Raw genomic sequence first — 72,089 nt, forward strand, 5'->3', positions numbered from 1 at the left:
AGACCGGAGGTGTTTGTGCCCTGGTGACTGGAAGTATTATCTGCTATCCAATTAATAACCTGTTCACACTGATCAGTTTGCAATAGTGGTGTTGTTGTGTGCTTCCTTAGTAATTCGGTCAAGAATTGGGAGCGAGAAGATGTGGCTGTTGGTTGTGGCACATTTTCACGTTGGCCACGGCCCCATCCTCTGCACGCACCATCACCAGAACGTCCATTTCCACGTCCCTTGCCACGCGCCTTGCCCATTGTAAATGAAGTAAAATAGCTTACAATCGCAATATCAATGGCAAAAGGGTAATAAAAAGGAGATTAGAACCGTGGAAGAGGAAAACCACAGTTCTAGTTCTCTGGCCTACACTAGAATTTTTTAAACAGATATATTTGTGTCTGAACAGTCAGTGAGACACTGCAACTGTTTTTTTTTATGTAAAAAAAGTCAAAAAGGCGGATTAAACCCAGATTTGAACCGTGGAAGAGGAAAACCACAGTTCTATTTCTCTGGCCTACACCAGAATCTTTTAAATAGATATATTTGTGTCTGAACAGTCAGCGAGACACTGAAACTGTATTTTTTATGTAAAAAAGGCAAAAAGGTGGATTTGAACAGTGGAAGAGGAAAACCACAATTCTATTTCTCTGGCCTACACCAGAATCTTTTAAACAGATTTATTTGTGTATGAACAGTCAGCAAAACACTCAAACTGTTCGTTTTTTTTATGGAAAAAAGACAAAAAGGTGGATAACACCCAGATTTGAACCGTGTAAGAGGAAAACTACAGTTCTAATTTTCTGGCGTAAACCTGACTTTTTTTAAAAGATATATTTGTGTCTGAACAGTCAGTGAGACACTCAAACTGTTTTTTTATGGAAAAAAGGCAAAAAGTTGATAATACAGAGATTTGAACTGTGGAACTACAAAACCACAGTTCTAGTTATCGGGCCGAAACCAGACTCTTTTAAACAGATATATTTGTGTCTGAACACTCACAGAAACACTCAATTTTCTTGGAGAGGGGGGCAAAAAATACCAAAAGGTTAATAAGATGGGTATTTGTATAGTCTGACTGAGAAAAAAAAAGAGGATTTAGATGAAAAAAAAAGGATTTTTCCTGGCCCCTGAGACCTGGGGCTAAGTCTACCAATTTAAGCAGAAGCAGCACACAGGACTGTAATGAAGCATTTGTTGGTATAACCACTGCGTCTCCTATACAGCCTGCCTGCCTGATATCTGGGATGGATATTAGTCCTCAGAAGGACTTTTTGTTTGATTTTGCAGGCTCTAGAGACCCTACATTACCTATTTTGAAGTATAAATCTCTCCCTAGCTAAGCAGCACTCTCCCTACACTGTCTGATCCGGAGCGACTGAGTCCAAGATGGCAGCACCTACCTTTAAATACTCTAGGTGACGCTGTGCGGCTAGCCAATCACTGTAATGCCCTAAACCAACTTGGCTGCGGCATTAAAGTGACTGGCTGGCAATCCCTGCATGTTCATTTGCTCTGTAAAGAGCGCCAAACATGCAGGGCGGAGACCCGAGCTCCCCCCAAGTAACCCGAAAATGCTCGGTACTCACTGAACATGCCAAGTAGTGAGATGCTCGGGCGAGTACCGAGCAGTGTCGAGCATGCTCGCTCAACACTAGCTAGGAATTCTGTGATTTTTTTATTTTGATTTTTACATTAATAAATGGATAAAAGCGGGTTGGGGTGTGTTTATTTCAATCAAAGAACTTTTTCTGTTTGTTCATTTCAATTAAAGGACTATTTCCTGCGTCTATTTCTTTATTACTTTTGTTTACTGAGCTGACATTACAAAGCTGACATCAACCCCAACACTATTACCCCATTGCCAACGTACCAGAGTTAATGGGAAGAGCAGAGACTAAGTGCCAGATTTGGCACATCTAATGAATGCCCCATTTCTGGGGCAGCTGAAGGCTGGTGTTTTTAGTCTGGGAGGGGGCCAATATCCATGCTCTTTCCAGCTCTTCCCGCTATCCCTAGTGTGGTAGAAAGTGGTGTAATAGAATTGGGGTTGATGTCAGCTTTGTAATGTCAGCTGATATCAAGACCAGGGGCTAGTAATGGAGAGGAGTCTGTCAGACGCTGTCATTACCAACCCCATAAGTTTAAGTTAAAAAATACTCTCATTTAACTGATGCCAGTGCTTGATGCGTGAGAACTAGTGTTGAGCCACCCCCGTAGTGTTCGTGTTCGGCTCGGTTCATCGAACACTGGGATGTTCGTGGAACTGTTCGTCGAACACCTTAGAACACTGTCGAACACCGTCGAACAACGTTAAAACCAATGGCAAGCAACTAAAAACACATAGAAAACATCTCCAAAGGTGTCCAAAAGCTGACAAATTGCTCAGAAGACACTCTCTTTAAAAAAGCCGGCCGGCAATTCAACATCGGGTCCCGACAATTTAGAACAGAAAGAAAAGAGCATCACACATAGATTAGATAGATAGAAACATGTCAGTCACGTATATAATAAGTACAGTGATAGTGTTGATTACTGTACTTGTCATTTAGTGTTAAAATAAAGGATTTATAAAAAAAAAATTTGCGTGGAGTTCCCCGTAATTTTAGTCTCTAGCGTAGGTTAAGCAGATGGCTGGGGCAGATGTTTGAAGTCTGGGAAGGGGGTAATGCCAACGGAGCTTCTCAGGCTACTAATATCAGCCCCCAGCTGAATACCTAGCCTTTACTAGCTATAAAAATTGGGGACCCCCCAAAAAAATGACGTGGGGTCCTCCCTATTTTAATAGCTAGCAAAGGCTAGGCAGACAGCTGGGGGCTGATATTAATAGCCCAGGAAGGGTGCCATGAATATTGGTCCCCTCCCAATTTAGAAACACCAGTCATCAGCCGCCCCAGAAATGGCGCATCCATAGGATGCGCCAATTCTGGCACTTAGCCTTGCTCTTCCCACTGCCCTGTAGTGGTGGCAGTGGGGTAATAGGGTTGGGGTTGATGTCAGCTTATAATGCCAGCTGACATCAAGCCCAGGTTAGTAATGGAGAGGTGTCTATAAGACACCCCCATTACTAATCCCATAGTCAAAGTTAAAAAAAAACACAAACACCCAGAATAAAGTCCTTTAATTGAAATAAACATACAATTCTTATTGTTCTAAATTAAACCATACTTACCATCACGCCCATTCCAGCTGAAGCCAATGTCTTCTGCAATAAAAGTAAAATAATAAACCAACTCATCCTTACCTTTCCATGGTTCACAGGACGGCTCCAGCTCTGCTACATTCACATGACAGGCTGGATCGCAGCCGAAAGCTGCCATCCAGCTTGCCATGCTGCTGACACTGAGAAGCGCAGCATGCTTGAGCTCCTCAGTGTCTGGCTGTGACGACATCCAGATGAGCCGAGTTCATGTACAATGAACTCGGCTCACCTCATGCACGTCACTGACAGCGTGGGAAAATTCTCCTGCGCTTGCCATGAGCGCAGGACAATTCTCTCACGCTCACCATAAGCACAGGAGAATTTTCCCACGCTATCAGTGATGTGCATGAGGTGAGCCGAGTTCATTGGACATGAACTTGGCTCATCTTGATTGCGTCACAGCCAGACACTGAGGAGCGCAAACATGCCTGCGCTTCTCAGTGTCTGTGGCATGTCAAACTGAATGGCAGCTTTCTACTGAGATCCAGCCTGTCATGTGAATGTAGCAGAGCTGGAGCCGTCCTGGGAACCATGGAAAGGTAAGGATGATGTTGGTTTATTATTTTACTTTTATTGCAGAAGACATTGGAGATCGTTGGCTTCAGCTGTAATGGGCGTGATGGTAAGTATGGTTTAATTTATAACATTAATAATAATTATAATAATAATAATAATTTTTATTTTTATAGCGCCAACATATTCCGCAGCACTTTACAAATTTTAGGGGGTACTTATACAACAATACAGAATAAACACAACTTATATCGAAAGGAGTGAGGGCCCTGCTTGCAAGCTTACAGTCTATGAGGAAATGGGGGAGACACAAAAGGTAGAATGTACATATATTGTATAATGCAGCCTTGATATACTATATAGGATAAATAATACATGGACTGGTCGCCTGCCAGTATGTGTGCAGTCCTGATCGAGGCTGTTATGTGCATGGTTGGTATGAACCTGAAATTGAAGAAGATTTTAATATGAGGGAAAACTGGGATGGACAACTGGGATGGACAGATAGTGTGCGGAGGCGATACGGCAGTCTAAAGAAATGGGTTTTTAGGGTCCGCTTGAAACTGTGGGTATTGGGAATTAATCAAACTGTCCTGGGTAATGCATTCCAAAGAATTGACGCAGCACGCGAGAAATCTTGGAGACGGGAGTGGGATGTTGGGATTATGGAGGATTTAAGTTTTAAGTCACTGGCAGAACGGAGGGCACGTGTAGGGTGGTAGACTGAGACAAGGGAGCAGATGTAGGGGGGTACTGAAGCATGGAGCGCTTTGTGGGTAAGCATAATAAGGTTAAATTGAACTCTATATTGGATGGGTAACCAATGCAATGACTGGCACAGGGAAGAGACATCGGTGTAGCGGTTGGCGAGGAATATGATCCTGCCTGCTGCGTTAAGGACGGATTGGAGAGGGGAGAGTTTAGTAAGAGGTAGCCCGATAAGTAGAGAGTTGCAGTAGTCCAGACGAGAATAAATAAGAGCAACAGTAAGAGTTTTTACCGAGTCAAAAGTGAGAAAAGTCGTGATTCTTGAGATGTTTTTGAGGTGTAGATGACATGAACAAGCGAGTGATTTGATGTGAGGAGTGAAGGAAAGATCTGAGTCAAAAATTACCCCAAGACAGCGGGCTTGTTGCTGGGGAGTAATGGTTGAGCCACAAACGGAAATGGCAATATCGGGCACAGGTAGGTTAGTGGAGGGAGGAAATACGAGTAGTTCAGTTTTTGACAGATTAAGTTTTAGACAGAGGGAGGACATAATGTTAGACACAACAGAAAGACAATCACTGGTCTTTTGTAGTAATGCAGGGGTGATGTCCTGAGCAGATGTGTATAATTGGGTGTCATCAGCATAGAGATGGTACTGAAAACCGAATCTGCTGATTGTTTGTCCAATGGGAGCGGTGTATAAGGAGAAAAGAAGGGGGCCTAGGACTGATCCTTGAGGAACCCCTTCAGTAAGGGGAAGGAGAGAGTAGGAGGAGCCAGTGAAAGACACAGAGAAGGAGTGGTCAGAGAGATAGGAGGAGAGCCAGGAGAGAACAGTGTCCTTGAGGCCGACAGTGTGGCGCATAGAGAGAAGGAGCTAGTGATCCACAGTGTCGAATGCTGCAGAGAGATCCAGGAGAATCAGAAGGGAATAGTGACCATTAGATTAAGCTGTTAGTAGATCATTAGAGACTTTAGTGAGGGCAGTTTCAGTAGAATGTAAAGAGCGGAAACCAGACTGTAAAGGGTCAAGAAGAGAGTTGTCTGAGAGATAGCGGATTAGATGGGAATGGACCAGGCGTTCCAAGAGTTTAGAGATAAAGGGAAGATTGGAAACAGGTCTGTAGTTGGCCGTGCAATTCTGGTCACGGGATGGTTTTTAAAGTAATGGATGTATGCTGGCGTGTTTAAAAGAAGAGGGAAAGATACCAGATGAGAGGGAGAGGTTGAAAATTTTAGTTAGGTGAGTGGTGACAGCTGGAGCAAGGGACTGAAGGAGATGTGAGGGAATAGGGTCACTGGTGCAGGTGGTAGGGCAAAAAGATGCAAGGAGACTGATCACTTCATTTTCCTTGACTGGTTCGAAATTAGAAAGTGAGCAAGATACTATGTGGCGGGGGAGAGCATGCAAAACGTTTGGGGATTGGGAGAAAATTTCCTGACGGATATGGTCAATTTTTTCTTTGAAATAATTGGCCAGATCGTCTGCGCTGAGGTCAGTGATCGGGGCCTGTGCTGTTTGATTGAGGAGAGAATGAAACGTGTCAAAGAGACGTTTAGGATTATTGGAAAGTGAGATTATGAGGTTGTTAAAGTAGGTTTGTTTGGAGAGGTGAAGAGCAGAGAACATTAAAAAATTGTGTGTTTATTTCAATTAAAGGACTTTATTCTGGGTGTTGTGTTTTTTTAAAATAATTTACTAGCAATTCATGGCGGTCATGTACAATATTGGCGTGACCCCATGAATTTCGGGCTTAGGGCTAGCTGATATTACCAAGCTGACCCTAACCCCTTTATTACCCAGTGAGCCACTGCACCAGGGCCCTGGATGAGTTGGGTGCAGCGCCAGAAGATGGCGCTTCTATGAAAGCGCCATTTTCTGGGGTGGCTGCGGACTGCAATTTGCAGCGGGGGGGCCCAGAAAGCTTGGGCCTCCCTGCGCTGCGGATTCCAGCCCCCAGCTGCCTAGTTGTACCTGGCTGGACACTAAAATAGGGCGAAGCCCCACGTTTTTTTTTTTTTTAATTATTTCATGAAATTCAGGAAATAATTTTAAAAAAAAAGGGGCTTCCCTATATTGTTGAGTCCGGCCAGGTACAAATTGGCAGCTGGTGGTTGGGGGCAGCCCGTTCCTGCCTGCTGTACCTGGCTGGACACAAAAATAGGGCGAAGCGCCACGTCAGTTTTTTTTAAATATTTCATAAAGTTCATGAAATAATTTAAAAAAAAAATATGTGGGGCTTCGCCCTATTTTTGTGTCCAGCCGGGTACAGCAGGCAGGAACGGGCTGCCCCCAATCCCCAGATGCCTATTTGTACCTGGCTGGAAACAAAAATACAGGGAATCCCTTTATTTAATTATTTCATGAATTTCATGAAATAATAATAAAAAAAGGGCTTCCCTATATTGTAGTGTCTGGCCAGGTACAAATAGGCAGCGGGTGGTTGGGGGCAGCCCGTTGCTGCCTGCTGTACCAGGCTGGACACAAAAATAGGGCGAAGCTCCACATCAATTTTTTTTTAAATTATTTCATAAATTTCATTAAATAATTAAAAAAAAAAATATGTGGGGCTTCGCCATATTTTTGTGTCCAGCCAGGTACAGCAGGCAGGAACGGGCTGCCCCCAACCCCCAGTTGCCTATTTTCACCTGGCTGGAAACAAAAATACAGGAAAGGCCTTTTTTTAATTATTTCATGAATTTCATGAAATAATTAAAAAAAATTGACATGGGGCTTCGCCCTATTTTTGTGTCCAGCCAGGTAAAGCAGGCAGGAACGGGCTGCCCCCAACCACCAGCTGCCTATTTGTACCTGGCCGGACACAGCAATATAGGGATGCCCTTTTTATTAAAATTATTTCTTGAATTTCATGAAATGATAAAAAAAAAAAGTATGTGGGGTTTCGCCCTATTTTTGTGTCCAGCCAGGTACAACTAGGCAGCTGGGGGCTGGAATCCGCAGCGCAGGGAGACCCAAGCTTTCTGGGCCCCCTCCGCTGCAAATTGCAGTCCGCAGCCACCCCAGAAAATGGTGCGTTCATAGAAGCGCCATCTTCTGGCGCTGTACCCATCTCATCCAGGGCCCTGGTGCGGTGGCTCACTGGGTAATAACGGGTTAGGGCCAGCTTGGTATTGTCAGCTGGCCCTAAGCCTGAAATTAATGGGGTCACGCCAATATTAGACATGACCGCCATGAATTTCTAGCAAAGAATTTAAAAAAAACACAACACCCAGAAGAAAGTCCTTTATTGAAATAAACACACAAGTTTTTAATGTTCTAAATTAAACCATACTTACCATCACGCCCATTCCAGCTGAAGCCAACGATCTCCTGCAATAAAAGTAAAATAATAAACCAACCTCATCCTTACCTTTCCATGGTTCCCAGGAAGGCTCCAGCTCTTCTACATTCACATGACAGGCTGGATCGCAGCCAAAAGCTGCCATCCAGCTTGCTATGCTGCAGACACTGAGAAGCGCAGGCATGCTTGAGCTCCTCAGTGTCTGACTGTGACGGCATCCAGATGAGCCGAGTTCATGTCCAATGAACTCGGCTCACCTCATGCACGTCACTGACAGCGTGGGAAAAATCTCCTGCGCTTGCAGTGAGTGCAGGAGAATTCTCTCATGCTCAACGCAAGAGCAGGAGAATTTTCCCACGCTGTCAGTGACGTTCATAAGGTGAGCCGAGTTCATTGGACATGAACTCAGCTCATCTGGATGCCGTCACAGCCAGAAACTGAGGAGCGCAAGCATGCCTGCGCTTCTCAGTGTCTGTGGCATGGCAAGGTGGATGGCAGCGTTCTGCTGCGGTCCAGCGTGTCATGTGAATGTAGCAGAGCTGGAGCCATCCTGGGAACCATGGAAAGGTAAGGATGAGATTGGTTTAGTATTTTACTTTTATTGCAGAAGACATTGGCTTCAGCTGGAATGGGCGTGATGGTAAGTATGGTTTAATTTAGAGCAATAAAGAATTGTGTGTTTATTTCAATTAAAGGACTTTATTCTGGGTGTTTGTGTTTTTTTTTTACTTTGACTATGGGGTTAGTAATGAGGGTATCTTATAGACGCCTCTCCATTACTAACCTGAGCTTGATGTCAGCTGGCATTATAAGTAGTGTTGAGCCACCCCCGTAGTGTTCGGGTTCGGTTCGGTTCGTCGAACACCGGGATGTTCGAGGAACTGTTCGTCGAACTGTTCGTCGAACACCTTAGAACTCCGTCGAACACCGTTAAAACCAATGGCAGGCAAACAAAAACACATAGAAACACATAGAAAACACCTTCAAAGGTGTCCAAAAGCTGATAAACTGCTCAGAAGACGCTCTCTTTAAAAAAGCCGGCCGGCAATTCAGCAGCGGCATACACCGGTACCCGACAATTTAGACAAGAAGGAATAGAGCTTCACACATAGATTAGATAGATAGAAACATGTCAGTCACATATATATGAAGTACAGTGACAGTGTTGCTTACTGTACTTGTCATTTAGTGTAAAGGATTTATTAAAAAATATAATAGTGTTTTCATGCACTGTCTCTTTAAAAAAGCCGGCCGGCAATTCAGCATCTGTACCCGACAATTTATAACAGACAGAATAGAGCTTCACACATAGATTAGATAGATAGAAACATGTCAGTCACATATATAAGAAGTACAGTGACAATGTTGCTTACTGTACTTGTCATTTAGTGTAAAGGATTTATTAAAAAAAATAATAGTGTTTTCATGCACCGTCTCTTTAAAAAAGCCGGCCGGCAATTCAGCATCTGTACCCGACAATTTATAACAGACAGAATAGAGCTTCACACATAGATTAGATAGATAGAAACATGTCAGTCACATATATATGAAGTACAGTGACAGTGTTGATTACTGTACTTGTCATTTAGTATTAAAATAAAGGATTTATTATTAAAAAAAATTGGCGTGGGGTTCCCCTTAATTTTAGGCTCTAGCGGAGGTTAAGCAGACAGCTGGGGCAGATGTTTGAAGCCTGGGAAGGGGGTAATACCCATGGAGCTTCCCAGGCTACTAATATGAGCCCCCAGCTGAATACATAGCCTTTACTAGCTATTAAAATGGGGGACCCCCCCAAAAAAATGACGTGGGGTCCCCCCTAATTTAATAGCTAGCAAAGGCTAGGCAGACAGCTGGGGGCTGATATTAATAGCCCAGGAAGGGAGCCATGAATATTGGCCCCCTCCCAGGCTAGAAATACCAGCCGTCAGCCGCCCCAGAAATGGCGCATTCATAGGATGCGCCAATTCTGGCACTTAGCCTCGCTCTTCCACGCTGCCCTGTAGCGGTGGCAGGGGGTAATAGGGCTGGGGTTGATGTCAGCTTATAATGCCAGCTGACATCAAGCCCAGGTTAGTAATGGAGAGGCGTCTATAAGACACCCCCATTACTAACCCCATAGTCAAAGTTAAAAGAAAACACAAACACCCAGAATAAAGTCCTTTAATTGAAATAAAGACACAATCCTTTATTGTTCTAAATTAAACCATACTTACCATCACGCCCATTCCAGCTGAAGCCAACGATCTCCTGCAATAAAAGAAAAATAATAAAGCAACATCATCCTTACCTTTCCATGGTTCCCACGACAGCTTCAGTTCTGCTACATCGAGATGACAGGCTGGACCGCAGCAGAACGCTGCCATCCAGCCTGTCATCCTGCAGACACTGAGAAGCGCAGGCTAGCTTGCGCTCTGCAGTGTCTGGCTGTGACGGCATAAAGATGAGACGAGTTCATGTCCAATGAACTCGGCGCACCTCATGCACGTCACTGACAGCGTGGGAAAATTCTCACGCTGAAGCGCTGAGTGCAGGAGAATTCTCCCACGCTGTCAGTGACATGCATAAGGTGAGCTCATGTCCAATGAACTCAGCTCACCTCCTGCACGTCACTGACAGCGTGGGAGAATTCTCCTGCACTCAGCGCTTCAGCGTGAGAATTCTCCCACGCTGAAGTGCTGAGTGCAGGAGAATTTTCCCACGCTGTCAGTGACGTGCATAAGGTGAGCTCATGTCCAATGAACTCAGCTCACCTCCTGCACGTCACTGACAGCGTGGGAGAATTCTCCTGCACTCAGCGCTTCAGTGTGTGAATTCTCCCACGCTGAAGCGCTGAGTGCAGGAGAATTTTCCCACGCTGTCAGTGACGTGCATGAGGTGAGCCGAGTTCATTGGACATTAACTCGGCTCATCTGGATGCCCTCACAGAGAGACACTGTGGAGCGCAAGCAAGCCTGCGCTTCTCAGTGTCTGCAGGATGACAGGCTGGATGGCAGCGTTCTGCTGCGGTCCAGCCTGTCATCTCGATGTAGCAGAGCTGAAGCTGTCATGGGAACCATGGAAAGGTAAGGATGATGTTGCTTTATTATTTTTCTTTTACTTCAGGAGATCGTTGGCTTCAGCTGGAATGGGCGTGACGGTAAGTATGGTTTAATTTAGAACAATAAAGAATTGTGTGTTTATTTCAATTAAAGGACTTTTTTCTGGGTGTTGTGTTTTTTTTAAATACTTTACTAGAAATTCATGGTCTTCATGTCTAATATTGGCTGACCCCATGAATTTTGGGCTTAGGGTCAGCTGATAATGCCAAGCTTGCCCTAACCCCTTTATTACCCAGTGAGCCACCGCATCAGGGCCCTGGATGAGTTGGGTACAGCGCCAGAAGATGGCGCTTCTATGAACGCGCCATTTTCCGGGGTGGCTGCGGACTGCAATTTGCAGCGGGGGTGGCCCAGAAAGCTTGGGCCTCCCTGCGCTGCGGATTCCAGCCCCCAGCTGCCTAGTTGTACCTGGCTGGACACAAAAACAGGGCGAAGCTCCACGTCAATTTTCTTTAAATGATTTCATGAAATAATTAAGAAAAAAAGGGCTTCCCTATATTGTTGTGTCCGGCCAGGTACAAATAGGCAGCTGGTGGTTGGGGGCAGCCCGTTCCTGCCTGCTGCACCTGACTGGACACAAATATAGTGCGAAGCCCCACGTCAATTTTTTTTAAATTATTTCATGAATTTCCTGAAATAATTTAAAAAAATTGAAGTGGGGCTTCGCACTATATTTGTGTCCAGCCAGGTACAGCAGGCAGGAATGGGCTGCCCCCAACCACCAGCTGCCTATTTGTACCTGGCCGGACACAACAATATAGGGAAGGCCTTTTTTTCTTAATTATTTCATGAATTTCATGAAATAATTAAAAAAAATTGAAGTGGGACTTCGCACTATATTTGTGTCCAGCCAGGTACAGCAGGCAGGAACGGGCTGCCCCCAACCACCAGCTGACTATTTGTACCTGGCCGGACACAACAATATAGGGAAGGCCTTTTTTTCATAATTATTTCATGAATTTCATGAAATAATTAAAAAAAAAATACGTGGGGCTTCGCCCTATTTTTGTGTCCAGCCAGGTACAACTAGGCAGCTGGGGGCTGGAATCTGCAGCGCAGGGAGGCCCAAGCTTTCTGGGCCCCCCCCCGCTGCAAATTGCAGTCCGCAGCCACCCCGGAAAATGGCGCGTTCATAGAAGCGCCATCTTCTGGCGCTGTACCCAACTCATCCAGGGCCCTGGTGCGGTGGCTCACTGGGTAATAAAGGGGTTAGGGCCAGCTTGGTATTATCAGCTGGCCCCAAGCCCAAAATTCATGGGGTCACGCCAGTATTAGACATGACCGCCATGAATTTCTAGTAAAGTATTTAAAAAAAACACAACACCCAGAATAAAGTCCTTTAATTGAAATAAACACACAATTCTTTATTGTTCTAAATTAAACCATACTTACCGTCACGCCCATTCCAGCTGAAGCCAACGATCTCCTGTAATAAAAATAAAATAATAAAGCAACCTCATCCTTACCTTTCCATGGTTCCCACGACAGCTTCAGCTCTGCTACATCGAGATGACAGGCTGGACCGCAGCAGAACGCTGCCATCCAGCCTGTCATGCCGCAGACACTGAGAAGAGCAGGCATGCTTGCGCTCCTCAGTGTCTCGCTGTGACGGCATCCAGATGAGCCGAGGTCATGTCCAATGAACTCAGCTCACCTCATGCACGTCACTGATAGCGTGGGAAAATTCTCACGCTGAAGTGCTGAGTGCAGGAGAATTCTCCCACGCTGTCAGTGACGTGCATGAGGTGAGCTCATGTCCAATGAACTCAGCTCACCTCATGCACCTCACTGACAGCGTGGGAAAATTCTCCTGCACTCAGCGCTTCAGCGTGAGAATTCTCCCACGCTGTAAGTGACGTGCATGAGGTGAGCCGAGTTCATTGGACATGACCTCGGCTCATCTTTATGCCGTCACAGAGAGACAATGTGGAGCGCAAGCAAGCCTGCTCTTCTCAGTGTCTGCGGGATGACAGGCTGGATGGCGGCGTTCTGCAGCGGTCCAGCCTGTCATCTCGATGTAGCAGAGCTGAAGCTGTCGTGGGAACCATGGAAAGGTAAGGGTGAGGTTGCTTTATTATTTTATTTTTATTACAGGAGATCGTTGGCTTCAGCTGGAATGGGCGTGATGGTAAGTATGGTTTAATTTAGAACAATAAAGAATTGTGTCTTTATTTCAATTAAAGGACTTTATTCTGGGTGTTTGTGTTTTTTTTAACTTTGACTATGGGGTTAGTAATGGGGGTGTCTTATAGACGCCTCTCCATTACTAACCTGGGCTTGATGTCAGCTGGCATTATAAGCTGACATCAACCCCAGCCCTATTACCCCCTGCCACCGCACCAGGGCAGCGTGGAAGAGCGAGGCTAAGTGCCAGAATTGGCGCATCCTATGGATGCGCCATTTCTGGGGCGGCTGACGGCTGGTGTTTCTAGCCTGGGAGGGGGCCAATATTCATGGCTCCCTTCCTGGGCTATTAATATCAGCCCCCAGCTGTCTGCCTAGCCTTTGCTAGCTATTAAATTAGGGGGGACCCCACGTCATTTTTTTGGGGGGGTCCCCCATTTTAATAGCTAGTAAAGGCTATGTATTCAGCTGGGGGCTGATATTAGTAGCTCCGTGGGTATTACCCCCTTCCCAGGCTTCAAACATCTGCCCCAGCTGTCTGCTTAACCTCCGCTAGAGCCTAAAATTAAGGGGAACCCCACGCCAATTTTTTTAATAATAAATCCTTTATTTTAATACTAAATGACAAGTACAGTAAGCAACACTATCACTGTACTTCATATATATGTGACTGACATGTTTCTATCTATCTAATCTATGTGTGAAGCTCTATTCTGTCTTTTATAAATTGTCGGGTACAGATGCTGAATTGCCGGCCGGCTTTCTTAAAGAGACGGTGCATGAAAACACTATTATTTTTTTTAATAAATCCTTTACACTAAATGACAAGTACAGTAAGCAACACTGTCACTGTACTTCATATATATGTGACTGACATGTTTCTATCTATCTAATCTATGTGTGATGCTTTATTCCTTCTATTCTAAATTGTCGGGTACCGCTGCTGAATTGCCAGCCGGCTTTTTTAAAGAGACGGTGCATGAAAACACTATTATTTTTTTTGATAAATCCTTTACACTAAATGACAAGTACAGTAAGCAGCACTTTCACTGTACTTCGTATATATGTGGCTGACATGTTTATATCTATCTAATCTATGTGTGAAGCTCTATTCTTTCGGTTCTAAATTGTCGGGTACCGGTGTATGCCGCTGCTGAATTGCCGGCTTTTCATGTTTCACTGTTGGCACTGTTCCCATCGATTTGGGCAATCACTGTAATGCCACAACCACCATGGCTGTGGCATTACAGTGAGTGGCAGACAATCCCTGCATGATTGGTGCTCTAAATAGCACCAGACATGCAGGACACGCTTTTGGTGCACGAACAGTTATCGAACATAACCTCGAACAGCCGAATTTTTTGCAAATCGTTCGGGTTCGTCGAACAACTCGAACACCGCCCAAAACAGCTCGAATTTGAGATTGGCGAACAGTTCTAGTCGAACACCGCTCATCTCTAATTATAAGCTGACATCAACCCCAGCCCTATTACCCCACTGCCACCGCTACAGGGCAGTGGGAAGAGCAAGGCTAAGTGCCAGAATTGGTGCATCCTTTGGATGCGCAATTTCTGGGGCGGCTGACGGCTGGTGTTTCTAGCCTGGGAGGGGGCCAATATTCATGGCACCCTTCCTGGGCTATTAATATCAGCCCCCAGCTTTCTGCCTAGCTATTAAAATAGGGGGGACCCACATCATTTTTTTAGGGGGTCCCCCATTTTAATAGCTAGTAAAGGCTTGGTATTCAGCTGGGGGCTGATATTAGTATCCTGGGAAGCTCCGTGGTTATTACCCCCTTCCCAGGCTTCAAACATCTGCCCCAGCCGTCTGCTTAACCTCCGCTAGAGACTAAAATTACAGGGAACCCCACGCAAATTTTTTTTTTATAAATGCTTTATTTTAACACTAAATGACAAGTACAGTAATCAACACTATCACTGTACTTATTATATATGTGACTGACATGTTTCTATCTATCTAATCTATGTGTGATTCTCTATTCTTCCTGTTCTAAATTGTCGGGTACCAATGCTGAATTGCCGGCCGGCTTTTTTAAAGAGACGGTGCATGAAAACACTATTATTTTTTTCAATAAATCCTTTAACACTAAATGTCAAGTACAGTAACCAACACTGTCACTGTAATTATATATGTGACTCACATGTTTCTATCTATCTAATCTATGTGTGATGCTCTATTCTTTCTGTTTTAAATTGATAGAAACATGTGAGTCACATATATAATTACAGTGACAGTGTTGGTTACTGTACACCCTGCTGAATTGCCGGCTTTTCATGTTTCACTGTGAGCGCTGTTCCCTTCGATTTGGGCAACCACTGTAATGCCACAACCACAATGGCTGTGACATTACAGTGAGTGGCAGACAATCCCTGCATGATGTGAAAAAATCCAGTTATGCTTTTGGTGCACGAACAGTTATTGAACATAACCTCGAAAAGCCGAATTTTTTGCAAATCGTTCGCGTTCGTCGAACGACTCGAACACCGCCCAAAACAGCTCGAATTTGAGATTGGCGAACAGTTCTAGTCGAACACCGCTCATCTCTAGTGAGAACTTTCTCATGAGTGCATGAATCAGTTGACAAGTTCCCTTTAACAATAAGCATTTAATTTACGATAAAGCAGAAAGTTGCTGTGTGTTTTTTTTTTAAATAGGTTGTTAGCAGCCGCACATGAGATACAAAGAGGGTGTTACATGAGATCTAAGCTAATCATATGCCAGTGCTTTTTGCTTTCTAAAAATCTCCATCCAGCCCATGATCATATCTAGTGAAGAGTGAGCACTAAAATGGAATGCTCGAGTGCTCAGTCTGAGTAACGAGCCTAAGGTAAGTCTATTCGAAACTCGGGCATTTTTCAGGCGGCTCCCCCCGGCTGTCTGCAGAGGGCCTAAAAATTGCCCAAGTCGACATGAACAGTCAGGCAAAATAAATAACCAAAGACAAAAATGCTCCTCCTCACCTAGGGCTATGTTCACACATAGCGTTTTTGATGCGTTTTTGCACTTTTGCATTGCTTTCAACTAGTGTTGAGCCACCCCCGTAGTGTTCGAGTTCGGTTCGGTTCGTCGAACACCCGTGTGTTCGCCGAACTGTTCGTCGAACTGTTCGTCGAACACCTTCGAACACCGTTAAAAACAATGGCAGGCAAACAAAAACACATAGAAACACATAGAAAACACCTTCAAAGGTGTCCAAAAGCTGACAAACTGCTCAGAAGACACAACTAACACATGGAAAAGTGACAAGTACATATAGTCATGCGAAAAGAAAAGAGGTGGAGGAGTAAAAGGAGGGGGAGACACAGATATAGGCATGTCATGCCCTTCTAAAATCCAAAAAGTGAGAAGCCGAGACGGCCAGTCCGCTCCTGCCCGTGCCACCTCCGTGTCGCCGGGTTTGTGCCAGAGCCGCGGTGAACCCTGACGGCCAGCCCCCCTCTCCCAATACTGGTGCCTGTCCGCTGGTGGGTCGAGAGAGCCCCCCTGTGGTGGAGGCAGCTCTAAGCTTTTTAATTTAAATTGTCCCTCTAATTTGAATGAATACACTTTAAATCCATTTACAAGGATCTATTGGAGGGCAAGTCTCATGCCAGCAGCCGCGTAATTCCAGCTCCAGTAGCGTCCACTAAAGCTGCTGCAGTTAAAAAGCTTTTATAAGGATCGAGCTCGGCTGTCCACCGCAAGGCATCCTAGTGCCAGTCCCAGCCCCTATGCCTTGGGGTGCCTCCTGATGCTCTTCACTAAGTATCCCGTGGTCCCGAAGCATTTCCTTTGAAAAAATTAAGTGTCCAAACTACAGGTGGTGTAGCTTGCTTAACAGCCGGGATAATCCGCTGACTAGCAGACACTGCTACTAGGCACAAAGTATTTCCTGGGCTAGATGCAGTTAAAAATTTGTAAGTAGATACTCTCGTTGGATGCTGAGAAAGCATTCCATAGAGTCTCCTGGCACGCCATATGTGATTCTCTTAAAAAGCTTGGGGTAGGGGTCTAGGGGACCCTTTTATAGCCAAAATCACGGCCCTGTATCACAATACGTCACCTAGGCTGAAGATAAATGGAACTGTAGCACCGAGGGCTCGGTTGCTACAGACGTATTGCACCTCACCCAGAGGTGTGATATCTCACTCTCAGATAAGGATGGAGTGTGGATCAGGACCCGACACCTGCATGCATTACACCACATTGACGTGGGGCAGGGCGACCAATATGCCCCTGAGATGGGCACGACAGTCCCTGTCCCTGGCTGGAGTGGGGGGAGGGAACACTGAGGAAGGGGAACCCTGCAGTGCAGGAGCAGGGAGGAAGCAGTTCCTGGGTGCATTGAGAAGGGAGTATAAAAGTGGGCACCATCTTAGTTCAGTGCAGAGAAGTCTGAGCAGAAGTGGCAGGGAGCAGGGGCTCTGCATGAGCTCTGCTCCGGAGGCGGGCCTAGTAACAGAGGCCCAGGCCTGCAAGAGGGAGAAGGAAGGAAGAGGAGCGGAGAAGGCTCCAGGAACGAGGAATGAATGGATCCCAGGGGTGCGGACGGGCGAGTCGCCACCGCACGCCCGAATCCACCTGCGTGGAGGGGTCAGGCCAAAGGGGGAGACCGGTCCCCGAACTAGTGGAGGCAGGAAACGACCCTCAGCTAGAAACCGGAGGCTCTGACATTTTATGTGGCGCAGCCCCTTGCTCCACCCGCTAGGAAGGCACCACATAGGGTCAGGGAAACTGGCGCCAAGTTTACCAAGAGGAGACCTGAGGCAGCCGGACAGAAGTGTTGGTAAGAAAGGCCAGACAAAGGACACACAAAGGGGGTCCTGTGAAGCGCTCCAAAGTTATCTGGGAGTTGTCTGAGCCCCTCACCTGGTGAGCACAGTACGACGTGGGCAGCCGTTACCTGCAGACGTGGTCTGGATAATAAGAACTGTGAGTAAAGGCCCTGAACTGCATCACTGACTCCGTGTCGTTACTGCTGCTGCCCTGCACCATCACCCCCATCCTCCGCATACACTGCCCTGAGGCTATACTCCTCCCGTGGGGAGTTATGCTACGCTCTGCTGCACCCACAATACCAGCCTTAGCGGTCTGCCCTGTAGCGGCGGTTTACTCTGACCGCAATCCACGGGTGGCGTAGTCGGACATTTAAACATCAAAACCACATAAATAGTTCCGCCACTGGTTTGACCGCCCTGAGCCACGGAACCGGATCGCCGCCACGAAGACTACAACCACCAGCATCCACCAAAAAGTGTCCGGCTCCGGGTGTCCCAAGGCCCAGGGGGTGCGTCAGAACATTTTCATCACCTTTCACAATCACCAATGGGACAAGGCAGGGATGTCCTCTGTCCCCTCTCTTATACATCCTAGTGACGGAGCACCTGCTCTCATCAATTCGCCATAACCCCAATATTAGGTGGATTGAGGTGGGAGGCACCGAGTACAAGTGCTCTCTATATGCTGATGATGTCCTAGTATATATCACTCAATCACATATATCCATCCCTGCTGTTATGGCTGAAATAGATCACTTTGTTACATGGTAAAATTTTAAAATCAATGCAGCGAAGTCTGAGGCCCTCGATGTCTCCCTCCCTAAATCCATATAGGATTCCATCCAGTCCAACTTTCCCTTTGCCTGGCCCTCACAGGGTATCAAATACTTAGGAATTCCTATTCATAGAGACCTCTCCCATCTATGTTATCTTAATTTTGGGCCCTTTATTGAACAATTCCATACAGACCACGGTTGGCAAGTTAGAACTGTAAGATTCACTACGTGAACCACTGGTGTTTTGTGGAAAAGCACATGTACACCGCGTTCCAAATTATTATGCAAAAAGTGTTTAGGAGTGATAAGGGAAGAATTTGTTTGTTTGTCAGTTAAACTCATTGATGGTGATGTGTGTCAGGGCTCTTTATATCACTGTAAGCAATTGCAGACACCTGTGCTAATTAGTTTGGCAGGTGTGTCCAATGAAAGGCAAGACTACTTAAGAAGGCTCTCTCACATTATTAAGCAGCCTACATTTTCTGCCAAAATGGGAAAGAAAAAGGATGTGTCGGCTGCTGAGAAGCAACAAATTGTGGAGTGTTTAGGTCAAGGCATGACAACAATCAACATTGTGCGATGATCAGGATGAAGTGTCTTGGCAATCAAGAAGTATGTAGCTGATTCACAGTACACACGTGTGCGTGCTGATAAGGGCAAATTGAGGACTCTTTCCTACAGGCAATTACGTCAGGTTGAAACAGCAGCGGCAAAAAAGCCTTGTCATAGCAGCAGACAAGTTTTTGAAGCTGCTTGTGCCTCCAACGTCCCCCGAACAACAAGATGCAGGGTCCTTCAGAGGTTTGCAGCTGTGCATATGCCATCCTGTCAACCTCCTCTATCCACTTCACACAAGCAGAAACGGCTCCAGTGGGCCAAACATTACATGAAGACTGATTTCAAAACTGTTTTGTTCACGGATGAGTGCTGTGCAGCGCTCGATGGTCCAAATGAATGGAGTGGAGGATGGCTGGTTGATGGACACCCCACGCAAACACGGCTACAGCGCCAACAAGGAGGAGGTGGAGTAATGTTTTGGGCTGGAATCATGGGGAGAGAGATTGTCGGCCCCTTTAGGATCCCTGAAGGCGCTAAAGATGAACTCCATAATGTATGTGGATTTTCTCAAACAGCACTTCCTGCCATGGTTCAAGAAGAAGAACCGTGTATTTCACAGCAAGATCATTTTTCTGCATGATAATGCACCATCTCATGCTGCACATAAAACATCTGCATCTCTGGCTGATATGGGCATAAAAGGGGACAAACTTATGGTGTGACCCCCATGCTCCCCTGACCTCTACCCCATTCAGAACCTTTGGAGCATGATTAAAAGGAGTGTCTATGATGGCGGGAGGCAGTTCACATCTAAGCAACAGCTCTGGGAGGGTATTCTGTCCTCATGCAAAACAATTGAAGCAGAAACCATCCAAAACCTGACAAATTCAATGGACGAGAGAGTTCAGAAGCTCCTTTCGAACAAGGGGTCCTATGTGAAAATGTAACATCACCTAGAATAAAGTTTTGAGTTGAAAACTGTTTGATTTCAGTTTCTAACAACCTGCTAATGCTTATAATTTCAAAAATGACCATTTTTTTGGTCTTTATTAAAATGAAAAGGTTGATCGAAAAGTTTGGGGGATCTAAGAGTGTGGCAACCCAGTAGTCATGATTACTTCGAATTCTGACAATATGAGGGTCATGCTGCAGGTAGTGCAGCAAGAAGGCACTTATGTGTCTTGCGCATCTCGGAGCCCCAAAATTATTTTCCGGGCTAGATGCAGCTAAAAATTATTTTTAATTTTAAATCTGGTGAAGCTTATTATAGATGGCCTAATAGGATCAGTGCTGCACACTGCTACAAAGCCCAAATTATTTTCCAGTCAAGATACAGATAAACATGATTAGTAATTTGAAAGCTTAAAACGGTTGGTAGGGTGATTTTAACCAATCATCAAGCTTTTACTCTCCCCAGGATGACACAGGGGTAGAAAAGTCGTTTCGGATCCATGATTTGTTCATCTTTATGAACGTGAGTCTGTCTACATTATCAGTGGAGAGCCGCGTGCGCTTATCTGTCAGCACACCACCAGCAGCGCTGAACACACGTTCAGACAGAACGCTGGCTGCGGGGCATGACAAGATCTCCAAGGCGTAAGTGGCTAGCTCCGGCCATTTATCCAGATTGGAAGCCCAAAAAGAGCAAGGGTCCAGTGACACAGTCGTGGCTTCAATGTTTACTTGGAGATACTCCTGTACCATCGTCTCTAGGCGTTGACTATGTGTCAGACTTCTTGTCTCCTGTGGCCTTGCAAAGGATGGGCTAAAAAAGTGGTGAAATGATTCCGCAAAATTGATGTTACCAGCAGATACTGTGGTTCTGTTACGGTTTGAGTGCTGAACACTTGACGGTCCCACGGTTGGCAAGTTGGAACTGTGAGATTCACTACGTGCACCACTGGTATTTTGTGGAAAAGCACATGTAAGATTCTGCAACAGTCTCTGCTGATACTCCTGCATGCGTGCATCCCTTTCTATGGCAGGAATAATTTCTGCAAATTTACTTTTGTACCGGGGATCTAACAGTGTTGCAACCCAGTAGTCAGGATTATTTCTAATTCTCACAATTCGAGGGTCATGTTGCAGGTAGTGCAGCAAGAAGGCACTCATGTGTGTTGCGCATCCAGGAGCACCAAGTCCCTGTTGTGTTGGTGGCGAGGTAACAATCATGCTTCCTTCCTCTGTCCTCTCCCCCCAACCTCGCACAACAGAAATGTGATCAAGGTCTCCCTCATCTGATGAGTCTTCCATCAGTTCGTCCTCCACTTCTTCCTGGGCTCCTGCACCTTCCTCACTAGTTTGGCTGCTACCATGCGCCCTGGTAAAACCATCTCCCCCACCCTCACATGCCTGCCGCCTTGGTGCTGCCGACCGTCTGGACCCTTCCGCATACAACTCCTCCTCCTCTACTTCCTCCACCTCCTCTTGTGCCACCACCTGACTCCGAATTCTGTTTAACATGTGCTCCAGCATGTAAATCACCGGAATAGTCATGCTGATAATGGCATCGTCAGCACTAAACATCTTCGTCGCCATTTCAAAACTGTGCAGAAGGGTGCATAGGTTCCTGATCTGAGACCACTCCTCCAGCGTGATTTGCCCCACCTCTGAATCTCGTTGGCCCAGGCTATACGTCAGAACGTATTGCACCAGGGCTTGTCGGTGCTGCCACAGTCGCTGCAACATGTGCAGAGTTGAATTCCACCGGGTAGGCACATCACATTTTAGCCGGTGAAGTGGCAGGCCCAACGACTTCTGTAGAGATGTAAGTCGCTGAGCTGCGGGATGTGAACGGCGGAAGTGAGCACACAGCGACCGTGCCCTCTGCAGAAGGCCATCTAGTCTGGGATAGTGGGCTAAAAATTGCTGGACAACCAGGTTCAACACGTGAGCCATACAAGGCACGTGTGTGACATTGCCCCGGCGAAGGTCCGCACCCAGGTTTTCAGCATTGTCGCACACGGCCTTCCCTGGTTTCAGGTCCAGTGGAGACAACCATTCATGAAATTGGTTCTCCAGAGCTGACCACAACTCCTCAGCTGTGTGACTCACATTTCCCAGACATTTCAATGTAAAAACCGCCTGATGACGTTGAGCCCTACTGCCAGCATAGTAAGGAGGTGTGCAGGATCCCTTCTGCGCAGTTAGAAAGCTTGTGGCATGACCAGACAGGCTTTGGGTGCAGGTGGAAGACCGAGAGGAGGTTGAGGAGGCAGAAGCAGTGGAGGAACTTTGACATAAAGAGGATTGACGCACAACTCGTGGGGACGGCAAGACTTGGACAGCAGCCCCTTGTCCTGCTGTCACCATAGTTACCCAGTGCCCAGTCAGCGACATGTAACGCCCCTGTCCATGCCTACTCGTCCAAGTGTCTGTGGTGAAATGCACCCTGTCACACACAGAGTTTCTCAAAGAAGCGGTGATGTTGTGTGCGACATGCTGGTGGAGCGCAGGCACACCTTTCTTTGAGAAGTAGTGCCGACTGGGCATCTGGTACTGGGGCACTGCGACGGACATAAGGTCTCGAAAATCCTCTATGTCCACCAGGCGGAAAGGCAGCATTTCTGTAGCCAAGAGCTTGCAAATGGTGAAATTCAACCTCTTAGCTTTCTCATGGCTAGGAGGAAATGGTCTTTTACTTGTCCACATCTGAGGGACCGAGGGCTGGCTATTGTGCTTAGACGGGGTTGATAAGGGTGTCCCCGGCAAACTGCCGGTCTGTGAGGAAGATGCAGGCGGACATGTTAGGTTGCCTTGATCCAAAGGTGGTGCTATCGATGTCGGACAGCGCTCAACACCAGCTGGTGTTACCACCTCCAAAGAAAATGATGACCTGCCAATCACGCTGGCTGTTGCGGGTAAAGAGGTGGCAGGTCTGCGCCCCAAAACAGGTGTGACTGCTGTCCCCCCAGTCACAGAGGATGAAGAGGCCGCGGATGCACAAGATATGGCAGACGGTGATTGGCCCGGCCGGCTAGGCCGCATTGTAGCACACTGAGCTTCCCACTGCAACTTATGCTTCATGTCCATGTGTCGGTTCATGCATGAAGTACTCAAACTATGTACTTAGCTTTTGCTGACAAATGTTACAGATAACACGAGTTGGGTCATCTTTATCGATCTGAAAAAATGCCCAGGCTATGCAAGGCTTAGCACCCATGCGACCTGAAGAGCCACCACGACTTGTGGTGAGAGGCAGAGTTGTGTTTGAGGATGCAGTTGTTGACGTGCTTCCAGTACTACGTCTCTGTCCAGGAAGGCGCAACCTGACCTTGTCGTCACTAGCATCTTCCTCCACCTCCTCTGCTGACCTCATCTCTTGGCTGACTGTGGGTTGACAGTAAGTGGGATCTCCGACCTCATCATCATCACCCTGTGCGTTATCACACCCATCGTCCTCAGAGCCAACCTGTTCCTGCCCTGACAAAAAACTAAAGTTGTCGCTCCAATCAGGTATTTGAGTCTTATCATCGTCTTCCTCATTGTCTCCACCAACAGGAGTTACAGTTTGGGAATGAGGGTCTACATTATGGTCAGAACCTTCTGCGTCTGGTCCTGGATCCGACTCATAAAGATTCTGGGCATCAGTGCAGATCATTTCCTCGTCTGGATTCACAGAAGCGCTGGAGTCGACCTCTGATTCCCAGGCTATAGTATGAGTAAACAGCTCTGCAGACTCAACCATCTGTTCTACCTCATACTCAGACGGGCAGCTGGAGATTTGGGAGCTGTGAGGAAGCAAGTGCGATTTGGGTGACACCTTTGAGGACTGGAGTATTTGTGATGTTGAAGCTGATGTGGAGGAGAGCCCACTTAAAGGAGCACTTGATATCCGTTGAAGCACCTGCTGTTTTTGTGCCTCATCTGGAATTTGTAGCGATTGGCGTGGCCGTAAGAAAGGGATCTTATCACATTGTCCGCTAAAAGAAGTAGACATTTTAGTTTGGCTGGAAGATGGTCTTTCTTCTGCACCTACCCCACGGACACAACCTTTTTTCCCCTTCCCAACACGCCTATTCCCCTTTCCACCAGCAGCAGGCCTTTTTCCACTCATTTTGGTGGTTAACTAATTCACAACTCTGGAGTTGTTTGCACAAAAAAACAATGGATGGTAACCGAGCAGAGCTGAGTGGCCAAACTGTGGTATTAGGCCAAAACTATTGGCTGGGCTAGATGCAGAAAAAATTTATTTTTAATTTGCAACCTGATGGAGGTCAGTATAGATGGACTAATAGAACAAGTCCCACACGCTGCTAGAAGCCCAAATATTTTTTCAGAGATAAATGAAGAAAAAAATTATTTTTAATTTGCAACCTGATGGAGGTCAGTATACATGGACTAATAGACCAAGTCCCACACACTGCTAGAAGCCCAAATATTTTTTCAGAGCTAGATGCAGAAAAAAATTATTTTTAATTTGCAACCTGATGGAGGTCAGTATAGATGGACTAATAGACCAAGTCCCACACACTGCTAGAAGCCCAAATATTTTTTCAGAGCTAGATGCAGAAAAAAATTATTTTTAATTTGCAACCTGATGGAGGTCAGTATAGATGGACTAATAGACCAAGTCCCACACACCGCTAGAAGCCCAAATATTTTTTCAGAGCTAGATGCAGAAAAAAATTATTTTTAATTTGCAACCTGATGGAGGTCAGTATAGATGGACTAATAGACCAAGTCCCACACACTGCTAGAAGCCCAAATATTTTTTCAGAGCTAGATGCAGAAAAATATTATTTTTAATTTGCAACCTGATGGAGGTCAGTATAGATGGACTAATAGACCAAGTCCCACACACCGCTAGAAGCCCAAATATTTTTTCAGAGCTAGATGCAGAAAAAAATTATTTTTAATTTGCAACCTGATGGAGGTCAGTATAGATGGACTAATAGACCAAGTCCCACACACTGCTAGAAGCCCAAATATTTTTACAGAGCTAGATGCAGAAAAATATTATTTTTAATTTGCAACCTGATGGAGGTCAGTATAGATGGACTAATAGAACAAGTCCCACATGCTGCTAGAAGCCCAAATATTTTTTCAGAGATAAATGAAGAAAAAAATTATTTTTAATTTGCAACCTGATGGAGGTCAGTATAGATGAACTAATAGACCAAGTCCCACACACTGCTAGAAGCCCAAATATTTTTTCAGAGCTAGATGCAGAAAAAAATTATTTTTAATTTGCAACCTGATGGAGGTCAGTATAGATGGACTAATAGACCAAGTCCCACACACTGCTAGAAGCCCAAATATTTTTTCAGAGCTAGATGCAGAAAAAAATTATTTTTAATTTGCAACCTGATGGAGGTCAGTATAGATGGACTAATAGACCAAGTCCCACACACCGCTAGAAGCCCAAATATTTTTTCAGAGCTAGATGAAGAAAAAAATTATATTCAGTTTGCAACCTGATGGAGGTCAGTATAGATGGACTAATAGAATGATGCTATGCCCAAAAGATTTTACTTCACTAGGTGCAGTAAAAAAATTGGTATTCTATACACAGGTGGTATATCTTGCAACACAGATAGGCTACTCCACTGACTAACACACTCTGCAATAGGCCAAAAAGGATTAGCTTTGCTAGATTCATCCAAATGCTGTGAAAAAAACTTGCACAGCACTGGCACAGACCTGCCTGGCAAAAACTGATAGGAACTGATGTAACCTAGTCCTGAAAAGGACTCCAATTACAATTAGTCTTTACTCCCACAATCTATCTATTTAAGAGCACAGACCTGCCTGATAAAAGTCGTAGGAAATGCTGTAACCTAGTCCTTAAAAGGACTGCAATCACAACTATTCCCTACTCCCAAGCTATCTGTATATTTGTGCGAAAATTGGCTTGAAATTAACAAGGTATAGCGCACACAGCAACAGCGGTGCCGTCTAACACGCAGCTGCAGCAGTGAGAAAATGGTGGCGACGGGGAAAATGGCTTGGTCTTATAGGGCAAGGACATGTGACATACACTGCCAATCACACATGCCCTTGCTTGTGTGAAAAAAAGCACTTCGCTCCGTGTGTGCGCTGCTGATAGGCTGACAGATTGCACCTCCCCACTGCAAATGCGGGAAAGAGAAAAAAAAATGGAGATCTTCATTGTTCCTGCAGAGATCCATCCCCTGCCCCTCCCCCCGCCCCGCTGTACACTCAAACTGCGTATTAACATTAATTTTCATCATTACTGAGAAAAAATCCAGTTATGATTTTGGTGCACGAACAGTTATCGAACATAACCTCGAACAGCCGAATTTTTCTCAAATTGTTCGTGTTCGCCGACCGGCTCGAACACCGCCCAAAACAGCTCGAATTTGAGATTGGCGAACAGTTCGAGTAGAACAACGCTCATCTCTACTTTCAACCAAGACAAATGCATTCACTGGGAAATGTCTTTTTAACATTTTACAACTTTATCTGCCCATGAGGTGTGTGAGACATCATCAGACACATGTATACAGTGCTGAAAAGACATGGGAGCAGCATAGGGAAGATCCCAGGAGGCATGTCTGACTCCCAGGTCACTGCCTAAAAATGTGCCCATCATAAGTGATCCTTGGCGCATGCAAAGATGCCAGCCGCCATGCACCTGTAGTTGTAGACTTGCAACAATCACCATCCACATCCTTGTCCCAGAGCAGAGTTCAGTTGTCCCTACCCCATTCCTACCCCATTGGAATACAAGCGCAACTATGCAGCCAGCAACCCACCCACCCACAGGCTGTAATACTATACTGAGAAATTTTTGACAGCTGCTTGCACTTGAAATGCGACCTTTAAGGCTCGCGAAGGCGGAAGCTGTCCACAACCTCATGGCGGCGGCGGCTTGGTGTCCATACTCGGTCCCCAGCCGCCACTATTTCTCCCAGTGTCGTCTCCGCCTACCACAAGCACAGGTCCCACAACATTACCCGTGACCTCCTCAGTGCACTTACTGGGAAGGACCTCCTAACCACAAACACGTGGACAAGTGAATTTGGCCAGGGATGGTACGGAACCAGTCTACAGCTTTTTTTCTAAGAGTTGTATGTCACTAGAGATGAGCGGTGTTCGAATTGAACTGTTCGCCAATCTCAAATTCGAGCTGTTTTGGGCGGTGTTCGAGCTGTTCGACAAACCCGAACGATTTGAAAAAAATCCGGCTGTTCAAGGTTATGTTCGATAACTGTTCGTGCACCAAAATCGTAACTGGATTTTTTCACAGTAATGCTGATAATCAATGTTAATACACAGTTTGAGTGTACAGCGGGGCGGGTGGAGGGGCATGGGATGGATCTCTGCAGAAATAATGAAGATCTCCAATTTTTTTTCTCTTTCCCGCATTTACAGTGGGGAGGTGCAGTCTGTCAGCCTATCAGCAGCGCACACAAGGAGCAAAGTGCTTTTTTTCACACAAGCAAGGGCATGTGTCATTGGCTGTGTATGTCACATGTCCTTGCCCTATAAGACCCAGCCATTTTCCCCGTTGCCACCATTTTCTCACTGCTGCAACTGAGTGTTAGACGGCACTGCTGCTGCTGTGTGTGCGCTATACAGTATAACTGTGTGAATTGCAAGCGAATTTTATCTGAAATAGACAGATAGCTTGGGAGTAGGGACTAGTTCTATTTGCAGCCCTTTTGAGGGCTAGGATACAGCATTTCCTACGACTTTTAGCAGTCAGGTCTGTGCTCTTAAATAGACAGATAGGTTGGGAGTAGTGACTAGTTGTAATTGCAGCCCTTTTGAGGGCTAGGTTACATCAGTTCCTATCACTTTTTGCCAGGCAGGTCTGTTTTAGTGCTGTGCAAGTGTTTTTCACAGCATTTGGCTAAATCTAGCTAAGCAAATCCTTTTGGGCCTCTTGCAGTGTGTGTTAGTCAGTGGAGTAGCCTATCTGTGTTGCAAGCTACACCACCTGTGTATGTAATACAATTTTTTTACTGCACCTAGCCAAGAAAAACCTTTTGGGCATATTAGCAGTGTGTGTTAGTCAGTGGAGTAGCCTATCTGTGTTGCAAGCTACACCACCTGTGTATGTAATACAAATTTTTTACTGCACCTAGCCAAGTAAAACCTTTTGGGCATATTAGCAGTGTGTGGTACTCATTCTATTAGGCCATCTATACTAAGCTCCACCAGCTTTCAAATTACTAATAATTTTTAGCTACATCTTGCCTGTAAAATAATTTTGGGCATATTAGCAGTGTGTGGTACTTATTCTATTAGGCCATCTATACTAAGCTCCACCAGCTTTCAAATTACTAATCATTTTTAGCTGCATCTTGCCTGGAAAATAATTTTGGGCATAGTAGCAGTGTGTGGTACTCATTCTATTAGGCCAACTATACTAAGCTCCACCAGCTTTCAACTTACTAATAATTTTTAGCTGCATCTTGCCTGGAAAATAATTTTGGGCCTGTAGCAGTGTGTGGTACTCATTCTATTAGGCAATCTATACTAAGCTCCACCAGCTTTCAAATTACTAATAATTTTTAGCTGCATCTTGCCTGGAAAATAATTTTGGGCCTGTAGCAGTGTGTGGTACTCATTCTATTAGGCCATCTATACTAAGCTCCACCAGCTTTCAAATTACTAATAATTTTTAGCTGCACATGTTAAACAGGATTCGGAGTCAGGTGGTGGGACAAGAGGAGGTGGAGGAAGTAAAGGAGAAGGAGTTGTATGCGGAAGGGCTAACATCTGCAACGTCCAGACGGTCAGCAGCACCAAGGCGGCAGGCATGGGAGGGTGGGGGAGACGGATTAAACAGGGTGCATGGTAGCAGCCAAACTAGTGAGGAAGGTGAAGGAGGCCAGGAAGAAGTGGAGGAGGAACTGGCGATGGGCATGGAAGACTCATCAGATGAGGGAGACCTTGATCACATTTCTGTTGTGCGAGGTTGGGGGGAGAGGGCAGAGGAAGGTAGCATGATTCTTACCTCGCCAACAACACAACAGGGACTTGGTGCTCCTGGATGCGCAAGACACATGAGTGCCTTCTTGCTGCACTACCTGCAACATGACCCTCGAATTGTCAGAATTCGAAATAATCCTGACTACTGGGTTGCCACACTCTTAGATCCCGGTACAAAAGTAAATTTGCCGAAATAATTCCTGCCATAGAAAGGGATTCACGCATGCAGGAGTATCAGCACGGACTGTTGCAGAATCTTTCATGTGCTTTTCCACAAAACACCAGTGATGCACGTAGTGAATCTCACAGTTCTAACTTGCCAACCGTGGGACTGTCGAGTCTTCAACACTCAAACCGTAACAGAAACACAGTATCTGCTGGTAACAGCAATTTTGCGGAATCCTTTCACCACTTTTTTAGCCCATCCTTTGCAAGGCCACAGGAGACAAGAAGCCTGACACATAGTCAACGCCTAGAGACGATGGTACAGGAGTATCTTCAAGTGAATATCGAAGCCATGACTGTGTCACTGGACCCTTGCTCTTTTTTGGGCTTCCAATCTGGATAAATGGCCGGAGCTCGCCACTCACGCCTTGGAGATCTTGTCATGCCCCGCAGCCAGCGTTCTCTCTGAACGTGTGTTCAGCGCTGCTGGTGGTGTGCTGACAGATAAGCGCACGTGGCTGTCCACTGACAATGTAGACAGACTCACATTCATAAAGATGAACAAATCATGGATCCTCAAGGACTTTTCTACCCCTGTGTCATCCTGGGGAGAGTGAAAGCTTGAGGATTTGTTAAAATCACCTCACAAACCGTTTTAAGCTTCCAAATTAATAATAATTTTTAGCTGCATCTAGCCCGGAAAATAATTTTGGGCCTGTAGCAGTGTGTGGTACTCATTCTATTAGGCCATCTATACTAGGCTCCACCAGCTTTCAAATTACTAATAATTTTGAGCTGTATCTAGCCCGGAAAATAATTTTGGGCCTGTAGCATTGTGTGTGGTACACAGCACGCGGCTGTCCATTGACAATGTAGACAGACTCACGTTCATAAAGATGAACAAATCATGGATCCACAAGGACTTTTGTACCCCTGTGTTATCCTGGGGAGAGTAAAAGCTTGAGGATTTGTTTAAATCATCTCACCAACAGTTTTAAGCAACTCTGGGGCAATTGATGCCACTTAAGTGGTGTCTGTGCCCCAAATTTTTTGAAAAAATGGAGACTCTTTTTGGAGTCCCCTTGCTGTGTTTTACCTGACGTTTGCATCGTCAATTACAGGTGGGCTGGGTTTCCCCCCCCCTTTTAACCGTAAGAAATTACATACACTATGTCTTGGGGTAACACAGATGGTTGAGTCTGAAGAGCTGTTTACTCAGAGGTCTGCTCCAAAGCTTCAGTGTCTGCTAGTCAGCGTAGTAACCAAGCAGCAAAGCAAGCTGCACCGCCTGTGTATCTAATAATGATTTTTAACTGCATCTAGCCTAGGCAGACTGTGGTGACCCCCAACCAAACCCTGACGCTCTGCCCCCTACCGCCCCCCTTTCATTGACAATATAATCATGTAACTCTTACAACTGGATGGGTGAGGATCAGTCACAGCTTTATTATCTGTTTATACTCATTCCATTAGAAAGGCATTTTATTTCTAAAATAATTCAGCTTGTTGCAACATGCCCTGTGTCTCCAGTCTCCACAACGGCAAGTTGGCCAACATGTGTAACTCTCCAACATGTCCTTTCTATTTCCAGGCCACGGAGGATCCTGCGTACTCGTATGCAGGACTCTGACCCCCAACCATCACTCTTAACGCTTGTTCCACTCCGTCCTGGAGTCCTGACAGGAATATGTCCAGTCCAATATCCATTAAGTGAACACAGTCGGGCCGTATGAGACCTGCTTTATCTCCTTCCAGTTGTCCGCCTCTGTCTCTTATAAATTTTGGCATCCAAATATTTATTAGCCGCCTTGTCCGCTCGATGGCCGTGATGTCTCGGGCACCTTGCTATACTGCGCTCGGCACAATCTCTGACTATTTTTGGGAAAAATTCTCTGAAGCGCTCAGTGTCTAGTTTCATTTTTGCCATTAGTTATGCGCTCTTGTGATAACCTAGGTCGTTTCCCCCGGCCTGTATAACTAAGATGACCGGACCTCTTGCCTCTCTCCCTACCTTGATTACCTCCATTAGTACCTGTGGCCATTGCAGGCCTCTAATACCTCTCCAGTTGAAATATGTGTTATGAAACTCTAATTTCCTCCAGCCTGGGCGGACTTTCGCCCTTTTTTCTGCCCAATATATATACGAGTGGCCTATCACCCACACTGTTGGCTTAGTGTCACCTGTAAAAGAAACAAACCACGTTAGGACAACAAGTCTGGGCTTATGTATCTCGCCAAACACGTGGATCGCCATCTCCCTATCCTCTGAACTTCCGTTTGTGACAGTCCTGCTCTTGCTGCTTCCGTGGCCTCGCCTATGGGGAATGAGTGTGTCCCGTAATCTTTGGGGTAGTTCCCTGCCGAAGTTAGGCATTTAATAAACATAGCTTGGAACTGGTATCTTGATAATGGCGCTCCATCAATGTGTGATAGGAAGAAATTACTTTGTGATCTGATGGTTATATATGTTTTTACTATTGTTACCTGACTCAGCGTACCATTTGTGGGTTGTAGAAGTACCCAAGTGCCCCTGCCCGCTGGAACTGTTTTTGATTTGCGTATGCGTAGACGTATTGCATTATTGGCTATGACTACGTCCTGGTGTAATAAGCCTCGACTGGTGTCAATTTTGGATTGAGGGACTAATTCGCTTATGCATAGCGCCCCGAAGACGGTGATCGCAAATACAGTAGACAGTAGTGTTGCTTCGAATTGTGAGTATCATGTTAATGGTGTTAGGGATATGATGTGAGAAATCAGTTTAAGTGACACGGGATGGGACGTCTACATTCCTGACTTGGCTGACCCCTTTTCCACCCTTTTATGGATTGTCTGATGATGAATCTCTTTGTCATATGTCCCCAATTCAGTAGTTGGAAGTGAAATGCTACTCTGGTCAGCCACCGCTGCGCTGACGCCCCTGATATGCCCCTCATCATTAGCTGGTGGAGAAATTCTATGGTGACTTGTAGTCTGGCTTGTTCACATTGGTCAACCCGTCTGCCTGCTACTAGTCGTGTCCACTGTTCCCATGCCTTACCGTATGCTTGCCACATCGACGGGGCAACTGACACTCTGATTAATGGCATCAACTATTCTCCACTAGATCCCATAGGGAGGCTGGTCAACTGTTACCCGATGGGTGGGCATTGGGGAGGAGCTCTGTGAAAATCTGCCAATTGAATTGTGATAAAGCGTTAGCAGCAGCGTTAGACCTCTCAACATCGTGGCTAGCGCGGACCCATACATTGTGTTTTAGGCACAGGAATGCTAGCCGGTGTAGTAGGCCTAGCACTTTGAGAGACGATGATGCCATATTATTAATGAAGTGCGCTAGGCTGGTGTTTTTTGCTATGAAGAGTATATTTTTGTTTGCCAGGCGCACGCCCCATATTTCAATTGCTACCACTATCGGAAAAAGTTTCAGGACTGTCTGTTTTTTTGTCAGCACTTTTTCTGCCCAATACGGAGGCCATAAGCTTGTGCACCATTGGTTATTTAGTATCGCTGCATACCCGCCTGATTCTGCTGCCCCAGTGAATAATCTTAGTTGAATGTTGGACTGTTCTGCTGACATAAATAACGTGTGACCGTTGAATGATTATAAGAAGGTTTTCCACACCTCTAAGTCTGCCCGTAGCAGCCTGCTGATTCTGATTGTATGACTCGGTTTAGATGCCCCTTTTGTTGCGGGCGATAAATGAAGAGAAAAAACACTTCCGACTGGCATCACCCGGCTCGCAAACACGAGGAGACCTAGTAATACTTGCATCTGCTGTAGTGTTACTTTCCATACTGCGCAAAAAAACCTAGATCAGGTGTAATGTTTTGGTATTTTTTCCCATGGGAGGCGGAACCACCTTGGTGTGGTGTCTATTTCGATGCCTAAGAACAATTTTTTTTAGTTGTGGGGCCTATGTTTTTGGTTCGGCATAATGGGACTCCAAACCAATGGGAGATGTTTGTGAATTCATTGAGTAAGGGGCAGCGAAAGTGGATGACCAATCGCCACATGACAGAAAAAGAAAGGAAAAAATCAGCTCCCCCACCTAGAAGATCAACAGCACGGAGCCAGGAGTGCTACCAGACGAACATGAGGAACCAGGAAGATCCAGCTGAACAAATCTTCTAAAATCCACTTTTTATTGGGTCATACAAAAAATATTTTAAAAGTCCACCTTGGAGAAGTACAGCAAACGCGTTTCGAGCTAAAGGTTCTTAATTAGTGTTGAGCGAACATGCTCGACACTGCTCGGTACTCGCCCGAGCATCACGCTACTCGGGATGTTCGGCGAGCACCGAACATTTCAGGGTTACTCGGGCGGGAGCTCGGGTCTCCGCCCTGCATGTTTGGCGCTCCTTACAGAGCCAATGAACATGCAGGGATGGCCAGCCAGTCACTGTAATGCCACAGCCATGTTGTTTGTGGGCATTACAGTGATTGGCTGGCCGCACAGCGTCACCTCGAGTATTTAAAACCGGGCGCCGCCATCTTGGACTCCGGATCAGACAGTGTAGGGACAGCGCTGCTGATTTAGGGAGAGATATATCCTGCAAAATAGTTAGTGTAGCGTCTGTAAAGGCTGCCAGATCAAACAAACAGTCCTTCTCAGGACTAATATCCATCCCAGGTGTATCAGGCAGGCAGGCAGGCAGGCTGTAAAGGAGACACAGTGGTTATACCAGCAAGCGCTGCATTACAGTCCTGTGTGCTGCTCCTGTTGCTGAAATTGCTGGACTTAGCTCCAGGTCCCGGGGGCCAGGAAAAATCCTTTTTTTTTATCTAAATCCTCTTTTTTTTTCCTCCTTCACAATGTACAAATACCCATCTTATTAACCTTTTGGTGCCCCCGCCCCCAAAAAAAAAAAGTGTGCCTCTGATTCTTCAGACACAAATATATCTGTTGAAAATAGTCTGGTGTAGGCCCGAGAAATACAAGTGTGGTTTTGCAGTTCTATGGGCCATTTGTATCTAAAAAAAACAGTTTGAGTGTGTTTCTCACTCTTCAGCCGCAAATATATATATATTTTAAAAAGCCTGGTATACACCAGTAAATTATTACTGTGGTTTTGATGTTCCACGGTAAAACATCTCTATTATCCTGTTTTTGGCATTTTTTGCTGTATAAAAATAATAATAGTGTCTCCCTGATTTTTCAGACACAAATATATCTGTTGAAAATAGTCTTGTGTAGGCCAGAGAGACAGAAGTGTGCTTTTGCTGTTCCACAGTAAAAAATCTCTATTATCCTGCTTTTTGCATTTTTTGCTGTAAAATGAAAAAAAAATAGTGTCTCCCTGATTTTTCAGACACAAATATATCTGTTGAAAATAGTCTGGTGTAGGCCCGAGAAATACAAGTGTGGTTTTGCAGTTCCACGGTACAAACCTCTGTATTATCCACTTTTGGGCCATTTGTATCTAAAAAAAACAGTTTGAGTGTGTCGCTCACTGTTCAGCCGCAAATATATATATATTTTAAAAAGCCTGGTATACACCAGTAAATTATTACTGTGGTTTTGATGTTCCACAGTAAAACATCTCTATTATCCTGTTTTTGGCATTTTTCGCTGTATAAAAATAATAATAGTGTCTCCCTGATTTTTCAGACACAAATATATCTGTTGAAAATAGTCTGGTGTAGGCCAGGGAGACAGAAGTGTGCTTTTGCTGTTTCACAGTAAAAAAAATCTCTATTATCCTGCTTTTTGCATTTTTTGCTGTAAAAAAAAAAAAAATAGTGTCTCCCTGATTTTTCAGACACAAATATATCTGTTGAAAATAGTCAGGTGTAGGCCCGAGAAATACAAGTGTGGTTTTGCAGTTCCACGGTACAAACCTCTGTATTATCCACTTTTGGGCCATTTGTATCTAAAAAAAACAGTTTGAGTGTGTCGCTCACTGTTCAGCCGCAAATATATATATATTTTAAAAAGCCTGGTATACACCAGTAAATTATTACTGTGGTTTTGATGTTCCATGGTAAAACATCTCTATTATCCTGTTTTTGGCATATTTTGCTGTATAAAAATAATAATAGTGTCTCCCTGATTTTTCAGACACAAATATATCTGTTGAAAATAGTCTGGTGTAGGCCAGAGAGACAGAAGTGTGCTTTTGCTGTTCCACGTAAAAAATCTCTATTATCCTGCTTTTTGCATTTTTTTACTGTAAAAAAAAAAAAAAATAGTGTCTCCCTGATTTTTCAGACACAAATATATCTGTTGAAAATAGTCTGGTGTAGGCCAGAGAGACAGAAGTGTGCTTTTACTGTTCCACGGTAAAAAATCTCTTTTATCCTGCTTTTTGCATTTTTTGCTGTAAAAAAAAAAAAAATAGTGTCTCCCTGATTTTTCAGACACAAATATATCTGTTGAAAATAGTCTGGTGTAGGCCCGAGAAATACAAGTGTGGTTTTGCAGTTCCACGGTACAAACCTCTGTATTATCCACTTTTGGGCCATTTGTATCTAAAAAAAAACAGTTTGAGTGTGTCGCTCACTGTTCAGCCGCAAATATATATATATTTTAAGAAGCCTGGTATACACCAGTAAATTATAACTGTGGTTTTGCTGTTCCACGGTAAAAAATCTCTATTATTCAGGTTTTGGTAGTTTTTTCCGTAAAGAAAAACAGTAGTGTCTCCTGACTGTTGTGACACAAAAATATATCTGTTGAAAATAGTCTTGTGTAGGCCCGACATCCCAGTGTGGTTTCGCAGTTCCACGGGTCAAATCGCTGTACTATCCAGTTTTGGGCCTTTGGTATCTAAAAAAAAAGTAGTTTGACTGTGTCGCTCACTGTTCAGCCGCAAATATCTCTATTTAAAAAAGTGTGGTATACCCCAGTAAACAATAACTGTGGTTTTCCTCTTCCACGGTTCTAATCTACTCTTTATTACCCTTTTTCCATTGATAGTGCAAGTGTAAGCTATTTTACTTCATTTACAATGGGCAAGGCGCGTGGCAAGGGACGTGGAAGTAGACGTTCTGGTGATGGTTCGTGCAGAGGACGGGGCCGTGGCCAAGGTGAAAATGTGCCACAACCAACAGCCACATCTTCTTGCTCCCACTTCTTGACCGAATTCCTAGGGAAGCACAGAACAACACCAGTATTGAGAACTGATCAGTGTGAACAGGTTATTAATTGGATAGCAGACAATACTTCCAGTTACCTGGGCACCACCACCTCCGGTCTGTCTTCCACACGGTCAACTCTTAGTAGCCGTGAGTCTCGACCGCATACTCCTCCTCACCCTGATGCTCCTTCCTCCCACCATGCCGAGTGTCATCAGACAGCAAGTGATCCCACACTTGGACAGTCTGAAGAGCTGTTCACTGGTCCATTTCCATATTTGGGCCCCTCGCCTGATACGCTTGAAGTGGTGGAAGAGGAGATCCCATGTTGCGATGCCCAAATATTTGAACAGCCACGGCCACAGGAAGTCGACGTTGGCAATCTGTCACAAGAGGTGGACGATGACGAGACACAATTGCCAGGAAGTGAGGAGGAGGATCGTGTTGCGCAAGTGGAAGAGGAGGAGGTGGTGGATGATCTAGTAACTGACCCAACGTGGAAGGAGGACATGCAGAGTGAGTCCAGCAGCACACAGGGGGAGAGTACCCCAACAGGCAGGAAGAAGCAGTGTGGTGGCCGCAGACAGAAGGCAGGCAACCGTTCCCCGTAACACCAACACGAGGGACATTGCCAGTACAAGCGGTAGGTCTTCCAGAGTCTGGAATTTTTTTAAAGACTTTGCTGATAACCCCAAAAAGGCCATATGTTCCACCTGCCATGCCAGCATCAGCAGGGGTCACAATACTACCAGCCTGACCACCACCAGCATGATCAGGCACATGGCAGCAAAGCACCCGACTTTGTGGGGCGAAACCCAGGGTCCAAGACCAGTGTCAGCGGTTGTCACCACTGCTTCTTCCACTGTTGTGCATGCAATAGAACCCCCTGTTGTGTGTGCAAGGCAATCCCCTGTCCATACTGCATATGAAGATGCCCCCTCCTCTCAGTCTTCACTTGTTATGGCAGTTTCTCAAGAAACAGCATCAACGTCCACGTCCACATCCCACCGCAGCGTTTAATTGTCCATATCCAAGACCTTTGAACGAAAGCGGAAATTCACAGCTAACGCCCCACAGGCCACAGTCCTAAATTCGCACATTTCACGACTGCTTGCATTGGAAATGCTGCCTTTTAGGCTGGTGGAGACGGAATCCTTCCGCAATCTTATGGCGGTGGCCGTCCCTCGGTACTCGGTCCCCAGCCGACACTATTTTGCCCGGTGTGCCATCCCCGCACTACACAAGCACGTGTCCCAAAGCATCTGCCGTGCCCTCAACAACGCTGTTACTGGGAGAGTCCACCTGACAACGGACACGAGGACAAGTGCTTGTGGCCAGGGACGGTACATCTCTCTGACGGCACACTGGGTAAACATAGTGGAAGCCGGGACCCAGTCGGACCTTGGGACGGAACACATCCTCCCCACACCGAGGATTGTGGGCTCTATGTCAGTCAGAGTTATCCCACAGTGTACAGCTCCTGCGCATCCTCCTCCTCCTCCTCCTCATGTTCAGCCTCCATCTCAGATATCACCACATCAGTTACAAGCTGGAAGCATTGCAATACTGCCTCCGCCAAGCGGCAACAGGCTGTGCTGAAACTCATAAGCTTAGGTGATAAACCTCACACTGCTTGTGAGTTGTGGACAGCTGTGAAAGAGCAGGCAGATCTGTGGCTGAGACCGCTGAACCTACATCCCAGCATGGTCGTGTGTGACAATGGCCGTAACCTGGTGGCGGCTCTGAGGCGAGGTGAGATCACACACGTACCATGCCTGGCTCATGTGATTAACCTCGTGGTTCAGCGGTTTCTTAAATCGTACCCCGAGTTGCCAGATCTGCTCGTGAAAGTACGCCGCCTGTCAGCTCATTTTCGCAAGTCGGCTACAGCTTCCGCCGCCCTTGCTGTGTTGCAGCAGCGTTTGCAGCTTCCGGCACACCGACTGGTGTGCAATGTCCCCACACGTTGGAACTCTACCCTCCACATGTTGCAAAGGATTTGTGAGCAGAAGAGAGCAGTTGTGGAGTACCAGCTGCAACAATGCCGTCGATATTCTGGTCAGACTCCACACATAAGACCTCAGGAGTGGACCTGGATGTCTGACATATGTACCATCCTGACAAACTTTGAGGAGGCCACCAAGATGGTGAGTGGCGATGACGCCATCATTAGTGTCAGCATCCCACTTGTCTGTCTTTTGCAACGCTCTCTGCAGAGAATTAAAGAGGAGGCATTGCAGCCAGAGTATGATGAGATGGATCAAGAAGCCGTAGCGGGCGATTACACACAGCCCAGCCTCATCTCATCCCAACGTGCATTGGGGGACAATGAGGGAGAGGAGGAGGAGGAGGAGGAGGAAGAACAGGAGCTGCTATCATGCGTTGTAGACGGTAGTACCTGTACAAGTGTCATACCGTCGGTTCAGCGTGGGTGGCCTGAGGACAGGGGGGAGGAGGAAGAGGAGGAGGAGGAGGAGGAGGAGAGCATGGTCAGTCATCATCTTGGTGAGTAGAGGTATAAATCACTGCACTCCCTATGAGTGTGCGCGAGTAGGGGCCGAACCCTGGTATATAAGTTCAAAGAACCTCGGCACTCAATCGTCCTTTGCAAGAAAAAATTTATTGATTTTGTGGAACAAATCTGCACACAGAAATAACACCAAGACGTTTCGGTCTTAACGACCTTCTTCAGTTGACTGTAGAAAATAGGACAATGTCATAAAAGATGAAATACAAAAAGGTCAGAATATCTCTCCTAGATAACATAGTGAAATAGAACAGTATATTCCAAAAAGTGAAAAAAACAAAAAGAAAACATTTTTTTCTCCTCTTTTCTATATACACGTGTGCACAATAATGCATAAGTGAAAAACCCAATAATAATTGAGAATTATATAAATTAGTAATATGCAGAGGGATTACTGGTGGGGGGGAAAGGGTAGAAGGACTGGGAGGAGGGGACATAGGGATGGAACAAATGGGCTAGAAGGGAAGGGGAAGAAAAAACAAAATCGCTGGCAATAGTGGGTAGGCACATACCGGATAGATCTGCGGGAGGTGTGAGCAAAAATTGGGTCCCTATGGGGCTGCCTAGAGGTGAAAGGGTAAAAGGAATGAGAGGCTAAGACCTCACAGAGAACACAAGAGTGGTGTGCTGAGCCAAAAGTTACCTGCTGAGAAGCACTTAGGGGCATGGACAACGCAACGCGGTCTCCACCGCTAGTTGGAGTAGCTCCCAGAGCAAGGAGAGAGGTTTATAAAGGGCCTAGATGGGCAAATACGAGAAAGACGCGCAAACCCGTGGTGCCGGACCGCGTATGACTGGAAGCGCCAAATGACGCAACCGGAAATGATGATTGCGAGTCACCGTATGTGTTCCACGTGGAGGAGAACGCATACCGGAAGTTCAGGTTTGACACAAACAGGAAGTGACGAAAACCGGTGCGTTCCACGGAGAGATCTTTGCGTTCCAGGAAGATGTACGCAGCCAGGAGAGGGAAACAACGAGAGGTACAGATGGATAACGAAGGGGAGGTGGGAGAGGACCACAGTACAAGGTGAATCTGCAACAAAAGAGACAGAAGTTAAAACGTACATAGGATCTTATACTACAACAATTGTCAAAATAGTAATGATGGATTGACTATAGGGTCACAGTGTGTCAAACAGGTAATAAATAACAGACTCAATATTTGATAATATACAACAACGGACCGGAAGGACAAAAGTACCTAGGGCCTAAATGTATGGAATGGTCTACCTTGATAGAGAACCCAGATGATATTGTACCAAGAGGTGTATCACAACAACCCTGCATACAACTAGATGGAGGAGCAAGGAAGACTTTAGTTAAAGGAGAGGAGATCGTATCCCCTATTTAGTCCCCTGGGAGAAAGGGTGTCCAACGTGTGGATCCAGAAGGCTTCCCTCTGTTTAAGGAGCAGGGTCCTGTCTCCACCGCGGTGTGGTGGTGCCACTTGTTCCAGAACCAGGAACCTCAGCTGGGAAATGTTGTGACCTGAGGTAATGAAATGATGGGGGATGGGTAAGAGTAGATTTTTACATCTGACCGTAGACTTGTGCTTAGAAATTCTGTCACGGATCGGTTGTGTGGTTTCGCCTACGTAAAGAAGGCCGCATGGACATTTAATGAGGTAGACGACAAACGAGCTGTCACACGTGAAGTACCCTTTGATAGTATATTTCCTGCCGGTGTGTGGATGGTAAAATAAATTCCCTTTAGTGACGTTGTTACACTGTCTACAGTGAAGGCAAGGGAAGGTACCAGTTTTGGGTTGTTGAAGGAAGCGTTGTGTCGAGAGAGTTCTATAAGTGCCAATGTCAGCTGTGACAAGTGAGTCTCTCAAGTTTGGGGCACGTTTGAAGCAGGGCATAAAAGGTCTTTGAAAGACAGTAATAGAGGGATGGCCAGTGCGTAATATACCCCAATGCCTACGGATGGTTTTGTGCAATACATAGGCAAATGGGTGGAAAGTGTGGACAAAAGGGATACGACAAGAGTTATCAGGGCGTGTACGGGAAGAATCACTAGAGGGTTGGAGAAGCGCTGGTGGATAGCCCCTATTGATGAATTTGCGATTCATTTCATGAAGTCTGTGTTGGCGGGTCACAGGATCGGACACTATGCGTTCCACCCTTTTGAACTGGGATTTGGGTATGGATTTTTTGACATGCACAGGATGGTTGCTGGTATAATGCAACAGTCCATTGCGGTCCTATAGCCAATCGATAATTACTATTTTGACAATTGTTGTAGTATAAGATCCTATGTACGTTTTAACTTCTGTCTCTTTTGTTGCAGATTCACCTTGTACTGTGGTCCTCTCCCACCTCCCCTTCGTTATCCATCTGTACCTCTCATTGTTTCCCTCTCCTGGCTGCGTACATCTTCCTGGAACGCAAATATCTCTCCGTGGAACGCACCGGCTTTCGTCACTTCCTGTTTGTGTCACACCTGAACTTCCGGTATGCGTTCTCCTCCACGTGGAACACATACGGTGACCCGCAATCATCATTTCCGGTTGCGTCATTTGGCGCTTCCGGTCATGCGCGGTCCGGCACCACGGGTTCGCGCGTCTTTCACGTATTTGCCCATCTAGGCCCTTTATGAACCTCTCTCCTTGCTCTGGGAGCTACTCCAACTAGCGGTGGAGAACGCGTTGCGTTGTCCATGCCCCTAAGCGCTTCTCAGCAGGTAACTTTTGCTTCAAACGTGCCCCAAACTTGAGAGACTCACTTGTCACAGCTGACATTGGCACTAATAGAACTCTCTCGACACAACGCTTCCTTCAACAACCCAAAACTGGTACCTTCCCTTGCCTTCACTGTAGACAGTGTAACGCCGTCACTAAACGGAATTTAATTTACCATCCACCAACCGGCAGGAAATATACTATCAAAGGGTACTTCACGTGTGACAGCTCGTTTGTCGTCTACCTCATTAAATGTCCATGCGGCCTTCTTTACGTAGGCGAAACCACACAACCGATCCGTGACAGAATATCTAAGCACAAGTCTACGGTCAGATGTAAAAATCTACTCTTACCCATCCCCCATCATTTCATTACCTCAGGTCACAACATTTCCCAGCTGAGGTTCAAGGTTCTGGAACAAGTGGCACCACCGCGCTACGGTGGAGACATGACCCTGCTCCTTAAACAGAGGGAAGCCTTCTGGATCCACACGTTGGACACCCTTTCTCCCAAGGGACTAAAGAGGGGAAACGATCTCCTCTCCTTTAACTAAAGTCTTCCTTGCTCCTCCATCTAGTTGTATGCAGGGTTGTTGTGATACACCTCTTGGTACACTATCATCTGGGTTCTCTATCTAGGTAGACCATTCCATACATTTAGGCCCTAGGTACTTTTGTCCTTCCGGTCCGTTGTTGTATATTATCAAATATTGAGTCTGTTATTTATTACCTGTTTGACACACTGTGACCCTATAGCCAATCCATCATTACTATTTTGACAATTGTTGTAGTAAAAGATCCTATGTACGTTTTAACTTCTGTCTCTTTTGTTGCAGATTCACCTTGTACTGTGGTCCTCTCCCACCTCCCCTTCATTATCCATCTGTATCTCTCGTTGTTTCCCTCTCCTGGCTGCGTACATCTTCCTGGAACGCAAAGATCTCTCCGTGGAAGGCACCGGCTTTCGTCACTTCCTGTTTGTGTCACACCTGAACTTCCGGTATGCGTTCTCCTCCACGTGGAACACATACGGTGACCCGCAATCATCATTTCCAGTTGCGTCATTTGGCGCTTCCGGTCATGCGCGGTCCGGCACCACGGGTTCGCGCGTCTTTCTCGTATTTGCCCATCTAGGCCCTTTATAAACCAGCGGTGGAGACCGCGTTGCGTTGTCCATGCCCCTAAGTGCTTCTCAGCAGGTAACTTTTGGCTCAGCACGCCACTCTTGTGTTCTCTGTGAGGTCTTAGCCTCTCATTCCTTTTACCCTTTCACCTCTAGGCAGCCCCATTGGGACCCAATTTTTGCTCACACCTCCCGCAGATCTATCCGGTATGTGCCTACCCACTATTGCCAGCGATTTTGTTTTTTCTTCCCCTTCCCTTCTAGCCCATTTGTTCCATCCCTATGTCTCCTCCTCCCAGTCCTTCTCCCCTTCCCCCCCCCCCCTAGTAATCCCTCTGCATATTACTAATTTATATAATTCTCAATTATTATTGGGTTTTTCACTTATGCATTATTGTGCACACGTGTATATAGAAAAGAGGAGAAAAAAATGTTTTCTTTTTGTTTTTTTCACTTTTTGGAATATACTGTTCTATTTCACTATGTTATCTAGGAGAGATATTCTGACCTTTTTGTATTTCATCTTTTATGACATTGTCCTATTTTCTACAGTCAACTGAAGAAGGTCGTTAAGACCGAAACGTCTTGGTGTTATTTCTGTGTGCAGATTTGTTCCACAAAATCAATAAATTTTCTCTTGCAAAGGACGATTGAGTGCCGAGGTTCTTTGAACTTAGTCATCTTGGTGAGGACACGGAAATCTTGCCCGTTACCAGTCTGGCACGCATGGCTAACTTTATGTTACGCTGCCTTAACCTTGACCCTCGCGTTGTCAAAATGTTGGGTGACAGTCATTACTGGTTGGTGACACTTGTAGACCCCCGCTACAAGGAGAACTTTCACTCTCTTATTCCTGAGGTGGAGAGGTCTACAAGATTGGGGCAATACCAGAAGGCCCTTGCTGCAGAACTCTTAAAAAAATTTCCATCTGAACACGCTAGCGGCAGAGGTCACAGTTCGTTGCCCAACCAAGGCGTGCAGGCGAGAGAGATGCAACTCCAATCCAGCAGAGGCAGGGGAACATGGTCAATGTTCTGGGACCGTTTTCTGACACCCTCCCAGCTTACAGGCCCTGAGGCGCGGGGTACTCTCACAAGGAGTGGAAAGTTTCAAAAGATGGTGAGGGAGTACCTTGCCGATCGTACCAGCGTCCTCCGTGATTTCTCTGTGCCTTTTAATTATTGGGTATCCAAGCTGGACACTTGGAATGAACTCGCTCTGTACGCCTTGGAGGTCCTGGCCTGCCCTGCCGCTAGCGTGCTATCGGAGCGTGTTTTTAGTGCCGCTGGGGGAATTATAACTGATAAGCGCACTCGCCTGTCAACTGACAATGCTGACAAGCTGACCCTTATCAAAATGAACAAGGGCTGGATTGGGCCAGACTTCTCATCACCACCAAATGACAGCAGAGTAACATAAAGTCAAATCCACTGTATTATTTCGGGAGGTGTATTCACATGCACCGCTTCACACCCACACATGGGTATACGCTTCCTCGTTTCGGCTGTTTAATCTTCTTCTCCTTATCCTCAGCCTCCACCACCACTATAACACCAGGGTGCCAGCATTGCAAGTTCCTCTGTCCTAATTTTTGGCAGCTTTTGCTGGGAAAGAATAAGCAAATACCATGGGACACCCACTCTCCAATAATGGGACTTATGTTTGTAATATGCTGTACTGCATGGCTCTTGTAAGGGGCATTGCAAGTTGCTCCATCCTAATTTTTGGCAGCTTTTGCTGGGAAAGCATAAGCAAATTCCATGGGACACCCACTCCCCAATAATGGGACTTATGTATGTAATATGCTGTACAGCATGGCTCTTGTAAGGGGCATTGCAAGTTGCTCTGTCCTAATTTTTGGCAGCTTTTGCTGGGAAAGCATAAGCAAATACTATGGGAGACCCACTCCCCAATAATGGGACTTATGTTTTTAATATGCTGAACTGCATGGCTCTTGTAAGGGGCATTGCAAGTTGCTCCATCCTAATTTTTGGCAGCTTTTGCTTGCAAGGCATAAGCAAATACTATGGGAGACCCACTCCCCAATAATGGGACTTATGTTTGTAATATGCTGTACTGCATGGCTCTTGTAAGGGGCATTGCAAGTTGCTCCATCCTAATTTTTGGCAGCTTTTGCTTGCAAGGCATAAGCAAATACTATGGGAGACCCACTCCCCAATAATGGGACTTATGTTTGTAATATGCTGTACTGCATGGCTCTTGTAAGGGGCATTGCAAGTTGCTCCGTCCCAATTTTTGGCAGCTTTTGCTGGGAAAGCATAAGCAAATACTATGGGAGACCCACTCCCCAATAATGGGACTTATGTTTGTAATATGCTGTACTGCATGGCTCTTGTAAGGGGCATTGCAAGTTGCTCCGTCCTAATTTTTGGCAGCTTTTGCTTGCAAGGCATAAGCAAATACTATGGGAGACCCACTCCCCAATAATGGGACTTATGTTTGTAATATGCTGTACTGCATGGCTCTTGTAAGGGTCATTGCAAGTTGCTCCGTCCTAATTTTTGGCAGCTTTTGCTTGGAAAGCATAAGCAAATACTTTGGGAGACTCACTCCCCAATAATGGGACTTATGTTTGTAATATGCTGTACTGCATGGCTCTTGTAAGGGGCATTGCAAGTTGCTCCGTCCTAATTTTTGTCAGCTTTTGCTGGGAAAGCATAAGCAAATACCATGGGACACCCACTCCCCAATAATGGGACTTATGTTTGTAATATGCTGTACTGCATGGCTCTTGTAAGGGGCATTGCAAGTTGCCCCGTCCTAATTCTTGGCAGCTTTAGCTTGCAAGGCATAAGCAAATACTATGGGAGACCCACTCCCCAATAATGGGACTTATGTTTGTAATATGCTGTACTGCATGGCTCTTGTAAGGGGCTTTGCAAGTTGCTCCGTCCTAATTTTTGGCAGCTTTTGCTGGGAAAGCATAAGCAAATACTATGGGAGACCCACTCCCCAATAATGGGACTTATGTTTGTAATATGCTGTACTGCATGGCTCTTGTAAGGGGCATTGCAAGTTGCTCCATCCTAATTTTTGTCAGCTTTTGCTTGCAAGGCATAAGCAAATACTATGGGACACCCACTCCCCAATAATGGGACTTATGTTTGTAATATGCTGTACTGCATGTGACGCGCCCCCTGGGCCGTGTGTACACGTGTGTGGGATACCCGGTGCCGGGTCTCTGGAGTCTGTAGTCTCCGTGGCGGTGACCCGGTCCCGTGGCTCAGGCTGGTCAAACCAGTGGCAGTCTTTCTTAGGTTTTGAGGTTAATTGTCCGACTGCGCCACCCGTGGATTGCGGTCAGGGAGTACCACCGCTGCGAGGCAGACCGCTGAGGCTGGTGTTGTGTGAGCAGCATAGAATGGGATAACTCCCCTCGGGAGGAGTATAGCCTCAGGGCAGTGAGTGTGGATGATGGGGGTGATGGTGCACGAGCGCAGCAGGAACGACACAGAGTCTTTGCAGTGCAGTTCAGGGTCTTTACTGATGATTATAAGGTAGACCCTCCCGGGAGTACTGGCTAGAATAAGAGGCCGGGTCAGTCTGTGAGCAAGCAGGAGTTCCCCTGGCCAGGTGGAGTTGTAGGCCTCCCCGTCTGTCTGCACTCTTTCTGGCTACCTTGCTGTAAGCGGGTAGAAGTAGCCCACGTCCCTGAGTGTACCGTGTAGTGCTCACCCGTATGGCTGGTGACTTGGGGCCTTCTGTTAGCCTCCGCTCCACGACGGTGGTGCTGGTCCCTTGCTTGTGACTGAGCCTCCGGGCTTCTATGGCCAGGGGACCTGAAATCCCCTGCCGGCTGGTTTCTGCTGCTGGATATATAAGTCCTCACAGCTTCGGACTCCTGTGTCCGGTTCCTATTCTCTTCTGCCAGGGCGAGCTCTGCTCAGCTTCCAGCCCCTGGTATTTAGCTCCTAGCTCCTACAGAGCTCCTTGCTGTTACTTTCCCTTGCTCTCACTCTGACTCTGACTGTTCTCTGACTCACTCAACCCCACCCCAGATCCAGTTTATAAGGACAGAATTCTCTCCTCCCAGGACTGGGGCAGGAGGATGTTGCATGTTTAAGGGATCCTGACCAGGAAACCTCCCACTTGCTCTCCGACATAATATCTCTATTACTGTGGGGACCAGACCCCTGGAGTGCCACACATGGCTCTTGTAAGGGGCATTGCAGTTCCTCATAATTTTTGGAAAGCCTTCCATTCACTGCTTAGGCCAACAGTGCACGGGAGACCCAGTTGCTATAAATCGAAAAAAAGGTTTAGTTAACGCCCTCTGACCTCCATGTCATTTCCAAGGGGCATTGGAGTGGCTCGAAATTTTTGGTAGGCATTGCACTCACTGTATGCCCTATAACTGTGTAGCCGAACCGCTCCTTTTGTTACAGAAACATATCCTACAAGACATATCTGGTTGACTGGCCTGATATTGATGTGAATGGTCCCTGTTCCTCCTGCTCTTTCTCCTTTGCCACCACCTCATCCATCATTTATCACCTGAAGCTTTGTTTTAACGGGAGTCATAGAACTGGGATAGTAGCAGGAAAACATCCAGCAATCCTCTGAGGAGGTAGGATATGCGCCAAAACGCGGACCTCCTCAGGCCTAGCCGCTACTACATACATGCGCTTGTATTCCAAGAAAACAAAGCAGATGCTAACTTCTATCATCATCATCATGCTCCTCACCTAGGCACTCTCAACTCCCCTGATAGAGAAGCCAGGGCCCACCGGAGGAGTCTGGTTCTCTGGTGGGCTCGTCCAATGCTGCCCTAAAGCAGGCCAGGTTAAGAAAAGTGTGGGGGAAGGTGACAGGAGAAATCAGGGCGGCTGGGGACCGAGTATGGACACCTGGCCGCCACTTGGCAGCTGGGGACAGAGCGTGGACACCCGGACACCGGGCGGCTGGGGACAGAGTATGGATACCTCGCTGCCGAAGTGGCGATGAGGTAGTGGCCAGCTTCGGCCTCCTCCAAACTACAAGGCCCCATTTCAAGTGAAAGCTAGCAGTATGGTATTGCAGCCTGCGGGTGGGTGGGGGGTTGGCTGCATATTTTCGCTTGCATTGCAAGGAATGGGGGAGGTACAATTGAACACTGCCCTGGGACAAGGGGATAGTTGCAAGTCTGCATCTTCTGATGCGGCAAGGATCACTTCTGATGGGCACACTTTTAGACAGATACCGGGGGGTCAGAGATGCTTCCAGGGGTCTTCTCCATGCTGATCCCTTGTCTTTTCAGCACTGTATGCAAGTGTCACACAGCACATGGCCAGATAAGGTTGTAAAATGTTAAAATGACATTTCCCGGTGAACGCATTTGTCACGGTTGAAAGCAATATAAAAGTGCAAAAACGCATGAAAAATGATACTTGTGAACATAGCCCCAGGTGTGGAGGAGTATTTTTGTTTTTGGCTATTTATTTTACCTTATACACAAGTTTTTACCCTGGAAAGGAAATTCCTTAACATATTTCACAGGAAAACCATTTCAGTTTCATTTTTGAACGTTTTAATGTGAGCCAGCAAAAGTGGCTTAATACCTCTGACCACGTTGTTGACAGCAGCGACCTGGGGGTCAGAAATGCTTCCAGGGGCGATCCCCATGCTGCCCCCATGTCTTTTGAGCACTGTCACTATCGTTTTGGGCACTTTTTAGGCTTTCTACAGACTGCCGGGGGTGCTGCCGCAAAAATGCTCGGGTCTCTCATAGACTAACATTGGGCTCGTTGCTCGGGTCGAGCACCCGAGTATCACGGTAAGCTCGGCCCGAGCTTCGAGCACCCGAGCATTTTAGTGATCACTCAACACTATCAGTCGTCACCTTGGTGAGGACACGGAAGTCTTGCCCGTTACCAGTCTGGCACCCATGGCTGACCTTATGTTACGCTGCCTTAACCGTGACCCTCGCATTGTCAAAATGTTGGGTGAAAGTCATTACTGGTTGATGACACTTTTAGACCCCCTCTACAAGGAGAACTTTCACTCTCTTATTCCTGAGTTGGAGAGGTCTACAAAAATGGGGCAGCATCAGAAGGCCCTTGCTGCAGAACTATAAAAAAAATTCCCATCTGAACACGGTAGCGGCAGAGGTCACAGTTCGCTGCCCAACTAAGGCATACAGGTGAGAGAGACGCAACTCCAATCCAGCAGAGACAGGGGAACACTTTCATTGTTCTAGGACAGTTTTCTGAGACCTGCCCAGCTTACAGGCCCTGAGGCACAGGGTACTCTCACAAGGAGTGGAAAGTTTCAAAAGATGGTGAGGGAGTACCAGCGTCCTCCGTGATTCCTCTGTGCCTTTTAATTATTGGGAATCCAAGCTGGACACTTGGAATGAACTCACTCTATATGCCTTGGAGGTCCTGGCCTGCCCTGCCGCTAGCGTGTTATCGGAGCGTGTTTTTAGTGCCGCTGGGGGAATTATAACTGATAAGCGCACTCGCCTGTCAACTGACAATGTTGACAACCTGACCCTTATCAAAATGAACAAGGGCTGGATTGGGCCAGACTTCTCATCACCACCAAATGACAGCAGAGTAACATAAAGTCAAATCCACTGTGTTATTTCGGGAGGTGTATTCCCATGCATCGCTTCACACCCACACATGGGTATACGCTTCCTCATTTCGGCTGTTTTTTGCTCTTCTCCTTATCCTCAGCCTCCACGACCACTATACCACCAGGGTGACCATGGTCCATGTTGCCAGCATTGCAAGTTCCTCTGTCCTAATTTTTGCCAGCTTTTGCTTGGAAGGCATAGGCAAAGACTATGGGAGACCCACTCCCCAATAATGGGAATAATGTTTTTAATATGCTGTACTGCATGGCTCTTGTAAGGGACATTGTAAGTTCCATCTTCCTAATTTTTGGCAGCTTTTGCTTGGAAGGCATAGGCAAAGACTATGGGAGACCCACTCTCCAATAATGGGAATAATGTTTTTAATATGCTGTACTGCATGGCTCTTGTAAGGGGCATTAAAATCGTCTTGTTAAGCTACTGTGACCTCCACGTCTCTTCCAAGGGTCGTTAATATTGTCTTTTAATTCCACTGCGACCTCCACCACTCTTCCAAGGGGCATTAAAAGCGTCTTGTTAAGCTACTGTGACCTCCCCGTCTCTTCCACAGGGCGTTGATATTGTCTTTTTATTCCAATGTAACCTCCACCACTCTTCCAAGGGGCATTGATATTGCCTTTTTATACCACTGCGACCTCCACCACTCTTCCAAGGGGCATTTAAACCGTCTTGTTAAGCTACTGGGAGCGCAACGTCTCTTCCACGGGGCATTGATATTGTCTTTTTATTCCACTGTAACCTCCACCATTCTTCCAAGGGGCATTAAAACTGTCTTGTTAAACCACTCTGAACTCCATGTCTCTTCTAAGGGGCATTAAAACCGTCTTGTTAAACCACTCTGAACTCCACAGCTCTTCCAAGGGACATTGACATGTTGTTTTTAATTACCTCTAACCTCCATGACTCTTGCAACGGGCATTGCATTTCCTCCTAATTTTTGTCAGCTTTTGCTTTTCAATGCATAGGCGAACACTAAGGGAGACCCACTCCCCAATAATGGGTAGAAGGTTTTTAATACGCTGTAATCTACGTCTGTTTCAAGGGGCATTGCAGTGCCTAATAATTTTTGGAAAGCCTTCCATTCCCTGCTTAGGCCAACAGTGTACAGGAGACCCAGTTGCTCTAAATGGAAAAAACGGTTTAGTTAAGGCCCTCTGACCTCCATGTCACTTCCAAGGGGCATTGGAGTGCCTTTAAATTTTTGGTAGGCATTGCATTCACTGTATGCCTTATAACTATGTAGCTGAACCGCTCCTTTTGGCACGGAAACATATCCTACAAGACATGTGTGGTTGGCTGGCCTGATATTGATGTGAATGGTCCCTGTTCCTCCTGCTCTTTCTCCTTTGCCACCACCTCATCCATCATTCATCACCTGAAGCTTTGTTTTAATGGGAGTCATAGAACTGGGATAGTAGCAGGAAAACATCCAGCAATCCTCGAAGGAGGTAGAATATGCGCCAAAACGCTGACCACCTCAGGCCTAGCTGCTACTACATACATGTGCTTGCATTCCAAGGAACAGAAAGCTAAGGAGGTGGATGGCCTCATGATCATGAATAATTTACTCGTTGTGTAGGAGGCCGACCACTGCTGCTGTCTACCTTCTGAACTTTGTGTTGAAGCCTGATTGACCCAGGACCCGCAATCCTCTATGTCTGGAGGACGTGTTACATCCCAGTGTCCAACTGTGTCCCGGCTTCCACAATATTAAGCCACTGTGAAGGCGTCAGTGAGATGGACCATTCCTGGCCACATTCACTTGTCCACGTGTTTGTGGTTAGGCTGTCATTCCCACTAAATGCACTGGGGAGGGCACAGGTAATGTTTTGGTATGCGCGCTTGTGTATAAGGTGCACCAAGACAAATAGGGGCGGCTGGGGACAGTTTATGGACACCCGGCCACCCCCACTCGGCTGGGGACTGTGTGTGGGCACCCGGCCGCGGGGCAGCTGGGGACTGAGTATGGACACCCGGCCGCCCCCTGGTGGCTGGGGACCAAGCGTGGACACCCGGCCGCCGGGCGGCTGGGGACTGAGTATGAATACCAGGCTACCGACGCAGCCATGACGTGGTTGCTAGATTCCACCTCCACATGCCTAAAAGGCCCAATTTCAAGTGCAAGCAAGCTAGCAGTATGGTATTGAAGCCTGGGGGGTGGGTGGGTGGCAGGCTGCATACTTGCGCTTGTATTGCAAGTTATGGGGGAGGTACAATTGAACACTGCCCTTGGACAAGGACTTGCACGGGGATAGTTGCAAGTCTGCATCTTCTGATGCGGCAAGGATCACTTCTGATGGGCACACTTTTAGGCAGTGACCTGGGTGTCAGAGATGCTTCCAGGGGTCTTCCCCATGCTGTTCCCATGTCTTTTTAGCACTGTATGCATGTGTCACATAGCACATGGCCAGATAAGGTTGTAAAATGTTAAAATGACATTTCCTGGTGAATGCATTTGTCACAGTTGAAAGCAATACAAACGTGCAAAAACGCATAAAAAATGCTACTTGTGAACATAGCCCAAGGTGTGGAGGAGTATTTTTGTTTTTGTTTATTTATTTTATCTTATACACAAGTCTTTACCCTGGAAAGGATGTTCCTCAACCCCTTTCCGACCTGGTCAGTAATAGTACGCAGCAGGTCGGGAAGGCCGGTTCAGCGGGGTCTCCGGCGGTGAGCCCGCACTGAAGCGAGCACATGTCAGCTGATTATTGGAATCGCAATCCACCCGCGGCTGTTAATATGTTAAATCTCTGACAGTGGCATTTAACTCGCGCTTCCGGGAGTCCTAAGCCCCGCCCATCAGTGACCCCGTCACGTGATCGCGGATCACCAATGGGTGGGCATGACAACTCAGGGTCTGCAGCAGATGCCTGTGGTTGTCATATCTCAATTGCTATGAGCGCCACCTAGTGGTCAGCGCTCATAGCAAGTGAGCATTTCTCCTGCATACAAGCGATCTGCTCATTGCTTGTATGCAGTAGAAGCAATCAGACAACTGCTGCTTCTAGTCTCCTCTGGAGACTATGGAAGCAAGCAGAAAGTGTAAAAAAAAGTTTTTAAAAAAATAATTCAAAATAAAATATATATATATAAAAAAAAAAACACATACACATATTTGGTATCGCCGCGTTCAGAATCGCCCGATCTATCAATATAAAAGAAGAATTAATACAATCAGTAAACGGCGTAACGAGAAAAAAATTTTAAACGCCAGAATTAAGTTTTTTTGGTCGCTACAACTTTGCAATAAAATGCAATAACGGGCGATCAAAACATCGGATCTACCCCAAAATGGTATCAATAAAAACGTCAGCCTGGCACGCAAAAAATAAGCCCTCACCTGGACCCAGATCCCTAACAATGGAGAAGCTAAGGGTCTCGGAAAATGGCGTCATTTTTTTTTGTTTTTTTAGAAAGCTTTGGATTTTTTTTTCACCACTTAAATAAAAAAGAACCTATACATGTTTGGAGTCTATGAACTCGTAACGACCTGGAAAATAATTATGGCAGGTCAGTTTTAGCAATCTGTGAACGTGGTAAAAAAAGGACCCAAAAAACAACTGTGGAATCGCATTTTTTTTGCAGTTTCACTGCACTTGGAATTATTTTCCAATTTTCCAGCACAAGGTATGGTAAAACCAGTGATGGTGTTTAAAAGTACAACTCGTCCCGCAAAAAATAAGCCCTCACATGGCCATATTGAATGAAAATTAAAAAAGTTCTGGCTCTGGGAAGAAGGGGGGCAAAAAAGGAAAACACAAAAACAGAAAGACCCATGGTCGTTAAGGGGTTAACATATTTCACAGGAAAGCACTTTCACTTTAGTTTTTGAACGTTTTATTGTGAGCCTGTAAAAGTGGCTTAATACCTCTGACCACGTTGTTGACAGCAGTGACCTGGGGGTCAGAAATGCTTCCAGGGGCGATCCCCATGCTGTCCCCATGTCATTTGAGCACTGTCACTATCGTTTTGGGCACTTTTTAGGCTGTCTACAGACTGCCGGGGGAGCCGCCGCAAAAATGTTCGGGTCTCCCATAGACTAACATTGGGCTCGTTGCTCAGGTCGAGCACCCGAGTATCACAGTGAGCTCGGCCCGAGCTTCGAGCACCCAAGCATTTTAGTGCTCGCTCAACACTATTCTTATTCATTGCATAGTAAAAAAACAGCAAGGAAGTGGTATTTATGTCATGTCCTGCTATGCACCTATTCAAGGCTGAGTTAATCAGAAATTTAAACACACATATCATGTTAAAATCGTATAGCACTGAAACAATGTATATAAATGTAAATAATCCAAAAGAAAAAGAAAAGAAGAAAAAAGGAACATATATATAATGATAATCTATAAATGATCATTTATAATGATACATCAAATCATGTCTGATGTTTAAACCCGCTGGTAAACGTGTATTTAAAGTATAAATCCACCAACTATCTCTATTAAGGAGCTTTCTCCTATAATCATCCACCAAATCTCCACCAATCGCCACGGCCCACGGAGGGGCCACCACAGTCAGTGAATCCTTCCTTATTTAGTATAGAGTCTATGAATACTTTGGGTGTATTAGCCCAGCTACAAAGCAAGCTGCACCGCCTGTGTATCTAATAATATTTTTTAACAGCATCTAGCCTAGGCAGACTGTGGGGACCCACAACCAAACCCAGACGCTCTGCATCTAACCCAGCCAATCATTTGATAGTATTGCTAGTAGCAGAGTCGCATGGGCTCTAAACCTTGCATAGCCTGTGCATTTTTTCAGATCGATAAGGATGACCCAACTCGTGTTATCAGTAACATTTGTCACCAAAAGCTAAGTAGAGGCCAAAAAATCCATAGTTTGAGTAATTCATGCATGAACCGTCACATGGATATGAAGCATAAGTGCAGTGCGAAGCTCACTGTGCTACAATGCAGCCTAGAGGGCCGGGACAACCACCATCTGCCCCACCTGTGTCATTCTGGGGTGACTAAAAGCTTGAGGAATTTGGAAAATCACCTCACCAACCATTTTAAGCAACTCTGGGACAATTGATGCCACTTAAGTGGTGTCTGTGCCACAATTTTGGGAAAAAATGGAGACTCTTTTAGGAGTCCCCTTGCTGTGTTTTACATGACGTTGCCATCTTGATTTTCTGAAATCGGGAGCAAGGGGCCCCGTGGGTCGATTGAGGATAAGCTTTTTTTGGGGTTCTCAAAGCCAAAGTAGTGGCATAAGTACTATATGACATGAGCTCAAGAGAGGGGACAATTAAATGGGCGCACCATGGGAGAGTGGTAAGAGCTTTTGTACAAATGGATTGAGCTATTTTGACCCATAATTTCCCCTCCGAATGATGGAAGAAGTCCAGGATTCTAGCGTGTACTGCTGCCATGTAATACCTTCTACAATCCGGAAGGCTAAGGCCCCCCTTTTGTTTGTGTCTGATCAGAACGTCCCCCCGAATGCGTGGACGCCCACTTGCCCAGATAAATCTGCAAAAGCTACTGCGTAGTCTTTTCCAAAAATTTTAGGGAATTACCACGGGAATGGTTTGGAAGAGGTATAAGAGTTTAGGTAGGACGTTCATTTTTAGTATATTTATTCTGCCGAACCAGGAAAAATTCTTCACCGTCCAAGAAGTAAGATCTATATGGAGTTGTTCAATAAAGGGCCTAAAATTAAGATAAAATAGATGGGAGAGGTCTCTATGAATATGAATTCATAAGTATTTGATACCCTGTGAGGGCCAGGCAAAGGGAAAGTTGGACTGGATGGAATCCTGTATGAATTTGGGGAGGGAGACATCGAGGGCCTCAGACTTCGCTGCATTGATTTTAAAATTTGACCATGTACCAAAGTGATCTATTTCAGACATAACAGCAGTGATGGATATATGTGGTTGAGTGATATATACTAGGACATCATCAGCAAATGCAGAGCACTTGTACTCGGTGCCTCCCACCTCAATCCCCCTAATATTGGGGTTATCGTGAATTGATGAGAGCAGGTGCTCCATCACTAGGATGTATAAGAGAGGGGACAGAGGACATCCCTGCCTTGTCCCATTGGTGATTATGAAAGGTGATGATAATGTTCCATTTATCTTCAGCCTAGATGACGGATTGCGATACAGGGCCATTATTTTGGCTATAAAAGGGTCCCCTACCCCAAGCTTTTTAAGAGAATAATATATGGCGTGCCAGGAGACTCTATGGAATGCTTTCTCAGCATCCAACGAGAGTATCTAATTACAAATTTTTAACTGCATCTAGCCCAAGCAATACTTTGGGCCTAGTAGCAGTGTCTGCTAGTCAGCGGATTAACCCAGCTGTTAAGCAAGCTACACCACCTGTAGTTTGGACACTTAATTTTTTCAAAGGAAATAGTTCGGGCCCCCGGGACACTCAGTGAAGAGCATCGGGGAGGCACCCCAAGGCACAGGGGCTGGGACTGGCGGTAGGACGCCTTACAGTGGACCACCAAGCTAGATCCTTGTAAAAGCTTTTTAACTGCAGCAGATTTAGTGGACGCTACTGGAGCTGGAATTACCGTGGCTGCTGGCATGAGACTTGCCCTCCAATAGATCCTTGTAAAAGGATTTAAAGTGTACTCATGCAAATTAGAGAGACAATTTAAATTAAAAAGATTAGACCTGCCTCCACTGCAGGGGGGCTCGCTCGACCCACCAGCGGACAGTCACCAGTATTGGGAGAGGGGGGCTGGCCGTCAGGGTCCACCGCAGCTTTGGCACAAACCCGGCGACACGAAGGTCGCATGGGCAGGAATGGACTGGCCGTGTCGGATTCGCACTTTTTTGGTTTTAGAAGGGCATGACATGCCTATATCTGTGTCTCCCCTTCCTTTTACTCCTCCACCTCTTTTCTTTTCGCATGACTATATGTACTTGTCACTTTTCCATGTGTTATTTGTGTCTTCTGAGCAGTTTGTCAGCTTTTGGACAGGTTTGAAGTGTTTTATATGTGTTTTCTATGTGTTCCTATGTGTTTTGTTTGCCTGCCATTGGTTTTAACGGTGTTCGAAGGTGTTCGATGAACAGTTCGAAGAACAGTTCGGCGAACATATGGGTGTTCGACGAACCGAACCGAACTCGAACACTACGGGGGTGACTCAACACTATATGTCGCCACAGCCATATTCTTTAGCTTGGTGAATGGACTTGGGAAACCGTATCTACTCCAGTTGTCATTTCTCCCAGGAAGTCCTCTAAAGCTGCTTGCACTTGAAATGTGGCATTTTAGGCTATGCTTTGTTATTCCCATTATTAAAGAGTGGGTCTCCTATACCGTTATTGCATATGCAGTGACTGCAAGGGATGCAAACAATTTGGAGGCACTCCAATACCTCTTGCAAGAAAAACATAGATCAGAGAGCCTCCTAAAAACAATGTTCCCAATATTAGGAAGTGAGTCTCACAAAGTGTTTGCCTAGCAGTGAAGCAACGGCTGACAAAAATTTGGAGGCACTCCAATGCTCCTTGCAAGAGACTTAGAAGTCAGAGGGCCTCCTAAAAACAATGTCACCATTATTAGGAAGTGGGTCTCCCATAGTGTTTGCCTATGCAGTGGAGAAACGGCTTCCAAAAATTTGGAGGCACTCCAATGCCCCTTGCAAGAGACTTAGAGGTCAGAGAGCCTCCTAAAAACAATGTTCCCATTATTAGGAAGTGGGTCTTCCATACTGTTTGCCTATGCAGTGAAGCAACGGCTGCCAAAAATTTGAAGGAACTCCAATGTCATTTGCAAGAGACGTAGAGGTCAGAGAGCCTCCTAAAAAAAATGTTCCAATTATTAGGAAGTGGATCTCCCATAGTGTTTGCCTATGCAGTGAAGCAACAGCTGTCAAAAATTTGGAGGCACACCAATCCCCCTTGCAAGAGACATAGAGTTCAGAGAGCCTCCTAAAAGCATTGTTCCTATTATTAGGAAGTGAGTCTCCAATATTGTTTGCCCATGCAGTGAAGCAATGGCTGCCAAAAATTTGGAGGAACTCCAATGTCCCTTGCAAGAGATGTAGAAATGTTGGTATGGTACATATGGTGGTGATACGGTGGTGGAGGATGACGATGTGGTGAAGGAGGAGGACAAGAGCAAATAGACAAAATAAGGAAAGGTATACCCATGACTGGGTGTTAAGACAGAGGTGCATGGGAATAGAGTTAGACCTCCCCCAAAAAAGACACTGTATTTGAGTTTATGTTACGCTGCTATCATTCGATAGTGTTGAGAAGTCTGGCCCAATGCAGCCCTTGTTCATTTTTATAAGAGTCAGTCTGTCAGCATTTTCAGTTGACAGGCGAATGCGCCTATCAATTATAATTCCACCAGCGGAACTAAAAACCCGCTCTGACAAAACACTAGAGGCAGGGCAGGCCAGGACCTCCAAGATGTAGAGAGCCACTTTATGCCACGTGTCCAGCTTGGATACCCAATAAGGCACAGAGTAATTACCGAGGACATTGGTACGGTCGGCAAGGTACTCTATCACCATCTTACGAAATGTTGCACTCCTTGTAAGAGTACCCCCCGCCTCAAGGCCTGTAAGATGGGAGGGTCTGTGAAAACTGTCCCAGAACTTTGACAGTGTTTCCCTACCTCTGATGAATTGCATTTTTGGCTCTCTCACCTGTACTCCTTGGTTGTCCAACGAACTTTGACCTCTGCCGCCACCATTTTCAGATGGGAATTTTTTTCACTAATTCCGCAACAAGGGCCTTCTCGTACTGCCCCATTTTATTAGGCCTGTCCTGCAAAGGAATAAGAGACATAATGTTCTCCCTGTTGCATGGATATAGAAGCGTCACCAAACAGTAATGACTGTCACCCAAAATTTGGACCACGCGAGGGTCACGGGAAAGGCAGCGTAACAAAAACTCAGCCATGTGTGCCAGACTGCAAAGAGGCAAGACTTCTGTGTTCTCACCAAGAGAACGACAGACCATGCTCTCCTCCTCATCCTCCTCCTCTTCCTCCTCCTCCCAGTCCTCAGGCCATCCACGCTGGACAGACGGTATGGCAGTTGTGCAGGTAGTACCATCTATAGCGCAGGAAACTAACTCCTTTTCTTCCTCCTACTCCTCTTTCTCATTGTCACCCAATCCATTTTGTGATGAGATGAGACTTTGCTGTGTGTAATCACCCTGTATGGTTTCTTGCTCCATCTTATCATGCTCCGCCTGCAATGCATCCTCTTTAATTGATAGCAGAGAGCGCTGACGCTAATTATGCCATCATCTTGGTGGAGTCCTCAAAGTTTTGGAGGATGATACAAATGTCTGACATCCATGTCCACGCCTGAGGTTTTATGTGTGGAGTCTGACCTTTTTGATACAGGTAGTCAGCAACTGCCCTCTACTGCTCACAAAACCGTTCAAATATCTGCAATGTAGAGTTCCAACGCTTGGGGACAACACACACAAGTCGATGAGCTGGAAGCTGCAAACGCTGCTGAAACACGGCAAGAGCGGTGGGAGCTGTAGCTGACTTTCTAAAATGGGCACACAGACGGAGTAATTTGACAAGCAGATCTGACAGATCCAGGTAGGTTTTGAGAAACCGCTGAACCAAGAAAGTTAAGCACATGGGCCAGGCATGGTACGTATGTGAGCTCGCCTCGCCTCAGAGCCGCCACCAGGTTCCAGCCATTGTCACACACGAACATGCCTGGCTGTAGGCTCAGCGGTGTCAGCCACAGATCTGCCTGCTCTTTCAGAGCTGTCCACTACTCTTCAGCGTTGTGTGATTTGTCACCTAAGCATATTAGCTTCAGCGCAGCCTGTTGCCGCTTGGCAGAGGCAGTGCTGCAGTGCTTACAGCTTGGGACTGATGTGGTCATTTTGGGGATGGATGCTGAAGAGGAGGAGGAGGTTCAGGAGCTGTAGAATGTGGAGGCAACCCTGATTTATTCAGGGCCTGCAATCCTCGGCGTCGGGAGGACGTGTTCCGTCCCAAGATCCGACTGGGTCACGGCTTCCACTATGTTAACCCAGCGTGCTGACAGCGAGATGTACCATCCATGCCATAAGCACTTGTCCATGTGTCCGTGGTTAGGTGGATTTTCCCAGTAAGTGCGTTATTAAGGACACGGCTAATGTTGTGGGACACGTGCTTGTGTAATGTGGTGACAGCACATCAGGAGAAATAGTGGTGGCTGGGGACCAAGCACCGAGGGACAGCCGCTGCCATCAGGTTGCGGAAAGCTTCGGTCTCCACGAGCATAAATGGCAACATTTCGAGCACAAGCATTCACGAAATGTGTGAATTTAGTAGTGTGGCCTGTCAGGCATTAGCTGCGTATTTGCGCTTGCGTTCCAAGAACTAGGTTAGGGACAACTGAACGCTGCGCTGTGACAAGGACGAGGATGTGCTTACTGATGGTGCTAGTTGAGAGAGTTCAACTACAGGTGCAGGGCGGGAGGCATCGTGGCATGCGTCATGGACAGGGCATTGGCGTGCATGCACAACAATGGAAGAAGCAGTGATGTCACTCGCAGACACTATTGCTGGACCCTGGAGTTTGGCCCACTTAGCAGGGTGATTTGCTGCCATGTGCTTTATCATGCTGGTGGTGGTCAGGCTGCTATTTTTGCTACCTCTGCTGATGTTTGCCTGGCAGGTGGTGCAAATAGCCTTTTTGGGGTCATTTGCAGAAATAAAGTGAACAGCTTTTCTGGAGTGTCCAAGTGTGGGATCAGTTGTCTCTAGGCACTCGGCATAGTGGGATGAAGGAGGATTAGGGTGAGGAATATGCGGTCCAAACTCAAGGCTTCTTAGACTTGACAGTGTGGAAGACAGGGTGGTGGTGGTGGTGGATAAGTGACTGGAAGCATTATCTGCAATCCAACGAATAACCTTTTCACACTGCTCTGTGTTAGTGTTGAGCCATCCCCGTAGTGTTCGGGTTCGGTTCGGTTCATCGAACACCGGGATGGTCGTGGAACTTTTCGTCGAGCACCTTAGAACACTGTCGAACACCGTCGAACACCGTTAAAACCAATGGCAGGCAAATAAAAACACATAGAAAAAACCTTCAAAGGTGTCCAAAATCTGACAAACTGCTCAGAAGACACACTCTTTAAAAAAGTCGGCCGGCAATTCAACATCGGTACCCGACAATTTAGAACAGAAAGAATAGAGCATCACACATAGATTAGATAGAGAGAAACATGTCAGTCACATATATAATAAGTACAGTGATAGTGTTGATTACTGTACTTATCATTTAGTGTTAAAATAAAGGATTTATTAAAAAAAAATTGGCGTGGGGTTCCCCGTAATTTTAGTCTCTAGTGGAGGTTAAGCAGATGGCTGGGGCAGATGTTTGAAGCCTGGGAAGGGGGTAATACGCACGGAGCTTCCCAGGCTACTAATATCAGCCCCCAGTTGAACACCTAGCCTTTACTAGCTATTAAAATGGGGGACCCCCCAAAAAATGACATGGGGTCCCCCATATTTTAATAGCTAGCAAAGGCTAGGCAGACAGCTGGGGGCTGATATTAATAGCCCAGGAAGGGTGCCATGAATATTGGCCCCCTCCCAGGCTAGACACACCAGCCTTCAGCTTCCCCAGAAAAGGCGCATCCATATTATGCGCCAATTCTGGCACTTAGCCTCGCTCTTTCCACTGCCCTGTAGTGGTGGCAGTGGGGTAATAGGGCTGGGGTTAATGTCAGCTTATAATGCCAGCTGACATCAAGCCCAGGTTAGTAATGGAGAGGCATCTATAAGACACCCCCATTACTAACGCCATAGTCAAAGTTAAAAAAAACACAAACACACAGAATAAAGTCCTTTAATTGAAATAAACACACAATTCTTTATTGTTCTAAATTAAACCATACTTACCGTCACGCCCATTCCAGCTGAAGCCAACGATCTCCTGCAATGAAAGTAAAATAATAAACCAACATCATCCTTACCTTTCCATGGTTCCCAGGAGGGCTCCAGCTCTTCTACATCGAGATGACAGGCTGGACTGCAGCAGAACGCTGCCATCCAGCTTGCCATGCCGCAGACACTGAGAAGCACAGGCATGCTTGCGCTCCTCAGTGTCTCGCATTGACGGCATCCAGATGAGCCGAGTTCATGTCCAATGAACTTAGCTCACCTCATGCACGTCACTGACAGCGTGGGAAAATTCTCCTGCGCTTGCCGTGAATTTTCCCACGCTGTCAGTGACGTGCATGAGGTGAGACGAGTTCATTGGACATGAACTCGGCTCATCTGGATGCCGTCACAGCCAGACACTGAGGAGCGCAAGCATGCCTGCGCTTCTCAGTGTCTGCGGCATGGCAAACTGGCCTGTCATGTGAATGTAGCAGAGCTGGAACGGTCCTGGGAACCATGGAAAGGTAAGGATGATGTTGGTTTATTATTTTACTTTTATTGCAGGAGATCGTTGGCTTCAGCTGGAATGGGCATGGTGGTAAGCATGGTTTAATTTAGAACATTAAAAAAATTGTGTGTTTATTTCAATTAAAGGACATTATTCTGAGTGTTGTGTTTTTTTTAAATACTTTACTAGAAATTCATGGCGGTCATGTCTAATATTGGCGTGACCCAATGAATTTCGGGCTTAGGGCCAGCTGATAATACCAAGCTGGCCCTCACCCCTTTATTACCCAGTGAGCCACCGCACCAGGGCCCTGGATGAGTTGAGTACAGCGCCAGAAGATGGCGCTTCTATGAGCGCGCTATTTTCTGGGGTGGCTGCGGACTGGCTGGACAAAAAAAAAAGGGCGAAGCCCCACGTCAATTTTTTTTTAATTATTTCATGAATTTCTGGGGCGGCTGACGGCTGGTGTTTCTAGCCTATGAGGGGGCCAATATTCAATGCACCTTCCTGGGCTATGAATATGCTAGCTTTTAAAATAGTGGGGACCGCATGTCACTTTTTTGGGGGGTCCCCCATTTTAATAGCTAGTAAAGGCTAGTGTTGAGCCACCCCCGTAGTGTTCGAGTTCGGTTCGGTTCGTCGAACACCCGTGTGTTCGCCAAACTGTTCGTCGAACACCTTCGAACACCGTTAAAACCAATGGCAGGCAAACAAAAACACATAGAAACACATAGAAAACACCTTAAAAGGTGTCCAAAAGCTGACAAACTGCTCAGAAGACACAACTAACACATGGAAAAGTGACAAGTACATATAGTCATGCGAAAAGAAAAGAGGTGGAGGAGTAAAAGGAGGGGGAGACACAGTTATAGGCATGTCATGCCCTTCTAAAATCCAAAAAGTGAGAAGCCGACACGTTCAGTCCGCTCCTGCCCGTGCCACCTCCGTGTCGCCGGGTTTGTGCCAGAGCCGCGGTGAACCCTGACGGCCAGCCCCCCTCTCCCAATACTGGTGCCTGTCCTCTGGTGGGTCGAGCGAGCCCCCCTGTGGTGGAGTCAGCTCTAAGCTTTTTAATTTAAATTGTCTCTCTAATTTGAATGAATACACTTTAAATCCATTTACAACTATCTATTGGAGGGCAAGTCTCATGCCAGCAGCCGCGTAATTCCAGCTCCAGTAGCGTCCACTAAAGCTGCTGCAGTTAAAAAGCTTTTATAAGGATCGAGCTCGGCTGTCCACCGCAAGGCATCCTACTGCCAGTCCCAGCCCCTATGCCTTGGGGTGCCTCCTGATGCTCTTCACTGAGTATCCCGTGGTCCCGAAGCATTTCCTTTGAAAAAATTAAGTGTCCAAACTACAGGTGGTGTAGCTTGCTTAACAGCCGGGATAATCCGCTGACTAGCAGACACTGCTACTAGGCACAAAGTATTTCCTGGGCTAGATGCAGTTAAAAATTTGTAATTAGATACTCTCGTTGGATGCTGAGAAAGCATTCCATAGAGTCTCCTGGCACGCCATATATGATTCTCTTAAAAAGCTTGGGGTAGGGGTCTAGGGGACCCTTTTATAGCCAAAATCACGGCCCTGTATCACAATACGTCACCTAGGCTGAAGATAAATGGAACTGTAGCACCCTGAGGGCTCGGTTGCTACAGAGGTATTGCACCTCACCCAGAGGTGTGATATCTCACTCTCAGGTAAGGATGGAGTGTGGATCAGGACCCGACACCTGCATGCATTACACCACATTGCCGTGGGGCAGGGTGACCAATATGCCTCTGATATGGGCACGACAGTCCCTGTCCCTGGCTGGAGTGGGGGGAGGGAACACTGAGGAAGGGGAACCCTGTAGTGCAGGAGCAGGGAGGAAGCAGTTTCTGGGTGAATTGAGAAGGGAGTATAAAAGGTGGGCACCATCTTAGTTCAGTGCAGAGAAGTCTGAGCAGAAGTGGCAGGGAGCAGGGGCTCTGCATGAGCTCTGCTCCGGAGGCGGGCCTAGTAACAGAGGCCCAGACCTGGAAGAGGGAGAAGGAAGGAAGAGGAGCGGAGAAGGCTCCAGGAACGAGGAATGAAGGGACCCCAGGGGTGCGGACGGGCGAGTCGCCACCGCACGCCCGAATCCACCTGCGTGGAGGGGTCAGGCCAAAGGGGGAGACCTGTCCCCGAAACTAGTGGAGGCAGGAAACGACCCTCAGCTAGAAACCGGAGGCTGTGATATTTTATGTGGCGCAGCCCCTCGCTACACCCGCTAGGAAGGCACCACATAGGGTCAGGGAAACTGGCGCCAAGTTTACCAAGAGGAGGCCCAAGGCAGCCGGACAGAAGGGTTGGTAAGAAAGGCCAGACAAAGGACACACAAAGGGGGTCCTGTGAAGCGCTCCAAAGTTATCTGGGAGTTGTCTGAGCCCCTCACCTGGTGAGCACAGTACGACGTGGGCAGCCGTTACCTGCAGACGTGGTCTGGATAATAAGAACTGTGAGTAAAGGCCCTGGACTGCATCACTGACTCCGTGTCGTTAGTGCTGCTGCCCTGCACCATCACCCCCATCCTCCGCATACACTGCCCTGAGGCTATACTCCTCCCGTGGGGAGTTATGCTACGCTCTGCTGCACCCACAACACCAGCCTCAGTGGTCCGCCCTGCAGCGGCGGTTCACTCTGACCGCAATCCACGGGTGGCGTAGTCGGACATTTAAACATCAAAACCACATAAATAGTTCCGCCACTGGTTTGACCACCCTGAGCCACGGAACCAGGTCGCTGCCACAAAGACTACAACCACCAGCATCCACCAAAAAGGGTCCGGTTTCGGGTGTCCCAAGGCCTAGGGGGTGCATCAGAACATTTTCATCACCTTTCACAATCACCAATGGGACAAGGCAGGGATGTCCTCTGTCCCCTCTCTTATACATCCTAGTGACGGAGCACCTGCTCTCATCAATTCGCCATAACCCCAATATTAGGTGGATTGAGGTGGGAGGCACCGAGTACAAGTGCTCTCTATTTGCTGATGATGTCCTAGTATATATCACTCAATCACATATATCCATCCATGCTGTTATGGCTGAAATAGATCACTTTGTTACATGGTCAAATTTTAAAATCAATGCAGCGAAGTCTGAGGCCCTCGATGTCTCCCTCCCCAAATCCATATAGGATTCCATCCAGTCCAACTTTCCCTTTGCCTGGCCCTCACAGGGTATCAAATACTTAGGAATTCCTATTCATAGAGACCTCTCCCATCTATGTTATCTTAATTTTGGGCCCTTTATTGAACAACTCCATACAGACCACGGTTGGCAAGTTAGAACTGTAAGATTCACTACGTGAACCACTGGTGTTTTGTGGAAAAGCACATGTACACTGTGTTCCAAATTATTATGCAAAAAGTGTTTAGGAGTGATAAGGGAAGAATTTGTTTGTTTGTCAGTTAAACTCTTTGATGGTGATGTGTGTCAGGGCTCTTTATATCACTGTAAGCAATTGCAGACACCTGTGCTAATTAGTTTGGCAGGTGTGTCCAATGAAAGGCAAGACTACTTAAGAAGGCTGTCTCACATTATTAAGCAGCCTACATTTTCTGCCAAAATGGGAAAGAAAAAGGATGTGTCGGCTGCTGAGAAGCAGCAAATTGTGGAGTGTTTAGGTCAAGGCATGACTACAATCAACATTGTGCGATGATCAGGATGAAGTGTCTTGGCAATCAAGAAGTATGTAGCTGATTCACAGTACACATGTGTGCGTGCTGATAAGAGCAAATTGAGGACTCTTTCCTACAGGCAATTACGTCAGGTTAAAAGAGCAGCGGCAAAAAAGCCTTGTCATAGCAGCAGACAAGTTTTTGAAGCTGCTGGTGCCTCCAACGTCCCCAGAACAACAAGATACAGGGTCCTTCAGAGGTTTGCAGCTGTGCATATGCCATCCTGTCGACCTCCTCTATCCACTTCACACAAGCAGAAACGGCTCCAGTGGGCCAAACATTACATGAAGACTGATTTCAAAACTGTTTTGTTCACGGATGAGTGCCGTGCAGCGCTCGATGGTCCAGATGGATGGAGTGGAGGATGGCTGGTTGATGGACACCCCACGCAAACACGGCTACAGCGCCAACAAGGAGGAGGTGGAGTAATGTTTTGGGCTGGAATCATGGGGAGAGAGATTGTCGGCCCCTTTAGGATCCCTGAAGGCGCTAAAGATGAACTCCATAATGTATGTGGATTTTCTCAAACAGCACTTCCTGCCATGGTTCAAGAAGAAGAACCGTGTATTTCACAGCAAGATCATTTTTTTGCATGATAATGCACCATCTCATGCTGCACATAAAACATCTGCATCTCTGGCTGATATGGGCATAAAAGGGGACAAACTTATGGTGTGACCCCAATGCTCCCCTGACCTCTACCCCATTCAGAACCTCTGGAGCATCATCAAAAGGAGTGTCTATGATGGCGGGAGGCAGTTCACATCTAAGCAACAGCTCTGGGAGGGTATTCTGTCCTCATGCAAAACAATTGAAGCAGAAACCATCCAAAACCTGACAAATTCAATGGACGAGAGAGTTCAGAAGCTCCTTTCGAACAAGGGGTCCTATGTGAAAATGTAACATCACCTAGAATAAAGTTTTGAGTTGAAAACTGTTTGATTTCAGTTTCTAATAACCTGCTAATGCTTATAATTTCAAAAATGACCATTTTTTTGGTCTTTATTAAAATGAAAAGGTTGATCGAAAAGTTTGGGGGATCTAAGAGTGTGGCAACCCAGTAGTCATGATTACTTCGAATTCTGACAATATGAGGGTCATGTTGCAGGTAGTGCAGCAAGAAGGCACTTATGTGTCTTGCGCATCTCGGAGCCCCAAAATTATTTTCCGGGCTAGATGCAGCTAAAAATTATTAATAATTTTAAATCTGGTGGAGCTTAGTATAGATGGCCTAATAGGATCAGTGCTGCACACTGCTACAAAGCCCAAATTATTTTCCAGCCAAGATACAGATAAACATGATTAGTAATTTTAAATCTGGTGGAGCTTATTATAGATGGCCTAATAGAATCAGTGCTGCACACTGCTACAAAGCCCAAATTATTTTCCAGCCAAGATACAGATAAACATGATTAGTAATTTGAAAGCTTAAAACGGTTGGTAGGGTGATTTTAACCAATCATCAAGCTTTTACTCTCCCCAGGATGACACAGGGGTAGAAAAGTCGTTTCGGATCCATGATTTGTTCATCTTTATGAACGTGAGTCTGTCTACATTATCATTGGAGAGCCGCGTGCGCTTATCTGTCAGCACACCACCAGCAGCGCTGAACACACGTTCAGACAGAACGCTGGCTGCGGGGCATGACAAGATCTCCAAGGCGTAAGTGGCTAGCTCCGGCCATTTATCCAGATTGGAAGCCCAAAAAGAGCAAGGGTCCAGTGACACAGTCATGGCTTCAATGTTTACTTGGAGATACTCCTGTACCATCGTCTCTAGGCGTTGACTATGTGTCAGACTTCTTGTCTCCTGTGGCCTTGCAAAGGATGGGCTAAAAAAGTGGTGAAATGATTCCGCAAAATTGATGTTACCACCAGCAGATACTGTGGTTCAGTTACGGTTTGAGTGCTGAACACTTGACGGTCCCACGGTTGGCAAGTTGGAACTGTGAGATTCACTACGTGCACCACTGGTGTTTTGTGGAAAAGCACATGTAAGATTCTGCAACAGTCTCTGCTGATACTCCTGCATGCGTGCATCCCTTTCTATGGCAGGAATAATTTCTGCAAATTTACTTTTGTACCGGGGATCTAACAGTGTGGCAACCCAGTAGTCAGGATTATTTCTAATTCTCACAATTCGAGGGTCATCTTGCAGGTAGTGCAGCAAGAAGGCACTCATGTGTGTTGCGCATCCAGGAGCACCAAGTCCCTGTTGTGTTGGTGGCGAGGTAACAATCATGCTTCCTTCCTCTGTCCTCTCCCCCCAACCTCGCACAACAGAAATGTGATCAAGGTCTCCCTCATCTGATGAGTCTTCCATCAGTTCGTCCTCCACTTCTTCCTGGGCTCCTGCACCTTCCTCACTAGTTTGGCTGCTACCATGCGCCCTGGTAAAACCATCTCCCCCACCCTCACATGCCTGCCGCCTTGGTGCTGCCGACCGTCTGGACCTTGCAGATGTTAGCCCTTCCGCATACAACTCCTCCTCCTCTACTTCCTCCACCTCCTCTTGTGCCACCACCTGACTCCGAATTCTGTTTAACATGTGCTCCAGCATGTAAATCACCGGAATAGTCATGCTGATAATGGCATCGTCAGCACTAAACATCTTCGTCGCCATTTCAAAACTGTGCAGAAGGGTGCATAGGTCCCTGATCTGGGACCACTCCTCCAGCGTGATTTGCCCCACCTCTGGATCTCGTTGGCCCAGGCTATACGTCAGAACGTATTGCACCAGGGCTTGTCGGTGCTGCCACAGTCGCTGCAACATGTGCAGAGTTGAATTCCACCGGGTAGGCACATCGCATTTTAGCCGGTGAAGTGGCAGGCCCAACGACTTCTGTAGAGATGTAAGTCGCTGAGCTGCGGGATGTGAATGGCGGAAGTGAGCACACAGCGACCGTGCCCTCTGCAGAAGGCCATCTAGTCTGGGATAGTGGGCTAAAAATTGCTGGACAACCAGGTTCAACACGTGAGCCATACAAGGCACGTGTGTGACATTGCCCCGGCGAAAGGCCGCACCCAGGTTTGCAGTATTGTCGCACACGGCCTTCCCTGGTTTCAGGTCCAGTGGAGACAACCATTCATGAAATTGGTTCTCCAGAGCTGACCACAACTCCTCAGCTGTGTGACTCACATTTCCCAGACATTTCAAGGTAAAAACCGCCTGATGACGTTGAGCCCTACTGCCAGCATAGTAAGGAGGTGTGCAGGATCCCTTCTGCGCAGTTAGAAAGCTTGTGGCATGACCAGACAGGCTTTGGGTGCAGGTGGAAGACCGAGAGGAGGTTGAGGAGGCAGAAGCAGTCGAGGAACTTTGACATAAAGAGGATTGACGCACAACTCGTGGGGACGGCAAGACTTGGACAGCAGCCCCTTGTCCTGCTGTCACCATAGTTACCCAGTGCCCATCAGCGACATGTAACGCCCCTGTCCATGCCTACTCGTCCAAGTGTCTGTGGTGAAATGCACCCTGTCACACACAGAGTTTCTCAAAGAAGCGGTGATGTTGTGTGCGACATGCTGGTGGAGCGCAGGCACACCTTTCTTTGAGAAGTAGTGCCGACTGGGCATCTGGTACTGGGGCACTGCGACGGACATAAGGTCTCGAAAATCCTCTGTGTCCACCAGGCGGAAAGGCAGCATTTCTGTAGCCAAGAGCTTGCAGATGGTGAAATTCAACTTCTTAGCTTTCTCATGGCTAGGAGGAAATGGTCTTTTACTTGTCCACATCTGAGGGACCGAGTGCTGGCTATTGTGCTTAGACGGGGTTGATAAGGGTGTCCCAGGCAAACTGCCGGTCTGTGAGGAAGATGCAGGCGGACATGTTAGGTTGCCTTGATCCAAAGGTGGTGCTATCGATGTCGGACAGCGCTCAACACCAGCTGGTGTTACCACTAGAGATGAGCGTTGTTCTACTCGAACTGTTCGCCAATCTCAAATTCGAGCTGTTTTGGGCGGTGTTCGAGCCGTTCGGCGAATACGAACAATTTGAGAAAAATTCGGCTGTTCGAGGTTATGTTCGATAACTGTTCGTGCACCAAAATCATAACTGGATTTTTTCTCAGTAATGATGAAAATTAATGTTAATACGCAGTTTGAGTGTACAGCGGGGTGGGGGGAGGGGCAGGGGATGGATCTCTGCAGGAACAATGAAGATCTCCATTTTTTTTTCTCTTTCCCGCATTTGCAGTGGGGAGGTGCAATCTGTCAGCCTATCAGCAGCGCACACACGGAGCGAAGTGCTTTTTTTCACACAAGCAAGGGCATGTGTCATTGGCAGTGTATGTCACATGTCCTTGCCCTATAAGACCAAGCCATTTTCCCCGTCGCCACCATTTTCTCACAGCTGCAGCTGCGTGTTAGACGGCACCGCTGTTGCTGTGTGCGCTATACCTTATTAATTTCAAGCCAATTTTCGCACAAATCTACAGATAGCTTGGGAGTAGGGAATAGTTGTGATTGCAGTCCTTTTAAGGACTAGGTTACAGCATTTCCTACGACTTTTATCAGGCAGGTCTGTGCTCTTAAATAGATAGATTGTGGGAGTAAAGACTAATTGTAATTGGAGTCCTTTTCAGGACTAGGTTACATCAGTTCCTATCAGTTTTTGCCAGGCAGGTCTGTGCCAGTGCTGTGCAAGTTTTTTTCACAGCATTTGGCTGAATCTAGCAAAGCTAATCCTTTTTGGCCTATTGCAGAGTGTGTTAGTCAGTGGAGTAGCCTATCTGTGTTGCAAGATATACCACCTGTGTATAGAATACCAATTTTTTTACTGCACCTAGTGAAGTAAAATCTTTTGGGCATAGCATCATTCTATTAGTCCATCTATACTGACCTCCATCAGGTTGCAAATTGAATATAATTTTTTTCTGCATCTAGCACTGAAAAAATATTGGGCTTCTAGCTGTGTGTGGGACTTGTTGTATTAGTCCATCTATACAGACCTCCATGAGGTTGCAAACTGAATATATTTTTTTCTGCATCTACCTCTGAAAAAATATTGGGCTTCTAGCTGTGTGTGGGACTTGTTCTATTAGTCCATCTATACTGACCTCCATAAGGTTGCAAACTGAATATAATTTTTTTCTGCATCTACCTCTGAAAAAATATTTGGGCTTCTAGCTGTGTGTGGGACTTGTTCTATTAGTCCATCTATACTGACCTCCATAAGGTTGCAAATTCAAAATAATTTTTTGTCTGCATCTACCTCTGAAAAAATATTTGGCCTTCTAGCTGTGTGTGGGACTTGTTCTATTAGTCCATCTATACTGACCTCCATAAGGTTGCAAACTGAATATAATTTTTTTCTGCATCTACCTCTGAAAAAATATTTGGGCTTCTAGCTGTGTGTGGGACTTGTTCTATTAGTCCATCTATACTGACCTCCATAAGGTTGCAAATTCAAAATAATTTTTTGTCTGCATCTACCTCTGAAAAAATATTTGGCCTTCTAGCTGTGTGTGGGACTTGTTCTATTAGTCCATCTATACTGACCTCCATAAGGTTGCAAACTGAATATAATTTTTTTCTGCATCTACCTCTGAAAAAATTTTTGGCCTTCTAGCTGTGTGTGGGACTTGTTCTATTAGTCCATCTATACTGACCTCCATAAGGTTGCAAACTGAATATAATTTTTTTCTGCATCTACCTCTGAAAAAATATTTGGGCTTCTAGCTGTGTGTGGGACTTGTTCTATTAGTCCATCTATACTGACCTCCATAAGGTTGCAAATTCTAAATAATTTTTTGTCTGCATCTACCTCTGAAAAAATTTTTGCCCTTCTAGCTGTGTGTGGGACTTGTTCTATTAGTCCATCTATACTGACCTCCATAAGGTTGCAAACTGAATATAATTTTTTTCTGCATCTACCTCTGAAAAAATATTTGGCCTTCTAGCTGTGTGTGGGACTTGTTCTATTAGTCCATCTATACTGACCTCCATAAGGTTGCAAACTGAATATAATTTTTTTCTGCATCTACCTCTGAAAAATATTTGGCCTTCTAGCAGTGTGTGGGTCTCATTGTATTAGGCCATCTATACCAAGCTCCACCAGCTTTTCAATTAATAATAATTTTTCGCTGCATCTAGCCCTGAAAATAATTTTTCTTCCCAATAGTGGTAGCAATAGCTAGCCACTATGCTGAGGGGTCTAAAGCTGCTGCTAACGCTTTATAACAATTCAATTGGCAGATTTTCACAGAGCTCTTCCACAATGCCCACCCATCGGGACAACAGTTGCCCACCTTCCCTATGGGATCTAGTGGCGAATAGTTGATGCCATTAATCAGAGCGTCAGTTGCCCCGTCGATGTGGCAAGCATATGGTAAGGCATGGGAAGAGTGGACACGACTAGTAGCAGGCAGACGGGTTGACCAATGTGAACAAGCCAGATCACAAGTCACCATAGAATTTCTCCACCAGCTAATGATGAGGTGCATATCAGGGGCGTCAGCGCAGCGGTGTCTGACTGGAGTAGCATTTCACTTCCAACTACTGAATTGGGGAGATGTGACAAAGATTCATCATCAGACAATCCATAAAAGGGTGGAAAAGGGGTCAGCCAAGTCAGGAGTGTAGACGTCCCGTCCCGTGTCACTAAAACTGATTTCTCACATCATATCCCTAACACCATTAACATGACACTCACAATTTGAAGCAACACTACTGTCTACTGCATTTGTGATCGCCTTCTTCGGGGCGCTATGCATAAGCGAATTAGTCCCTCAATCCAAAATTAGCACCAGTGGAGGCTTATTACACCAGGACGTAGTCATAGCCAATAATGCAATACGTCTACGCATACACAAATCGAAAATGGTTCCAGCGGGCAGGGGCACTTGGGTACTTCTACAACCCACAAACGGTACACTGAGTCGGGTAACAATAGTAAAACCATATCTAACCATCAGATCACAAAGTAATTTGTTCC

The sequence above is a fragment of the Phyllobates terribilis genome, unplaced genomic scaffold (genome assembly GCF_046119375.1).
Source record: "Phyllobates terribilis strain yellow unplaced genomic scaffold, ASM4611937v1 Scaffold_2__4_contigs__length_985480577, whole genome shotgun sequence".
Taxonomy (NCBI): Eukaryota; Metazoa; Chordata; class Amphibia; order Anura; family Dendrobatidae; genus Phyllobates; species Phyllobates terribilis.